At 36.7% G+C, this 72,089-nt stretch overlaps 1 protein-coding gene across 1 annotated transcript; it reads right to left on the reverse strand.

The window, feature by feature from the left end:
- Positions 1-16,055: 16,055 nt before the first annotated feature.
- AADAC (arylacetamide deacetylase) lies at positions 16,056-58,383 on the reverse strand. The gene is made up of 5 exons (XM_037008230.2): positions 58,135-58,383; positions 43,239-43,461; positions 32,071-32,140; positions 28,856-29,027; positions 16,056-18,714 (listed from the first exon to the last, which is right to left on the reverse strand). Exons 1-5 carry the CDS (start codon positions 58,270-58,272, stop codon positions 18,118-18,120), a joined length of 1,200 nt encoding a protein of 399 aa, XP_036864125.1. The 5' UTR covers positions 58,273-58,383; the 3' UTR covers positions 16,056-18,117.
- Positions 58,384-72,089: the final 13,706 nt, after the last annotated feature.

The following is a 72,089-nucleotide window of genomic DNA, read 5'->3' on the forward strand; positions in this document are numbered from 1 at the left end:
TAATGTGCCACTTCTTCTCTCAGGTAATTAACAACCTGATTTATTTTGTAAGAAATGATAAAGAAATGTTTTCAAAATCTATTCAAGGAACATGGAATGAATATAAAGTAGCCCCCAGACAAATTACTTCATATAGCATTTTTTGACAACTGCTTCAGAGATACAATTTTTCTACAAAGTTCATAAAAACAGAAACATTGAAATTCTTGAAACATACAGTTTATAAAGTGTTTTCACTCTTAGAAGTTTAGAAATTAAAAGAACTATTGTCCTTCAATTTGTTCAAAAATGTTAGATTTTTTCTAACATCTATTCTTTAAATATTTTATTTCTAGTTTTTCTACCTTTTATTTCTAGTTTTAAATATATTTTGTATACTCAACTGAAGCAGGTTGAGACATTTTTCTAAGCCACTTTAAAAGAGATATTAAAAGTTGATCTTATTGGATATATATAGTAAGACCACTACATAACTGCCATTTTACCTTGTGCTGGTAATAGCTTTCTAGAAAACACAAGGGGGCAGACAAAGAACAAAAGAAAGAAAATAATCCTCAAGTCTGTGGCTGTTTTATTCTAGTGAAAAGTTTTTTAAAAACTGAATGGACATTGTTTTATTTATTTTCTTTTTACTGAAATTTATCTTGCTCTCTCCTGTGAGAGCAATTTTAGAGTTTCTTTGCATAATACTGGAAAATTGCATACTAAAAATCAAAACTCATTTGACAGTCCTATTTTATCTCTTATATTCTTCAAAGAGAGAAAAAAACTGCATCAAAATTATACACTATGCTAAATAAATAAATGATTATACTTTCCACTCCATTATTTTCCACTAATTTATTTTCCTTGTAATATTTTGTTTAAAAATTTTGGAATATTAATCATAGCTGATGTCTTATTTGTTTACATACCAATTATATAGATCAGTATTTTAATAACAAATGGTTTGGGTGTCCTTGTATTCCTTTTACTCTTGCTGTAAAATATGTAAAATGCTCATAGTTTGATTAAATCTTTGAAACACTTCTCTATATTTACTTGAAGAACATTCAGTTAGTTACAAAAATATTTTCAAATAGGAGCTATTTTTGTTTTCAGAGAGGTATTATATTTGCATGTGCTCATTTATTTAGAAATGATAACTATTATGTAACAATAATGAGATCAAACCACTGAAAACCACTTTTGGCAAAGGAAGGAAAAGTTCATTTAAATTAATCCTTAATAGTTAATAAATGAAAGTTCATAAAAGATCATCACAGAAGATGTCAACCTTTTAATCTATTATAAATGAGATTTAGCTAATATGTTCACTGTTATTGCTTCTAAATTCAACTAGATTTAAAACTGGAAGTTGAGAGGATTTCTCAAGATGGTGACATGAGTAGGGTGATGGAAAGCTCCTCCCAAAGCCATATATATTTTGAAAATATAGCAAATACACCTATTCCTAAAAGAGACCAGAAGATACAGTACAACAGTCAGGCTACATCTACATCTGCGAGAACTCAGCATTCCACAAAAAGGGTAAGATAAAGAGCCATGACCCAGTGGGACTGAGCACTCCCCCAACCCCAGCTCACTGGTGGGAGGAAAAGAATCAGAGTGGGGAAGGAGTGGAAGCACAGGACTGCTAAATAACCAGCCCTAATAATCTGTGCCAGGAGCACAGACACACATTGCATGGTGTACTGGACATTAGAGAAATGGAAAAGTAAAATCCCGAGGGCCACCTGCCCGGAGCAGCTCAGGGAATTAATCCAGAGACTGCTCCCTGTGTGTGGATAACCAGCACAGGCAGCAGAGAAGGGCAAGGCAACCAGCAAGCAGGAAGGGACTTTGTTCTCCCAGCTGACACAGGCGCCACTTGTCGGCGATCAGTTATACCACTATGAAAAGGCAGAAGAACCTTGTCCAGTCCAAAATCACTCAAACAATGCCAGAGAGAGGGCCTGGCAAGATAGATATAACCAATCTTCCTGAAAAAGAATTCAAAATAAAAGTCATAACCGTGCCAATGGAGCTTCAGAGAAATACGCAAGAGCTCAGGAATGAAGTCCGGAGGGAGATAACAGAAATGAAACAATCAATGGAAGGACTTAAGAGTAGACTAGATGAGGTGCAAGAGACTGTTAATGGAACAGAAATCAGAGAACAGGAATACAGGGAAGCTGAGGCAGAGAGAGAGATAAAAGGATCTCTAGGACTGAAAGAATATTAAGAGAACTCTGTGACCAATCCAAAAGGAACAATATTTGCATAATAGGGGTAACAGAAGAAGAAGAGGGAGAAAAAGGGATAGAAAGTGTCTTTGAAGAAATAACTGCTGAAAACTTCCCCAAGCTGGGGAAGGAAGAAGTTTCTCCAACAATGGAAGCCCACAGGTCTACCAACACAAGGGACCCAAGGAGGGCAACAGCAAGACATATAATAATTAAAATGGCAAAGATCAAAGACAAAGACAGGGTATTAAATGCAGCCACAGCGAGAAAAAAGATCACCTACAAAGGAAAACCCATCAGGCTATCATCAGACTTCTCAACAGAAACCTTACATGCCAGAAGAGAAAGGCATGATATATTTAATGCAATGAAACAGAAGGGCCTTGAACTCTGCACCCAAAATCAGCAGGATACACATTCTACTCAAGTGCACATGGAACATTTTCCAGAATACACCACATACTCGTCCACAAAAAGAGCCTCAGTAAATTCAAAAAGATTGAAATTCTACCAACCAACTTCTCAGATCACAAAGGTATAAAACTAGAAATAAATTGTACAAAGAAAACAAAAAGGCTCACAAACACATGGATGGTTAACAACATGCTCCTAAATAGTCAGTGGATCAATGACCAAATTAAAACAGAGATCAAAAAATATATGGAGACAAATGACAACAACAGCACAAAGCCCCAAATTCTGTGGGATGCAGAGAAAGCAGTTCTAAGAGGAAATTATATAGCAATCCATGCCTATTTAAAAGAGGAAGGATAAACCCAAATGAAAAGTCTAAAGTCACAATTATTGAAACTGGAAAAAGAACAACAAATGAGGCCCAAAGTCAGCAGAAGGAGGGACATAATAAAGATCAGAGAAGAATAAATAAAATTGAGAAGAATAAAACAATAAAAAAATCAAACAAAACCAAGAGCTGGTTCCTTGAGAAAAATAAATGAAATAGATAAACCCCTAGCCAGACTTATTAAGAGAAAAAGAGAATCTACACACACATGAGAAAGGAAAAATCATGACGGACCCCACAGAAATACAAAAAATTATTAGAGAATACTATGAAAATCTATATGCTAACAAACTGGATTACCTAGAAGAAATGGACAACTTCCTAGAAAAATACAAGCTTCCAAGACTGACCAAGGAAGAAACAGAAAATCTAAAAAGACTAATTATCAGCAATGAAATTGAATTGGTAATCAATAAACTACCCAACAACAAAACCCGCGAACCAGAAGGATTCACCGCTGAATTTCATCTGACATTTAAAGAAGACATAATACTCACTCTCCTTAAAGTTTTCCAAAAAATAGAAGAGGAGGGAATACTTCCAAACTCATTCTATGAAGCCAGCATTACTCTAATACCAAAACCATGCAAAGACCCCACAAAAAAAGAAAATTACAGACCAATATCCCTGATGAACATGGATGCAAAAATACTCAACAAAATATTAGCAAACTGAATTGAAAAATACATCAAGAGGATCATAAAACATGACCAAGTGGGATTCATCCCAGGGATGCAAGGATGGTACAACATTTGAAAATCCATCAAAGTCATCCACAATAACAAAAAGGACAAAAACCACATGATCATCTCCATAGATGCTGAAAAAGCATTCAACAAAATTCAATATTCATTCATGATAAAAACTCTCAACAAAATGGGTATAGAGGGCAAGTACCTCGACATAATAAAGGCCATATATGACAAACCCACAGCCAACATCATACTTAACAGCAAGAAGCTTAAAACTTTTCACCTGTGATTGGGAACAAGACAGGGATGCCCACTCTCTCACTTTTATGCAACATAGTACTGGAGGTCGTAGCCACAGCAATCAGACCACACAAAGAAATAAAAGGTATCCAGATTGGTAAGGAAGGTGTCAAATTGTCACTATTTGCAGATGACATGATATTGTACATAAAAAAACCTGAAGACTCCACTCCAAAAACTACTAGAACTAATATCTGATTTCAGCAAAGTTGCAGGACACAAAATTAATACACAGAAATCTGTTGCATTTCTATTCACTAATGATGAACTAGCAGAAAGAGAAATCAGGAAAACAAATCTATTCACAATTGCATCAAAAAGAATAAAATACATAGGAATAAACCCAACAAAGGAAATTATACCCTGTAAACTATGACACTTTTAAGAGAAATTAAAGAGGACACTAACAAATGGAAATTCAACCCATGCTCTTGGGTAGGAAGAATTAATATTGTCAAAATGGCCAACCTGCCTAAAGCAATTTACAGATTCAATGAAATCTCTATCAAAATAACCAACAGCATTCTTCAAAGAACGGGAACAAATAGCTGTAAAATGCATATGCAACCATAAAAGACCCCGAATAGCCAAAGCAATCCTGAGAAGGAAGAATAAAGCAGGGGGGATCTCGCTTCCCAACTTCAAGCTCTACTAAAAGGCCACAGTAATCAAGACAACTTGGTACTGGCAAAAGAACAGACTCACAGACCAGTGGAACAGAACAGAGAGGCCAGATATTAACCCAAACATATATGGTCAATTAATATATGATAAAGGAGCTATGGATTCCCCATTATATAAATGGGGAAATGACAGCCTCTTCAACAGCTGGTGTTGGCAAAACTGGACAGCTACATGTAAGAGAATGAAACTGGATCACTGTCTAACCCCATACACAAACGTAAACTCAAATGGATCAAAGACCTGAATGTAAGTCATGAAACCATAAAACTCTTAGGAAAAAACAGGCAAAAATCTCTTGGACATAAACATGAGCAACTTCTTCATGAGCATATCTCCCCAGGCAAGGGAAACAAAAGCAGAAATTAACAAGTGGGACTATATCAAGCTGAAAAGCAAAGGACACCATCAGTAGAACAAAAAGGTATCCTACAGTATGAGAGAATATATTTATAAATGGCATATCCAATAAAGGGTTGACATCCAAAATATATAAAGAGCTCATCCACCTCAACAAACATAAAGCAAATAATCCAATTAAAAAATACTTCTCCAAAGAAGAAATTCAGATGGCCAACAGACACATGAAAAGATGCTCTACATCGCTAATCATCAGAGAAATGCATGTGAAAACCATAATGAGATATCACCTCACACCAGTTAGGATGGCCACCATCCAAAAGACAAAGAACAAATGTTAGCGAGGATGTGGAGAAAAGGGAACCCTCCTACACTGTTGGAGAGAGTGTAAATTAGTTCAACCATTGTGGAAAGCAATATGGAGGTTCCTCAAAAAGCTCAAAATAGAAATACCATTTGACCTAGGAATTCCACTACTAGGAATTTACCCTAAGAATACAGCAGCCCAGTTTGAAAAAGAGATATGTACCCCTATGTTTATCACAGCACTATTTATGATAGCCAAGAAATGGAAGCAACCTAAGTGTCCATCAGTAGATGAATGGATAAAGATGATGTGGTACATATACACAATGGAATATTATTCAGCCATAAGAAGAAAAGAAATCCTACCATTTGCAACAACATGGATGGAGCTGGAGGGTATTATGCTCAGTGAAATAAGCCAGGCGGAGAAAGACAAGCACCAAATAATTTCACTCATCTGTGGAGTATAAGAACAAAGCAAAAAACTGAAGGTACAAAACAGCAGCAGACTCACAGAACCCAAGAGTGGACTAACAGTTACCAAAGGGAAAGGGACTGGGGAGGATGGGTGGGAAGGGAGGGATAAGGGGGAAATAGGGGCACTACAATTAGCACACATAATGTAGGGGTGGGCACGGAGAAGGTAGTACAACACAGAGAAGACAAGTAATGATTCTATAGCATCTTACTACGCTGATGGACAGTGACTGTAATGTGGTATGTGGTGGGGACTTGATAATGGGGGGAGTCTAGTAACTATAACGTTGCTCATGTTATTGTACATTAATGATAGCAAAAAAAATGTGGGGGTTATCGTGACCGCGCCTGTCCACACTACTGGGTACACTCCCTTGCTCCAGATATAAAATAGGACTTTCACCACTGTAAAAAAAAAAGTGGAAGTTATCTAACAATCTACATACTTAAATATATTCAAGTGATTGAACTCTGGCCCAGGAATAGTGCCTCCTACACTCGAAATAGTTACAGTTTAATCTCAGTGCCAATTTTTTCAGATTTAAAAATATATATGCTTAAATATGACATTACATTCATAGAATAAAGATTGTAAAAGTTATGAAATTGTAGTTAGATCTCTAAATAGACACCATGCATCTTAAACTAGGGATAAAGAGAGGGCAAGAGCGGATAGTTACTGAAATTTGCACTGTTAATAGCAGAAATCCCCACCTCCCACAAGTTAGGAAGAAGGGTTTGGAAAATAGGAAATACATTCTCTAGGTTTCAAGTTTTTACAGCTGGAGAATTTTTAAAACCCAAGACAAAAGCTGAGAAAATAATGATCGGTGCATAGAATCAGCCACATTTTAGGGAAGGAGTTTGATTAAATCATCAGGCAGCATCATTTAGGAGACTGCCAACATCAGAAGAATGTAACTTTTAGTTTTAGTAGTTTAGAGTTAAAAAGGACATTAAGTTTCTTTTTGGATAACAAACTCATACTGGTATGCCGGGCTCATCTAGCACTAGTTAGAACATGTCTCTCCAGATCTTGGATGTAGGAGATGCTGCAAGCTTGTTGGTTCATATTGGCAGGGAGTGGGGCTCCCTAGAGGGTGAGACACCTTGGGTGGATTTATGGAAGGTCAAGGCTTTTTGAGAATTTGAAGTCTCAGCTTGGAAGAGAAGCATGGCATCATGTTGTCAAGAGAAAAAAATCGAGTGTGTATATTTGTTTCATAAAGAGTCAAGTATTTAAAATGAGTTTTACTTGTGAGGGAGATCTTTACTGGAGATATTTACTTGAGAGAGATACACTCTCCAAATGGAATCAACAGATATTCACTTACAGAAAACAGTGCTAAAATGAAACACTCATTCTTCTTATGAACATACCCCATCTTCTTCAGGGCCTTAAACATACCCCTAGAACAATCTCTGATTCCAAGAAACTGACAAATGCACAGGAGGCGCACCTCAGCCTCCTTTCAGAATTCTATAACCTCTAATTATAGAACTATGGAACTATAGTTATAGTTCCATACTATATAATCATAGTGGTTATCGAAGATTTCCATCTAGTGGTTTCCATCTAGCACCACGGCAGTCTATCCACCACACCACGATCATGAAGAATATATCATGTACCACAGTGACAGTAACCTTATGTGGCTCCCCATGCCTTTCGAATGACACAGCAGCCCAGGCCCCTCATGAATTCACTTCTCCAGTGAAAATTCCTTGCCATTCTACTCTCCCGGGAAGATGTCAAACCATGAAATGCTGTGGCTCTCCAAAGTACTGTTTTCCTCTACTTGGAATGCCTTCCCACAACTGCCCTCTTCCCTGGTGACTTCTGTTCTGCAATATCCAGGGCTACTGTCAAATCTGAAGGTTTCCCCTGGAATGTGCCTCCTCCCCTCTTTCCTCTGAACAACTAAATCCTTATGGGTGGTCAGCAACTGAAGTAGTTAATATATTTGTCTTTCTCTGTCACCAGATTGATTATATATGAAAATGCTCTTTGTTTGAAATCAGTCGAGGACCCTCTGGAGGAAGGAAAGATTCTGGATGACGATACCCCGTATTTATTCTTTAAACCCTCTCAGATGGTTCTTACTCACATTGAATTCAAAGGTACATTGAAATCAATATTCACTGATGTGATTCTTGGACCAGGAATATCACCATCACTAAAGAACTTTTTAGAAATGCAAACTCGTTGGTTCTTCAAAATTGAGAGCAAGTGTCAAATCTACTAAAGAGATCTCCAGGCAATATGACTCTTCTGTCTCTACTGAATAGCAACATCCTTATTTGTAATTATCAACTGAAGTGGCTATTCTGTTCCTCCTTCTCTGTCACCAGATTGGTTTTTCTTTCAGACATTCTTTGGAATCACTTGAGGTGCTTCTGGAAGAAAAGCTCTGGTTGATGGTATTCCAGAATATCCTATCATATTTTTCTTAAAAAAAAAACTCAGATGATTTTCAATTCACACTACCTTTGAAGAAGTATCGAAACTGATCATCTCTGACAAGATCATTGCACCAGGACCATCAGCACCACTCAGGTACTTGTTAGAAACGTAAACTTTAGGGTCTCAGTTCAGACCTACTGAGCCAGAAAGTCTGGGGTAGAGTCCAGTTATCTATGCAAGCTCTCTGGGTGATTCTGATACTCTCAAAAGCTTGAGAACTAGCGTTCTATCTTATGTGCTCCTTCAACACAAATAAAGTATCTGGCTCTATGAAATTATTTTTAAAGAAAACTAGAACTGGGATTAGGGATATCTACTGATACTTGAGTAGAAAGAAATGTCCAGAAATCTCCAAAGAAACAATAAAAACTGGCAGAATATTATGTTATGTCCAAAGAATGTTTAACTCCTTGTTATAGAAGACCATTGAGAAAATTCCTTGGAAGTGACCTGAAAACACTTCCTTTTCATTAGAAGTGGACAGTTATCAGACATGCTTACTCTATTTTTTTCTCTAACAATACAGAATAATTGTCTCTGCTCCTTCTAAAATGTTAGGATACATGAAGTAAGCACTAAGGAAGTAGAAGTGACACATATTCAATCCCTTGCACAAAGCTTCATTGCTTTTAAAATTTCCTTTCTTAATCTGTTGAAATAGGTAAAAGAACTAATGGGCACTGGTTTCAAATGAATGAAGACCATAATACCAGAATATACTAAAACTGATGACCAGGACTCCAATTTCCAACACTGTTCCCAATATTTGACATATTAGAGTAACAATCCAGTCACTATTGCAGAGTTTGCTCGCTATTGTGGCCAATTTGTGAGAGAAAACTTAGGGAAATTTATGTTATTTTTTTGTTAACAATTTTGTCTGTTAGTTGAATTACATGTTTGATTTTCTCATTTGCAAATGCGTATATTGATGAGAAAAGGTAAATGAGTTAATAGAGCTGACATTCTCTGCTTCTAGTTACAGGCTAATCTGAAGAAGCTGGTATAACTATGTGGTAATTATTGTCTTGTAAATAAATGGCAAGAGTGCAAATAATAACAACCAATGATGCTAATCTGAGTGAATAAAGGCACAAGATCATCTCAGAGAGTGATACATTCTATGAAGCAAATCAAACAGGTGGGATTAAGTTTGACATGTTTGAGGAGAAAGATAAGGTGGTAGCTACAGGACAGATGTTTGTAGTAGGTCCAGGATGGATGGGATATAACTTTTAAATAGAGTGATGACAAAACACCTCCATGAGAAATAACATTTGAGGAGGTGAATATCTGAGGGGGGTTGCTGAAAGCAAAGGAATAGCAAAGTCTCTGAGACTGGAATTTGAGGAACAGAAAAGAGGCCAGAATTGTTGGGGCATTGAAAGCAAGCAAGTGTAATATGGCCTTAGAGATAAATAGCAGCCTAGATCGCATGTAAGACATAGTAGTCCATTGTAAGAACTAGTTTACAGTCTAATGACTTATTTTACAATTTGTCTGAGATGAGAAACCTTCGGAGATTTTGAGCAGAGGAGTGAAACGTTCTGTTTTCCTTTTTAAAAAGATCATCCTTTCTGGTATGTTAAGAGTAGTAACTAAGGGGATAAAAGAAAGCCAGAGACACCAATTAGGATGCTATGAGAATAATGAAAGTGAAAAATGATGACACATCATACAGGGTGCTAATGATGGAGGAGTTAAGAAATGGCTGAATTCTCCAAATATTTTGAAGATACAATCAAAAGGATTTAATAATACATTGAAATATGATAGGAAGAAAGGAATCAAGTTTGACTTTCATGTTTTTTTGACCTAAGCAAACAGGAGGAATGTTGGAGTTTCCATTTACTAAAAGGACATAATCTGTGAGTGATAATTATTTCATGTAGAAGATCAAACATTTAAATTTGAGATGTCTTCATGCATCTAAGTGTTGCAAGCAGGCTGCTGGATATACAGTAATATGGAATTGAGGCAAATCCAGGTAAAGATGTGACTTGGGATTTCAGCACGCAGCCCATTTAAACCTTGATACTAGGGACCATCACCAGAGAAGTGAGTGCAGAAAGAGCAAAAGTCCAAGTCCTGAGACTGGAAGCACTCCAGTAAAAAGAGAGCAGAGATAAACGCAGCAATTAAGACAGAACAAGTGGCCCAAGATTTAGGAGGGGATTCAAGAACATCTGATGACCTGGAGTCAAGTGAAGAGTGTTCCAGGGAAGGAGTGACCGACTTAATCAGGTAAGATGAGGCCTGAGAAGTCACCCTTGAATTTAGCAACATAAAGGTCACTGTTAACTTTGACAAGATAATTTTGGTGGTTCATGAAGAAAGGACTGACTGGAGTAAATAAGAGAGAATAAAGTGAGAGGAAATAGAGGCAGCAAGTACAGGAGACTTCCCGAGAGCATTGCTATAAATGAAAAGAGAGAAATTTAGAAGTAAGCTGGAGAGGAAAATGATGTCAAGAGATTTGTGTTGTTTTTTTTTGTTTGCTATGTTTTTAAAGATGTGAAAAAGAAAAATATTTTTACATTATTAGGAGTGATCCAGTAGAGAGGGAGAAGTTGTTGAGGCATCATTGAAAGGAAAGAACTTTCAGAATAATGCCCTTATGAATCTGAAAGACACACTGAACAGGTGACTTGAGTCTAGAGGTATGTGCTGGTGGGAAAGCATGGATTTCTCAAGTGCTCCATCTGTAGTGACATATTTGCTCCTTGACCTGAACATGAGTGGTGTGAACAGAACTGGAATATGTGAATTTTCTTGATAAGATAGTGAATCTACATCAAGAAATTAAAGGGTAGTATAATAAGACTGGATCTGGAGTTTGATCTTGATATCCAGATCATATAATCTGATATTTTAAACAGACAATAAATTTGTGATTTGTTATTTAGATATTGAAATATCTTTTCTATAGTATTTAATATAGTTTTATTCAGAATAATTTGGTTCCAAATCAGCAACATTATGATATGCACCAATAGTCAGACTTCAATATAATCACTAACATTAACTTGAAAAAAGAGATGTAATAAAAGGAATATTATTCAGCCATAGAAAATGAGGAAATATTACCACTGGCCACAACATGGATGGACGTTGAAGCCATTATGCTATGTGAAATAACTCAGACAGAGAAAGACAAATACAATATATCTCAGTTATATGTGGAATCTAAAAACAAAAACAAAAACCACACATACACACAACCCAAACTCATAGAAAAAGAGGTCAGATCATCAGATTTGTGGTTGCCAGAGGCAGGGGGTAGAAGGAGGGGAAACTGGAGGAAGGTGGTCAAAAGTTACAAACTTCCAGTTATAAGATAAATAAGTACTAAGGATGTAATATACATGATGATCATAGTTAACACTGCTGTATGAGATTTCAGACAGCTGTTAAGAGAGTAAATCCTAAGAGTTCTCATCAGTAGGGGGATTTTTTTTCTCTTTTCTTTTCTTTTCTTTTTATTGTATCTATATGAGATGACAGATGTTAGCTGAACTTATTGTGGTAAACATTTCACAATATATTTAAGTTAAGCCATAATACTGTATGTCTTAAATTTATACACTGATATGTCATTAGTGCTCAATAAAATTGGTAAAAAATAATTGTATTTATTAAAATGTTATTAAATGTTTATAAATAATAAATTTTATAGTTATTAGAGTATCTTGGAGTTAATCCTATATATGTCTTTATATAATATAAATATCTGAATATATACATGTGTATATGTATTATGTATATATATATAAGACTAGTTTTTATTAGGTTTTCTTAAAATTAATAGGTTCTTCATAACTGGAAGATTGAGACAATGGCAGCAGTAAGCAATTTACAAAAATGTTGATATCAGTTGATGAATAAAAACAATCTATAGTTACATTAATTATAATCTACATTGCATTAAAATTACAGATTTCTTACTTTTGAAAACAACTCAGAGCACAGTGAGTATACAGCATGGTCAGCAATACTGTATTACAAACTCCACACTGCTAAGAAATTAGATCTTAATTGTTCCCACCACAAAGAAGAAATGAAAATTATGTAACATGATAGAGCTATTAGCTAATGCTATGGTGGTAAGCACATTACAACATATAACAGTATCACATCAACACACTGTATACCTTAAACTTCTACAATATTATATGTAGTCAATTATATCTTAATAAAAATATTAACTCATATAACACCTATCTAAATTTACAGATAACCTTTATGTATTGTGCTATTTTCAACTGTATTTATCATATATATCCTATCTAACCCATATCCATATCCTTGTCCAGGATAATTTCTATTCCAGTGTCTATATATCTATAACTCCTCGGTTGAGCACCCCAAGTTGTGCTTGGGATCACTATTAGTTAATCATTTTTTCCATATTGCCAAGTCTCACATCAGTCAATAAAAACACAAATAGCCAATGATGATACATAGTATTTATGGATATGAAAATAATCTATTTACTCAGCTTTTATTTTTTGCAAGGTAGTGTACTTTACATGCCTGTGCCCATTTAATCTATACCACAGCCCAACAAGTGGCACTAGTATTCAGATTTTTCAGATGGGAGAGGTTGAGACCTACTCAAGTCATACAGCCTGCCCCAGAGCAAACAACCGTGTAAATTCTGAGAGGAGAGAGGTGACAAGGGGGACAGAGAGTCCAGTGACCTCTCAGTAATGAATACTTTTATGGGTATTAGAAGCTGGGTGATGAGTGGCCTAAATTTGCACTTGCAGCTAGAGGAGTAGAACGTCACCCAGGCTTTGGAGGAGGGGAGAGAGATATAAATGCTTGGCCCATTCCCAGCCAGCTTTAGGAGGCTGATTACTCCAGACATAAGGATGTCACATGGGCAGCTGTACACACAGTCGGCTTCTCCAGCGCTGCACAGGTGCCCCACCTGCTTCTCTCCTGCTGCTGGGTGAGCTATGGGGGACTCAGTGCAGTGGCCCACCTTCTATCATTTTATCCCGCCAAAACGCTGAAGTTTGTTTTGCCTTGGTTCAGTTGCACAAACACTCACAACAGTTCAAAAAAAGTTCCAACAAATTACATATGTACAGGTCTCTAATTTTGAATGTTAACATTGACAGATGTTAGATAAATCCTCAACATTTACTTAATTTTTCAAATTAACTTGCCCGGTATTATTAAAATAAGTGTCACATTCCTCACACGAGTAATTTATGCTAACAGTATTTTAGTTCTTTCAGAATGCTCTAAAAAAATACCATAGCCTGGGTGGACTTCAAACAACAGAAAAATATTTCTCACAGTTTTGGAGGCTGGAAGTCAGAGGTCAGGGTGTGGGCACGGTCAGGCGAGGGCCCTTTCCAGGTTACAGACTTCATTCACCGTATCCTCATGTGGTGGGAGGCACAAGGGAGCTCCTCGGACCTCTTTCATAAGGATGTTAATGTCTTCGGGAGGGCTCTGCCCTCAGGACCTTATCACCTTCCAAAGGCCCCCACCTCCTAATTCTGTCACATTAGGCATTAGGATTTTAACATATGAATTTTGGGTGACAAGCATTCAGACCATAGCATTTAGGCTGTCCTCTGGGGCTCTAATCGGACTTAGCCATGTCCATGCTGTTTCATCTCTTAAAATATAAATCACTGAATTGAAGTTTTACTTTTAAATAATGATTTTTAAAATTCTGATAGTACTAAAAATTTTAGTGTCTGCAATAATGATGTTAAAGAAAGTTTTTGTATAAGGAAACTGTAGTTTAATATGTTCATTGAGTAGAGTAAAATGATTTAAATTGATTTCATAATATCAGAAGTTTCTGAATTCTACTAAGCAGTATAATAAATACATACTAAGAACTTTAAAAATACTGGCCTGTACCTTCAGTGGCTGAGTGGGTGCCAGAGTTTTACAGATTCTTGGTTTAGTGTTCTTGCAGTGGCATGCAATGAAAAAGACAACTTGAGCTTAATGAACAGATCTGCTCAGAACATGCACTCTATTCTGACTCTGTGCTCTGTGAGTAATTTTGATACTGATTTTAATTCTCAAATAATACAGAGGAAAAATCCTTCCCAGCTGACAGTTAGAGCCCTCATTTTATTCTACTCTCTGAGTAACTATGATTGTGTAAGGCCTCATTACCTATAAAAAATGAGTTTCAGAGAATTCAAAGTTGAGAAACAATGCCTCAGCCATTATGCTGCTTTTAATGTTAGAGCTGCTATACACAGGTGTGGCTAGTAAGGAATTCAGAAATTCGAACAGCAGTGTGTTTCCAAGGCCAACCAATGGATTTTTGAGTCAGAACAGCAAAAAGGATTAGGAGAGTTGGTGGCAAGTGCAGAAAGAGAGCATAGAAGAGAAAAGTAGTCTTTTTGAAAAAGCCCTCAAGCCAAGAAACCTCAAATTCTCCCAATATAAGGACATTTTTCTCAAAAATCCTTTACAGAAGTGCCAATCCTCCCACAACTGCACCAAAGAAAGATACTTTAAGTTGATCATGTCATTATTTCTTAACAAGCCTCAATGCAGCCAGAAATTGAGTAGTCGATTTACCATCATTGGAAATATTTAACCATCAGTCCCCAGAGTTATCTACTACCAATTTTACTACCAATGCTTTCCTGTTCCTGTAGAGAATGCATAGCACCATTACAAGTGGCCTTCACATTGCATTACTACAGGGAAGCAATTAGCTGCAGGGAGAATGTAAAATAGGAAATGAGGCATGGCTCCATTTATTTACAGGTGAGGAAAAGTCACAGAACTTGAGGGTGCTCCACCTCCTGTGGGCAGCCAGTCGGCTGCCCTACCACATCACCTCACTCTTCTATAACACATCCTGCCTGTTAAATTTTTACTTGGGCATTTACTGGTTAGCTTGTAAACATAAATATCTGTGAGAAACTATTTGCATGTCTGAATACAGATCACCTCATTACATCTAAAACAAACTACCGTGTGCTCAATTTGTAATTCCCAAAGTTCATACTTTCAAATACTTCATAGTTTAAACATTCTTTTTCTGGAAGCATTTATATAGTGAAATTATTTGATGTCCTCAGCAGGTATTGCTGCTATTTAATACTTAAAGTAAACTACTTGCATGCATCTTCCGTTTCCAACCTGTAAGTTTCCACATTTCTGATTATTCAAAAATATAAAGAGGTTTTAGAAACAGCAGATTTTGAGAGTGAAATTCCTTACACAGAAGATAGTAAAAAAAAATCCCAGGTTAGTTTTTTCTCTTGTTCAAACTGTTACACACTTACATCTAGAGTCAGTAGAATACTAAACTTCCAACAGTATTACAGATTTCATATGTGTTGTCAAATGCATCATTCTATATAGCTCCTTGATAATATTCAGGAGTGGTACATGGAGGTAATAAAGACTCCCACGATGAGAAGCAATGGAAATTTCCTCATCACAAAGTCACTCTGCTATTCTTTTTACTTTGGCAACATGTTAAATACACTTTTCTGAAATATTTAAATTGTGCTATTTAATAGCCAATGTTCTTAAGCCCCATTATGAAGTGTTATCTAAATTCCTGAACACAGATTCCACTGATCAGTTATGAGTTAGCAAAAACAGTTGTCATTCAGTTTGTCTTTAAAATACAAAGTGCAATTTACACAGTGAATCAAGGAAAAATGTATGATCTTTCAAGTTCTACCAAATTTAACAACTTTATTATACTACTGAGCAGTCAGTAAATAAACATTTCCTGAGCAAAATCTGAGTGCAAATATTTTAATTTTATAGACAGTTTACTGGGAAAATACTGAACATCTAATATATGGTCCAAATAATATATTTTGGTATAAAGGAGAAAAAAATATATTTTAAACTATTGAGAGCATTTATGAAGCAAGATGAGCATTATCTCTGCTTTCCTGTATCTTACATTCCCCTTTGTTCTATATCACTATTTTTTTCCTACAATTACAACACAGAAAGTGATAATACTATCAGAATTATGATTGTGAATAGCTAGTAATTTTTAGCATTTTTTCTATGCTCTAAGCAATGTGCTGAAGTACTTAAATCTTAAAACAAAAAATAATGTTTGGCATCTTGTCATAAACAAGCAGAAAATATGACTACATATAAAGAAAGGTCTTCAGACATTGTACCAGACAGTATAGGACACCGATCACTGTCCGAAGAGAACAAAGCAAGGGGATCCCCTGCTGGCGCAGCTCCTGCCTGGAGGGATGTTCGTAACCAAAGACTAAGAAAAGGGGCTTGGAGCAGACTGTGGGAGGCTAAGCTGCGTGGACAAAGATTGGATCAGGGAACGAGAAGCAGTAGAAGTTTACAAGGTAGAACACTTGATAGAAGGAGATACGCAGAGAAACATCTCCACAAACCTGAACAGGGTTTCTGAGTCTTGGCTGCATTCTGAGCTGCATATCCTCAAGGAGAAATACCACAAGGTGGAGAAAGAACAACTACCATGCACTGTGAAACTGCAGAACTCCAGGAAATCATACAGGGCTGAGATGTTTGAGACCTCACCATCCAGAGTAGAGTCCTTGTTGATCACCTGGGGCTTTTAGGAGAGAGCCTAGCGGAGTCACATATGAAGAAAAGCCACAATAGACCCAGTTTACCAAAGCTTTAAATATTTAACAAATCTTAAGCCAAACCTGATGGAAACAAACTGGCCCCTAACTTGACTATTGCTAAACAAAAAAGGAAACCAACAGAATTCCAATAGTTAACTCTGTAACATTCATAATATTAAGCATCTAATTATAATTACTAAATATGTTTAAAAAATGTTACCCATAACAACAAACTTTTATCAAAAGAAATAGACTCAGGAATGAATCAACAGATATTTATTTTAAAACAGCCATTATTAATAAGGTCAGGGATTTCATCAAAAAGGCAAAAATAATGAGGAGAGAAGCAAAAAATATAGAAAAGAACCAAGTGGAAATTCTAAAGCTGAGTGAGAAGTAAAACAAGTGAAATGAAAACTTCAGTGTAACAATAAATAAAAGATCAAACACTATAGAAGGAAATAGTAATTATTTTAAAAACAGGACATAAACTATCAATCTCAAGTAAACAGAGGAAAAAAAGACTAAAAAATCTTTTACTTCAAACTATAATATGAATAATGTCTCAAAGGAGTAAAATTAAAATTGTAAAATGACTTGATTATTTTATGCAGAATAGTAGAAGTTTATTTTGTCACTAAATTGTTTTGTTAACTTTGTGCTTTTGACATACTTAAATCCTTTTTGAAAAGATTCCTTTAACTACCATAGTTTATTGCTATACATTTATATATTATTTATTTTAAATATTTGTCTTTGGAAACTTATGATTAATACCTTGACTCCTCTAATAACTATTGTTCCTCTTGATTGTATCTTTCCCATATAAAGGTCTCAAATTCAGAATAAAACTATCAAGGTGTATTTTCTATCTAAACTGTTTTTGGATTTTCTAATATGGCCATTAGGTAACACAGGATTTGGTCCTTCATGCTTTAAAAAAAAAAGTAAGAAGTTGAAAAAGCACAAAATATCAATCACAATATAAATTAGACACAGGGATGAAAGTACAGCATAGAGAATATAGTCAATCATTCTGTAACATTTTTCTATGTTGACAAATAATAATTATACTAGTTGGGGTAAGCATTTGATAATGGAGATAAACTGTCAAAATAAGACAGTAAGAATTGGTTTGTTTAAACTTCTCTACAGTTTAGCTGTCAAAACTGTCTGAAAGCTCTTGGATTAACTGGGGCTTGCGTTTTCCATATTGATTAGATTTTTACTACAGGTTTTCCTGTAGCCAACTAATATACTGATTTGCTGTTCTATAACCGATTTCAACATGCAGAAAAGACATTGTTCCATGGAATGCACCTTCTATATGGTTATGGGTCACTCTTACTCCAGAATTCTGAAGTCGAGTAACATACATAAGTCCATCATCTCTTAAGACATCATATTGGCAGGTGATAACATAGGTCGGGGGTAAACCACGCAACTTGCTGTCATCAGCCAGCAAAGGTGAAGCTCTCACATCTAAGAGCCCTGGATATTTTTTAGTGAGCTCTGAACTACTGTAAGTCGGTTTCTTATAAACATGTCCTTTCTTGAACTTCTCAGGGAGCAAGGAACTCCAGTTAACAAACTTGAACAGATGACTTGATTCCAAAGGTATGTGTTGGTTGGAAAGCATTGCTTTCTCGAGTGATCTATCTGTAGTAAAATATTCACTCCAGAGCCTGACCATTAGTGATTTGGGCAGAATTGGAAAGTGTGAATTCTCTCGATATGATGGTGAATCTGTATCAAAATTCTGAAGGGCAGGATATATTAAAGACTGTATCTTGGGTTTGCTCTTGACATCTGGGTCTTCTAAGAGCTGAAAAAAATTAGAATATGTTGCTGTAAATAAATCATTTTCACTAAAAAAATTAAAATAGCCACAATACAAAATGTATTATTAAATGCAAAATCCTTAAAAATATAACATAATAATGGAGCCAAGATGGCAGCGTGAGTAGAGCAGCAGAAATATCCTCCCAAAACCACATATATTTTTGAAAATACAACAAATACAACACTTCCTAAAAGAGAGACCAGAAGACACAGGACAACAGCCAGACTACATCCACACCTGCGAGAACCCAGCGCCTTGCAAAGGGGGTAAGATACAACCCACAGCCCGATGGGACCTGAGCGCCCCTCACCCCAGGCCCCTGGTGGGAGGAGAGGATTCGGAGCAGGGAGGGAGAGGGAGCCCAGGACTGCTAAACACCCAGCCCTAGTCATCCGCACCGGAGCGCAGACACACAGTGCGTGTGTGGGGTGCTGGAAACTAGGGAAACAGGACAGTAAGACCTGTGAGTGGGTCCACGCAGCCAGCACCCCTGGGACAAAGAAAAGTGAGTGCTTTTTGAAAGTCTTAAAGGGACAGGGACCCCACAGCTGGACGGAAGCATCCCGGGACACTTAGTCCAGCAGCTGGGAATCCTGGGGAACTCTGGGCACTCTAACCCCCTGGGCAGCAGAGCAGGTCAGAGGCCCTTCACAGAGATAAACAGCCTCCTGGCCGTTTCCCCTCCGATGCGGCTCCTCCATATCAGAGCAGTAGCCTGAGGCAGGCCACACCCACAGCAAATGTGGAGCTAAACTCCATAGAGGCCGGGCAAGAATCAGAAGCCCCATCTGCTAGCAACTGCCCAGCACAAGCTGCTAGAGGTCGCTGTTCTCCAAGGAGAGGAAGGCCACAAACCAACAAGAAGGGACGTTCTCCAGCCATCACTTGCGCCAGCTTCACAAACTATTTCTATAGCAATGAAAAGGCAGAAAAATTTGATACAGAGCAAAATCACAACTCCTGAGGAGATAGATCTAACCAGTCTTCCTGAAAAAGAATTCAAAATAAAAATCATAAACATGTTGACAGAGCTGCAGAGAAATATACAAGAGCTAAGGGATGATGTCCGGAGGGAGATTACAGAAGTGAAACAATCTCTGGAAGGATTTATAAGCAGAATGGATAAGATGGAAGAGGTCATTGATGGAATAGAAACCAGAGAACAGGAACGCATAGAACCTGATGCAGAGAGAGATAAAAGGATCCCCAGGAATGAAACAATATTAAGAGAACTGTGTGACCAATCCAAAAGGAACAATATCCGATTTCTAGGGGTACCAGAAGAAGAAGAGAGAGAAAAAGGGATAGAAATTGTCTTCGAAGAAATAATTGCTGAAAACTTCCCCAAACTGGGGGAGGAAATAGTTGCTCAGACTACGGAAGCACACAGAAATCTCAACAGAAGGGACCCAAAGAGGACAACACCAAGACACATAATAATTAAAATGGCAAAGATCAAGGACAAGGACAGAGTATTAAAGGCAGCAAGAGAGAGAAAAAAGGTCACCTACAAAGGAAAACCGATCAGGCTATCATCAGACTTCTCAACAGAAACCTTACAGCCCAGAAGAGAATGGCAGGACATATTTAATGCAATGAAATAGAAGGCCCTTGAACCAAGGGTCAGTATCCAGAATGATTATCATTTAAATATGAAGTAGGGATTAAACAATTCCCAGACAAGCAAAAGTTGAGGGAATTTGCCTCCCACAAACCACCTCTACAAGGTATTTTAGAGGGACTGCTCTAGATGGGAGCACTCCTAAAAAGAGCGCAGAACAAAATGCCCAACATATGAAGAATGGAGGAGGAGGAATAAGAAGGGAGAGAAATAATGATCAGAATGTGTTTAGAATAGCTCAATAAGTGAGTTAAGTTAGACAGTAAGGTAGTAAAGAAGCCAGTCTTCAACCTTTGGTAACCACAAATCTAAAGCCTGCAATGGCAATAAGTACATACCTTTCAATAATCACCCTAAATGTAAATGGACTGAATGCACCAATTAAAAGACACAGAGTAATAGAATGGATAAAAAAGCAAGACCCATCTATCTGCTGCTTACAACAGACCCATCTCAAACCCGAAGACATGCACAGATTAAAAGTAAAGGGATGGAAAAATATATTTCATGCAAACTACAGGGAGAAAAAAGCAGGTGTTGCAATACTAGTATCAGACAAAATAGACGACAAAACAAAGAAAGTAACAAGAGATAAAGAATGACACTACATAATGATAAAGGGCTCAGTCCAACAAGAGGATATAAACATTATAAACCTATATGCACCCAATACAGGAGCACCAATGTATGTGAAACAAATACTAACAGAATTAAAGGAGGAAATAGAATGCAATGCATTCATTATGGGAGACTTTAACACACCACTCACTCCAAAGGACTGAGACAGAAAATAAGTAAGGACACAGAGGCACTGAACAACACACTAGAACAGATGGACCTAATAGACATCTACAGAACTCTACATACACATTCTTCTCAAATCCACATGGAACATCTCCAGGACAGACCACATACTAGGTCACAAAAAGAGCCTCAGTAAATTCCAAAAGATTGAAATCCTACCAACCAACTTTTCAGACCACAAAGGTATAAAACTAGAAATAAATTGTACAAAGAAAGCAAAAAGGCTCATGAACACATGGAGGCTTTACAACACGCTTCTAAATAATCAATGGACCAATGACGAAATTAAAATGGAGATCCAGCAATATATAGAAACAAATGACAACAACAACACAAAGCCCCAACTTCTGTGGGACGCAGGACAAGCAGTCTTAAGAGGAAAGTATATAGCAATCCAGGCAAATTTAAAGAAGGAAGAACAATCCCTAATGAATAGTCTAATGTCACAATTATCGAAATTGGAAAAAGAAGAACAAATGAGGCCTAAGGTCAGCAGACAGAGGGACATAATAAAGATCAGAGAAGAAATAAATAAAATTGAGAAGAATAAAACAATAGAAAGAATCAATGAAACCAAGAGCTGGTTCTTTGAGAAAATAAACAAAATAGATAAGCCTCTAGCCAGACTTATTAAGAGAAAAAGAGAGTCAACACACATCAACAGAATCAGAAACGAGAAAGGAAAAATCACGACAGACCCCACAGAAATACAAAGAATTATTAGAGAATACTATGAAAACCTATATGCTAACAAGCTGGAAAACCTAGGAGAAATGGACAACTTCCTAGAAAAATACAACCTTCCAAGACTGACCCAGAAAGAAACAGAAAATCTAAACAGACAAATTACCAGCAAAGAAATTGAAGCGTAATCAAAAAACTACCCAAGAATAAAAACCCCGGGCCAGATGGATTTACCTCAAAATTTTATCAGACATACAGAGAAGACATAATACCCATTCTCCTTAACGTTTTCCAAAAAACAGAAGAGGAGGGAATACTCCTAAACTTATTCTATGAAGCCAACATCACCCTAATACCAAAACCAGGCAAAGACCCCACCAAAAAAGAAAACTACAGACCAATATCCCTGATGAATATGAAGTTGATGCAAAAATACTCAACAAAATGTTAGCAAACCAAATTCAAAAATACATCAAAAGGATCATACACCATGACCAAGTGGGATTCATCTCAGGGATGCAAGGATGGTACCAACATTCGAAAACCCATCAACATCATCCACCACATCAACAAAAAGAAGGACAAAAACCACATGATCATCTCCGTAGATGCTGAAAAAGCATTTGACAAAATTCAACATCCATTCATGATAAAAACTCTCAACAAAATGGGCATAGAGGGCAAGTACCTCAACATAATAAAGGCCATATATGATAAACCCACAGCTAACATCATACTGAAGAGGAAGAGGCTGAAAGCTTTTCCTTTGAGATCAGGAACAAGACAGGGATGCCCCCTCTCCCCACTGTTATTCAACATATTACTGGAGGTTCTAGCCACAGCAATTAGACAAAACAAAGAAATACAAGGAATCCAGATTGGTAAAGAAGAAGTCAAACTGTCATTATTTGATGATGACATGATATTGCACATAAAAAACCCTAAAGACTCCACTCCAAAACTACTAGAACTAATATAGGAATTCAGAAAAATTGCAGGACACAAAATTAACACACAGAAATCTGTAACTTTCCTATACACTAACAATGAACTAATAGAAAGAGAAATCAGGAAAACAATTCCATTCAGAAGAGCATCAAAAAGAATAAAATACCTAGGAATAAACTTAACCAAGGAAATGAAAGACCTATACCCTGAAAGCTACAAGACACTCTTAAGAGAAATTAAAGAGGACACTAACAAATGGAAACTCATCCCATGCTCCTGGCTAGGAAGAATTAATATCATCAAAATGGCCATCCTGCCCAAATCAATATACAGATTTGATGCAATTGGTATCGAATTACCAATAGCATTCTTCAATGAACTGGAACAAATAGTTCAAAAATTCATATGGAACCACCAAAGACCCCAAATAGCCAAAGCAATCCTGAGAAGGAAGAATAAAGTGGGGGTATCTCGCTCCCCAACTTCAAGCTCTACTACAAAGCCACAGTAATCAAGGCAGTTTGGTACTGGCACAAGAACAGAGCCACAGACCAGTGGAACAGAATAGAGACTCCAAACATTAACCCAAACATATATGGCCAATTAATATATGATAAAGGAGCCATGGACATACAATGGGGAAATGACAGTCTCTTCAACAGCTGGTGCTGGCAAAACTGGACAGCTACATGTAAGAGAATGAAACCGGATCACTGTCTAACACCATACACAAAAGTAAATTTGAAATGGATCAAAGACCTGAATATAAGTCATGAAACCATAAAACTATTAGAAAGAAATCATAGGCAAAAAACCTCATGGACATAAACATGAGTGACTTCTTCATGAATATATCTCCCCGACAAGGGAAACATAAGCAAAAATGAACAAGTGGGACTATATCAAGCTAAAAAGCTTCTGTACAGCAAAGGACACCAACAATAGAACAAAAAGGTATCCTACAGTATGGGAGAATATATTGATAAATGACAGATCCGATAAAGGGTTGACATCGAAAATATATTAAGAGCTCACACACCTCAACAAACAAAAAGCAAATAATCCAATTAAAAAATGGGCAGAGGATATGAAAAGACACTTCTCCAAAGAAGAAATTCACATGGCCAACAGACACATGAAAAGATGCTCCACATCGCTTGTCATCAGAGAAATGCAAATTAAAACCCAATGAGATATCACCTCACACCAGTAAGGATCGCCACCATCCAAAAGACAAACAACAACAAATGTTGGTGAGGCTGTGGAGAAAGGGGAACCCTCCTACACTGCTGGTGGGAATGTAAACTAGTTTAACCATTGTGAAAAGCAGTATGGAGGTTCCTTAAAATGCTGAAAATAGAAATACCATTTGACCCAGGAATTCCACTTCTAGGAATTTACCCTAAGAATGCAGCAGCCCAGTTTGAAAAGACATATGCACCCCTATGTTTATTGCTGCACTATTTACAATAGCCAAGATATGGAAGCAACCTAAATGTCCATCAGTAGATGAATGGATAAAGAAGATGTGGTACATATACACAATGGAATATTACTCAGCCATAAGAAAAAACAGATCCTACCATTCGCAACAACATGGATGGAGCTAGAGGGTATTATGCTTAGTGAAATAAGCCAGGTGGAGAAAGACAAGTACCAAATGATTTCACTCATATGTGGAGTATAAGAACAAAGGGAAACTGAAGGAACAAAACAGCAGCAGAATCACAGAACCCAAGAATGGACTAATAGTTACCAAAGGGAAAGGGACTGGGAAGGATGGGTGGGAAGGAAGGGACAAGGGTGCGGTAAAAGAAAGGGGGCATTACGATTAGCATGTATAGTGTGTGTGGGGGCACGGGGAGGGCTGTGAAACAGAGAAGACAAGTAGTGATTTTACAGCATCTTACTACACAGATGGACAGTGACTGTGAAGGGGTATGTGGGGGGGACTAGATGAAGGGGGGAGCCTAGTAATCATAATGTTCTTCATGTAATTATAGATTAATGATACCAAAATAAAAATAAATAAAAATAAAAGATACTGAAAAAATATATATATATAACATAATGCACATCTTGATAAAAGTCTTAATATTAATTTTTAGTACTAGATGTTCAAAGTTGAATGTTTTAATTTTCCAAAACAAAGAGCAAGTACCACTCTCTTCATAAAATATAATAGAGGATCTTTTATTGTAATTTGAATTTCATACTAATGTAACCAGACTTCCAATAGGAGGCATTGCACATATGTGATCCTCTTTCTCATTATTAATAAATATTTCAACTATCTTAGTTTGTCAACAAGCATCGAGATATGAGGGACTACTATTTCCTTAGCTCTGATAGTGAAATGTTAGATCTTGGAGAATCTAAATATTGTGGAACTATTAATTTATAAATTTTTGAGCTCTGCTCAGTCTTAGAAAGTCTAGTCTCTTTTTTCTCCCAGGAACAATAGAATTTGACAGTTTTTATCCAAGGTAATTTTGCTTTTGCTACTGGGACTAAATGTACTGGTCAGCAAACATGTATCTAATAACCTTGCTTTTTTTTTTCGTACAATGTTTGTATAAGTTTAGTTACCATTTTCACACTTTCAAAGGCTGTCTTTTCCCAAACACTACCAACTTTATCTTGTATACATCTGAAGCACTAGTATAATCAAGAAGAGAAAAACGGATTATCCCACTGAAAAAATGGTATTGCTGTTATCAGTGAGAGCCCTGGCCAGAACTTCTGGTACACTTTTGTTTTGAACAGAAGTAGTGGTAGTGTGTAGCCAGTTTCAAAGAGAAAGCTTTTAACTAACCATTAAATGTGATGTTTCCTGTGTTTTTGCTTACATACTTTTCAAATTTAGGAACTTTGCTTCTATTCCTTGTTTGCTAATTTGTTTCATTTTTATCAATATTGAATATTATCTGTAAAAACTCATGATTTTCTCCTTTAAACAAGTAAATTTGGAGTGTATTAATAGTTGTTCTCATATTAAATCTACACTCCACTAGAATATACTGAAGGTGATTGTGATATATTACCTTTTAATGTTGCTGCTTTGTTTGATAGTATCTTAGTTTAGGATTATGTATCTACATTAAAAAATGTGAATGCTATTTTGACTTCTCAAACTTACCTTGTCAGGTTGAAAATCAAGGTAAGTTAGCTTCTCAAAATGCAACTTTTGCTACTTTTTGGAATTTTCTTTTTAGGAGTAGAGATATTTTTTAAATAGTTGTTAGAATTTGTGTTTGAAACTGTTTGATCCTGGAGTGTATATGTGTGTGAATATATTAAAAGTATTTAAATTACTTCATCATAATAAGATAATCGTTATTTTCTATTTCTTCTTGTGTTGGTATGTTTTTCAATGAACCATTCCATTTTGTCTAAATTTAAATGTATTGCAGTAAATGTGTTCAAAGTATGTTTTTGTATTTTTAATACCTGCAAGATTTTTATAGCCCTTTGTTCATTCCTTATATCGTTTTATTATCTCCCTCTTTTTCTTAGTCTTACCAGAGAAAAATCAATTTTACTACTTTTTTCAAGGAATTACATTTACTGATTTTGTTGATCCTATTGTTTAATTTCATTTTTTATGTTTTTCCCTCTTTTCTCTCTCATCTTTCCCTCTACTTTTCAGACACCATTTTTTTCTCTTAATTGTAAGAAATGGATGCTTATTTGTTAATTTCAGTTATTTTTGTATATTAAGATTATATTTTTCTCTGGATATTTATATGTATTTCATAGAACATAATATGCAACATTTTTATTATAATGTAGTTCAAAATATTTCAAATTCCATAGATTTCTTTCAGACTTGGATTATTAAGAAATGAATATCTTAATTTCAAAGCATGTGCAGTTTTCCAGTTATATTTTGTTGTTAATTCAAAATGTAATGGAAACTGTGGACAGAGAATATAACCAAAATAATTTGACTTCTTGAATTTCACTGTGCACACAAATCATGTGGAATTCTTGTAGTATGCATATGGTTAATTCCAGAAGTCTGTGGTTAAGACCCATGATTTTACATTCCTAAGAAGGCTAATGCTGCTAATCCACAGATTATAATATGAAAAGCAGGGATCTATATGGTTTCAGTCCTTTGATATTGACTGACACTTGGTTAATAATACCTGTATGTAGAATTTTTTTAAATGTTTTGTATGTTTGAAAAGAATATACATTCTACTATTTTCTTTCATTATTTCAAATTTGCTAGTTATGTTTTCTAACAATTATTGAAAGAGAGTAGTAAAATTCTCCCACTTTTGCTATTAATTTATTGATTTTTCCTTTATTTCTATCAGTTTGCTTTATGTATTTGAGACTATGTTATTAGGTGTATATAAATTGATGTTATTTTTCATCTTCTAGGTGAATGGAATTAATAATAAGAATGTTGTATATTAACTCTAGTAATAGTTTTTGCCTCTAAGATTATTTAACATATTTGGTTTAAATTTACAATCTATTATTATGCTTTCTATTTGTCTCACCTGTTCTACAATTTTTTTCCCTCTCACATTATTTTGGTATATTGTTTTACTCCATTTTCCTGTGATATATTTTAAGAATTTTTTTATAGGTTACACTAAAGATTACAATAAAATCCATTAATTTATCAATGTCTAATACTGTTATATCTTATCTTCTTGGACAATATAGAAAGTTGTTAAAATACTTTAATATTTTTACTAGTTCCTGGATGTACTGGCTATTTTAAACCTCAGTGATATAATTATTATTGTTATATATAGCCAATATTCATATTCTGGTTTATCAATGTATTTACCACTTTTTTTTCTTGCTCTTTATTTCTTCCTGCCTCTTTGATCTTCCATCTGGGATTAATGTCTTTCTGCTTGAAATATCTTCTCCAGAATCCAAAGTGTCAGTATGCTTGTGAATTTTCTTGAATTTTGTCAAAAAATGTCATTTTGTCCTCAGACATGAAAGATATATTCATTTTAGTCTTGTTCACCATATTCTTGGTGTCTATACTGTATTTTTATTTCCTATCTTTCAATCTCTCTGTTCAATATTATATTAAATCATTTTTCTGACCTTTTTCCAATCTGCTGTGTTGTTGTATTGCAGTCAGTATACTCACAAACACTTTTGCGGCAACACAAAATATGGACTCTAGTGTAAACTATGGACTTATGGTGATCAGGATGTGCCAATGTAAGTTTGTCAACTGTAACAAATGTACCACTCTGGTGGGAATGTTAATAATGGGGGAGGCTTTGCAAGTAAGAAGACTGAGGCTATACTGGAAATTTCTTACCTTTCTCTTAATTTTGCTCTCAGCTTAAAACTGCTCTAAAAATATAAAATTATTTAAAAAACCTATATTGAGCATTTAATTTTTATGGTTAATGTTTTCATATTTTGAAGTTTTATTTCTTTATTTTTCAAATCTCTCATATCACTTTAGAGTTCCTCCTTCCAAAAACATACAAGTACTAAAATATATTTTTACTTTTATTAAACATATTCTATTTAAACATTTTTGTAATGATAACAAGATCTGAATCTGGGTGTTTCTATTACTTAATTACTATTTCCCTCTTTGGCTGTGTTCCTGGTTAACATCAACTTTCTACTGATTATTCAAATTAAAAAAAGTATTCTTAGGAATCACTTGAGAACTAGGATCAGGGCACCTTCTCTTAGTAATAAGCTATATTTAGTCCTGGCAAATACATACACATACTATACTATATTACAATATACAATATTCTGAATATACTGATTATATATAATATTCTGATTTCCTGATTATAGTTATTGCTATATTTACTGACTTTCCCTTATTCAAAAGTTCAGTATAGTATATAGGAAATTGTATGAGCATATTATATTAAAAAAAGCATTAAAGTATGAAATTATTCTTCTCAATATTTCCTAAATAAGTGAAAGCAAAATTATTGGTATCTTATAAGTTAAATGAATGTACCAAATATTATTATACATAAGATAAAAGAAAACATAATAAATGAAATGGTGATAAAAGAAAACATAACACATGAAAATAATCAGTCTTACCTGCTGAGTCACTGCTGCAGCTAAATTACCGCCAGCGCTGTCTCCAGAAATACCAACTCTCCCAGGATCTACACCATAGCTTTTAAGAACTTCCGGGTGTAAAAACCATTTTAAAGCAGTGTATACATCTTCAAATTGAACTGGGAAATGATACCTTGGGGCTAGTCTGTAGCTGTTGATGGAAAAACAGTGTTTCCTTAATTTTTGATTTTTTACTTATGTACCAAGCAAGGCAGGTACTCCCAATCCAAAATAAACAGTAAAATTTTGTTCTTACCAACATAATATTTGGGTATTTTCTATTAATCGGAAGATATTTTTCCTAATCATGAAATCTGACTGGCAATGACTAAACATTGTAATCTTTACAAACAAAATAAAAATTTTGTATGCTAAATATGGTTCAATCTTAGGGAAATACTGCTTAGCTGTCATCTCTTCCCAGCTAAAAACTTTTCAAGAATGATTTTTGTGTCCATTGCTAATCTTTTTCAGTAATCAGTTATTATTATTACTTATTCACATCTCCAAAATTACTTTTCCAACCTTACCAAAATATTCCCATTTGACATATAACCATCACTCTATTCATCCATAAATTCTGCTTTTTCTTGTATAAGTTTAAGTAGGTTCTCACAGACAGTGTGCTCTATAGAAAATTCACAGGCTTTTTCTATTCTTCCTCAAGTGTGCTCTAGACTGTAATTTGAAATGTGTTCTTAACTTCTACAGCTCATTTAGATAATAGTTGCTTTCATCAGTGGATTACCAGATGCTAGGCACCATTCCAAGCACTGTAAATGTATTATAACATTTAATCCCATATCAGTGCTGAAATGTGCAGCTTTTTATTAGAAGTTACATAAGTTTGCAGAGCCTACATTTTATCCCAGTCAACTGGCTCCAAAGCTATCACCCTTTTTTGTTTGTTTGTTTGTTTAAGTATAACTGATGGGCAATATATTAGTTTCAGGTGTTTAACATAGTGATCCAATATTTGTATACACTGAAATTGTCACTACTACAGTCTAGTTATTATCTTTCACCTTACAAAGTTAATTCAATATTACTAACTATATTCCCCCATCCCATACACTCCATCCTCCTATTTATTTTATAACTGGAAATTTGTACTTCTTGATCCCCTTCACCCATTTTTGCCTCCCCCGAACCCCCTCACCTATTGAAACTGCAAGTCATTTTTCTGTATCTATGAGTCAGTTTGTTTTGTTCTGTTTTTGAGATTAAAATATAAGCTAATAAAACAGTATTTGTCTTTCTCTGTCTGATTTACTTCATGTAGCATAATACCCTTAAGGTCCATCTACATTGTTGCAAATGGCAAGATTTCATTCTTGTTATGGTTGAGTAGTATTCCACTGCATGTATATAATCTCACATCCTCTTTATCCATTCATCCAATGATGGACAGTTTTTTCCATATCTCAGCTATTTAAATAGTGCTGCAATGAACACAAGAGTGCACATATCTTTTCCAATTAGTTTTCATTTTCTTTGGCTCCTTCTAATCAAGCTTTTTCTTGCTTTCAGGTGTCTCTTGAACCTTAGTCATCACTTACCACCTGACTTACTCTTAATATGTCCCATTGTTGAGGATGTGCCAAGACCTGCCAGTGACGTAAAGGGAGCGATCTCATTTTTGCACTTAGATTCAGGCTAACTGGAAGACAGATGCTCAGGCAGCAGCTTTTAAAGTATGCAAATATATATAGTCCTGTGTGGCAGCAGTCATAATCCTTGTCTGCCTCCAGACCAGGAGATCTGGAAGTCTACTCTAGATGACAGTTGCAAAAATGAGGCTACAAGGAGTGTATAAGCTCCTTTCTGTGGAGTCTTGAGCTGTAGTGAGACCAAGGAGGTGTCTCTCTACTTACATTCCCTGAGAGCACCTCCTTAGCCTCTAGATGTGTGAGAAACTTGAAGCCTATCCCTCAGGCCAAAACTCCAGACTAAGTAAATAAGGCTTTTTCACAGGAAGACTGGGATTGTGTTTCATTCTGCTGTCTGTGCAGTGCCCTGGGGATAGTGGCCTTCCAAGAAGTGTCTTTCTGATTGTTACAGTCCTGGGAGCTCTGGAATTCCAGTGCATCTGACAACCAGGGCCAGGTGATCAAGGGGAGTCCCCCATGTGATATGAAATTGTATGCAACTCTTGGATATGAGAGACTGTTTTAAAGTTTGATTTTCCTTTTTAACTAATGAACTCTTGAACTTGGCCAGAATAGCTAACTGTTTTACAAGCAATTACTCATCAAATCCAACAGAACAACTGACATTCAGGCCATAAAACTATTGACGTGAACTTTATGATGACAGAATAGTTAACTAATACAAATCAAGAATAGTTTGGTTTAATAAAACCAATGCAGTTGATCAGAGGGTAATCACAAGTGGTTCAACTGGTTAGCACCAAACTAACAGATTTTTGTCTCTTCTTTATCTAAATCATGTAATTACCTCCACTTGTTTCTCATGAAAGCCTCTCCCTTGCTCTCCCCAATGAAAGGGACACTTTTTGGTGACTCCAGTATTGTGTTCCCTGAATTGCAATTCTGAGACCCCCAAAGTAAAAGTCCTTTATTTTTTTTCAGTTTTGCCTTCTTCCTTGGTTGACTTTGGTTTGCACACACTGGCTAGCTTTAGCCAGGCAGTGGGAGAGCACAGAGGGCAGGCAAACTCAGGTTTTTTTGTGAGACTGGTGTCTCCGTCTCTCCTACCAGTCTTGATGGGGTCTTCTTGTCCTTTGTCATGGAAGACAGTTCACCTAGCTTTCAGATCTTTTTCAGAGGGAAATGACCCATATGTAGCTGTAAATTTGGTATGTCCTTGGGAGGAGATGATTCAGGATCTTCCTATGCCACCATAGTGGACTTGCTCCTAAAGTCCTCATCCTTAATACTCTGCTAACTAATGGGAAAACAAATCCAGAGGTGGTAGTCAAGATTTGATACTATAGGTTAATTTCACTTGAACAATTTCTTGATTCTCTGACCTTTGTTCGTCCTTGACCTGTATGTATACATCTTTTCTCTCTGACACTGGGCTGGATAGCCTCTGACATTAGGTCTCTTTGTCCATACTCAGTGTCATCAGTGATAGAGATTGATTTTTAACATAATAAAATGCTCAATATGGTTGAGTGGATATCAGTATGTGAAGCATCTGGCCTAAAATCAAACCAACAAAACTCTTACTTGGTTGATATGACAACTGCATCAAGCCTGTTTGCTGTCCATCTTGACAGAATGTCATAAGCATTAAAAGCTGAAATAAAAGAAAAATATACTGAAATATTAATGAGAATTGAAAAAGCTTCTGTTAAGAATAAAGGTTAATGGGATTACTTTATATTTCTTTCATCTATCTTGAACTACTGCATAAAGAAAAAAGCTAATATTAGGTTCATGTTGATCACTGGACATAGATCTCAGTAGAATATGAATTATTCCTCTCAGTGATCCTTTTACTTGCCCTTGATCAGCTTTCCTTCCCATTTACCAAATTTCTGAATAGTATATTCCAAATTGTCTTGGTTTAGCTATCCTGTTATGTGATTGCCATGTAGTTAGAGTATGGGAATACAAATTTGAAGAGACATGTTCTTTGACTTTAAGGAGCTCACCTTTATGGGGGCTGGGGCAGAGATAGAGATCAACAACAGAAATACAAAAAATAGTTCCCTAAATTGAGGTGAGTAGACAGCAGTGTTGAGATACAGGTAAGATCCCTTATTACCTGTTTGGGGGATGTGGGAAGAATTTTTAAAGGATTTGAGAAGACTAGAGACTGCACAGATGCTTTTCCAGGAAGTGTATAGATGTTTTTCTAGGAAAACTGTGTGTGTGTGTGTGAGAGAGAGAGAGAGAGAGAGAGAGAGAGAGAGAGAGAGAGAGAGTGTGTGTGTGTGTGTGTGTGTGTGTGTGTGTGTGTGTGTGTGTGTGTGTGTATGTGTGTGTATTTGGGTTTGATTCTTATTCAGGGACAGCTTTAGGAAAACAGTTTGAAGAGCAAAAAAGCTTTGAGTAGTAGGGCCCATTTGAAAGACAAACTGGTTAAAAAAAATCAGAAACACCATTTGATCAACAGCAGCTGACAACAACTCTTATTCATAGACATCACTGAGCAGTACCCTCTAAATTGCTTTTTACACCCTCACTGCCAACATACAATTTCTCTACTGATCCTCTTTCTCTTCCTTCTCATTGGTAAGACTTCTCCTTCTGCTTGTTGGCAATCCCTCTAGTTCCCTACCACTGCATCTGGGACTATGCAGCCTTAGTCATCAAACCCAGTTCTTCAAATACTGCTATTAACTGTTTTTTTTTTTTAACTCAGCTTGCATACATATTTACAACCCTCACACACTGAAATAAAAAGTACATACTATCATATTTGTATTTCCTTTCTGTTTGACTCCTTTTACCTCATTTTCTCTCCTCCATGAAGCTTCTTGAAAACACTGCTTTAATTTTCCCATCACTCTTTCACTATCCACCCATCAGAACTGCATGAACATCCTACCATTCTATAATTTCTGTCCTCACACAATAAGAGTCTTCAAATCTATGAGGCATTTTTTCAGGATCACTCCACCACTTGGTACTGCTACCTCCACCCTCTTTCTTAATATTTTCTTCTCTCTTGGTTTCCCTTGTATCTCTGAATATTCTTAGTCACTTGACTAAGTCACTTTTTCCTTCACCATTTTAAATTAGTTTCAAGCCAGCCCTCTCTAAATTACCTAACCTAGAACAGTGGCAATCAGAACCCCCTTTGGGCCTAGGCAACTGAGGCCCCTCTTAGAAGGACTGCTGGGACATCCTCTGGCTGCCTTCTTCTCTGGAGGACTCAGATCCAGGAGAGAGAAGTGGCCTGCCTTCCCTCGTAGCCGACACTCCCAGTACTCCAGAGTTTGAGACTTGGACAGCTTTTCTGCTTTTACTTGAACTGAAGTATTTTTCTGAAGTGAATTTTGTTCTGGGAAAGGGATAGAAGTGTTTTTTGAGAAAAGAAATGAAAAGGAAAAGAGAGGACAACATCCAGACCACATCCATACCTGCAAGAACCCAGCGCCTTGCGAAGGGGGTAAGATACAAGCCCCGACGCGGCGGGACCCGAGCGCATCTCCCACCAGCTCCCGGCGGGTGGAAAGAAACCAGAGCGGTTTTTTTTTTGGCGAGTGCTTTTTGGAAGCCTTAAAGGGATGGGCCCCCATTGCTAGGGAGGCAGGGTGGCGGGACCGGTGAGCAGGTGCCTGGGACCAGCGCCTGAGGACAAAGAATATCCCGCGTTCCTCCGTGCAGGACCCGCGGGCGGGTGCCTGAGACCAGCGCCTGAGGACGGAGGAAATCGCGCGTTTTTCCCCTTTTTTTTTCTCTTTTTGGCGAGCGCTTTTTGGAAGCCTTAAAGGGACAGGGACCCCGGTGCTAGGGAGGCAGGGTGGTGGGACTGGTGAGCGGGTGCCTGGGACCGGCGCCTGAGGACAAAGAATATCCCATGTTTTTCCCTGCGGGACCGGTGGGCGGGTGCCTGAGACCGGCACTTGAGGACAGAGGAAATTGCGCGTTTTTCCCCTTTTTTTTCTACTCTTTTCTATGAGTGCTTTTTGGAAGCCTAAAAGGGACAGGGACCCCGGTGCTAGGGAGGCAGGGCGGCAGGACTGGTGAGCGGGTGCCTGGGACCAGCACCTGAGGACAAAGAATATCCTGCGTTTTTCCCTGTGGGACGGGTGGGTGGGTGCCTGAGACCGGCACCTGAGGACGGGGGAAATCGCGTGTTTTTCCCCTTTTTTTCCTCTCTTTTTGGCGACTGCTTTTTGGAAGCCTTAAAGGGACAGGGACCCCAGTGCTACGGAGGCAGGGCGGCGGGACTGGTGAGTGGGTGCCTGGGACCAGCGCCTGAGGACAAAGAATATAGAGCGTTCCTTCCCTGCGGGACCGGTGGGTGGGTGCTTTTTGGAAGCCTTGAAAGGACAGGGACCCTGGTGCTAGGGAGACAGGGCAGCAGGACCAGTGAGCGGGTGCCTGGGACAGGCACATGAGGACAAAAAAAAAAAAAAAAAAAATCGCGTTTTTTTCCTTTTTTTTTTTTTCTTTCTCTTCCCTCTCTCATTGTTGCTGTTGTTGTTTTGGTTTCGAGAGTGCTTTTTGGAAGTCTTAAAGGGGCAGGACAGGTCACGTAGACCAGAGGCAGGGAATCTGGGGATCTCTGGGCACTCTAAACCCCTGGGCAGCAGGGAGCACAGAGGCCCCTTACGGAGATAAATAGCCTCCCGGCCGCTCCCCCTCCAACGGGGCTCCACTACTTTGGAGGAACAGCCCCAGCCAGGCCAAGCCCACAGCAACAGCGGAGATAAACCCCAAAGCAACTGGGCAGGAAGCAGAAGCCCTGTCTGCGCACAGCTGCCCAGCACAAGCCACTAGAGGTCGCTATTCTCCCAGGAAAAGGCTACAAACCAACAAGAAGGGAAGCTCTACCAGCGGTCACTTGTACCAGCTCTGCAAACTATCTCTATCACCATGAAAAGGCAAAATTACAGGCAGACAAAGATCACAGAGCCAACACCTGAGAAGGAGACAGACCTAACTAGTCCTCCTGAAAAAGAATTCAAAATAAAAATCATGAACATGCTGACAGAGATGCAGAGAAAAATGCAAGAGCAATGGGATGAGATGCAGAGAAAAATGCAAGAGCAGTGGGATGAGATGCAGAGAAAAATGCAAGAGCAGTGGGATGAAGTCTGGAAGGAGATCACAGATGTCAGGAAAGAGATCACAGAAGTGAAACAATCCCTGGAAGGATTTATAAGCAGAATGGATAAGATGCAAGAGGCCATTGAAGGAATAGAAGCCAGAGAACAGGAACGTATAGAAGCTGACATAGAGAGAGATAAAAGGATCTCCAGGAATGAAACAACACTAAGAGAAATATGTGACCAATACAAAAGGAATAATATTCGTATTATAGGGGTACCAGAAGAAGAAGAAAGAGGAAAAGGGATAGAAAGTGTCTTTGAAGAAATAATTGCTGAAAACTTCCCCAAATTGGGGGAGGAAATAATCGAACAGACCATGGAATTACACAGAACCCCCAACAGAAAGGATCCAAGGAGAACACCACCAAGACACATAGTAATTAAAATGGCAAGGATCAAGGACAAGGGAAGAGTTTTAAAGGCAGCTAGAGAGAAAAAGGTCACCTATAAAGGAAAACCCATCAGGCTAACATCAGACTTCTCGAAAGAAACCCTACAGGCCAGAAGAGAATGGCATGATATACTTAATGCAATGAAACAGAAGGGCCTTGAACCAAGGATACTGTATCCAGCACGACTATCATTTAAATATGATGGTGGGATTAAACAATTCCCAGACAAGCAAAAGCTGAGGGAATTTGCTTCCCACAAACCACCTCTACAGGGCATCCTACAGGGACTGCTCTAGATGGGAGCACCCCTAAAAAGAGCACGGAAAAAAACACACAACATATGAAGAATGGAGGAGGAGGAATAAGAAGGGAGAGAAGAAAAGAATCTCCAGACAGTGTATATAACAGCTCAATAAGCGAGCTAAGTTAGGCAGTAAGATACTAAAGAAGCTAACCTTGAACCTTTGGTAACCACGAATCTAAAGCCTGCAATGGCAATAAGTACATATCTCTCAATAGTCACCCTAAATGTAAATGGACTTAATGTACCAATCAAAAGACACAGAGTAATAGAATGGATAAAAAAGCAAGACCCATCTATATGCTGCTTACAAGAAACTCACCTTAAACCCAAAGATAAGCATAGACTAAAAGTCAAGGGATGGAAAAACATATTTCAGGCAAACAACAGTGAGAAGAAAGCAGGGCTTGCAGTACTAATATCAGACAAAATAGACTTCAAAACAAAGAAAGTAACAAGAGATAAAGAAGGCCACTACATAATGATAAAGGGCTCAGTCCAACAAGAGGATATAACCATTCTAAATATATATGCACCCAATACAGGAGCACGAGCATATGTGAAGCAAATACTAACAGAACTAAAGAGGGAAATAGACTGCAATGCTTTCATTTTAGGACACTTCAACACACCACTCACCCCAAAGGATAGATCCACCGGGAAGAAAATAAGTAAGGACACACAGGCACTGAACAACACACTAGAACAGATGGACCTAATACACATCTACAGAACTCTACATCCAAAAGCAAAAGCAACAGGATATACATTCTTCTCAAGTGCACATGGAACATTCTCCAGAATAGACCACATACTAGCTCACAAAAAGAGCCTTAGTAAACTCCAAAATATTGAAATTCTACCAACCAATTTTTCAGACCACAAAGGTATAAAAGTAGAAATAAATTCTACAAAGAAAACAAAAAGGCTCACAAACACATGGAGGCTTAACAACATGCTACTAAATAATCAATGGATCAATGAACAAATCAAAATAGAGATCAAGGAATATATAGAAACAAATGAGAACAACAACACTAAGCCCCAACTTCTGTGGGACACAGCAAAAGCAGTCTTAAGAGGAAAGTATATAGCAATCCAGGCACACTTGAAGAAGGAAGAACAATCCCAAATGAATAGTCTAACATCACAATTATCAAAACTGGAAAAAGAAGAACAAATGAGGCCTAAAGTCAGCAGAAGGAGGAACATAATAAAGATCAGAGAAGAAATAAACAAAATTGAGAAGAATAAAACAATAGCAAAAATCAACAAAACCAAGAGCTGGTTCTTCGAGAAAATAAACAAAATAGATAAGCCTCTAGCCCAACTTATTAAGAGAAAAAGAGAATCAACATAAATCAACATAATCAGAAATGAGAATGGAAAAATCACGACAGACTACACAGAAATACAAAGATTTATTAAAGACTACTATGAAAACCTATATGCCAACAAGCTGGAAAACCTAGAAGAAATGGACAACTTCCTAGAAAAATACAACCTCCCAAGACTGACTAAGGAAGAAACACAAAAGTTAAACAAACCAATTACGAGCAAAGAAATTGAAACAGTAATCAAAAAACTACCCAAGAACAAAACCCCAGGGCCGGACGGATTTACCTCGGAATTTTATGAGACACACAGAGAAGACATAATACCCATTCTCCTTAAAGTGTTCCAAAAAATAGAAGAAGAGGGAATACTCCCAAACTCATTCTATGAAGCCAACATCACCCTAATACCAAAACCAGGCAAAGACCCCACCAAAAAAGAAAATTACAGACCAATATCCCTGATGAATGTAGATGCAAAAATACTCAATAAAATAATATTAGCAAACAGAATTCAACAGTATATCAAAAGGATCATACACCATGACCAAGTGGGGTTCATCCCACGGATGCAAGGATGGTACAACATTCGAAAATCCATCAACATCATCCACCACATCAACAAAAAGAAGGACAAAAACCACATGATCATCTCCATAGATGCTGAAAAAGCATTTGACAAAATTCAACATCCATTCATGATAAAAACTCTCAGCAAAATGGGAATAGAGGGCAAGTACCTCAACATAATAAAGGCCATATATGATAAACCCACAGCCAGCATTATACTGAACAGCGAGAAGCTGAAAGCATTTCCACTGAGATCGGGAACCAGACAGGGATGCCCACTCTCCCCACTGCTATTTAACATAGTACTGGAGGTCCTAGCCACGGCAATCAGAAAAAACAAAGAAATACAAGGAATCCAGATTGATAAAGAATAACTTAAACTGTCACTATTTGCAGATGATATGATACTGTACATAAAAAACCCTAAAGACTCCACTCCAAAACTACTAGAACTGATATCGGAATACAGCAAAGTTGCAGGATACAAAATTAACACACAGAAATCTGTAGCTTTCCTATACACTAACAACGAATCAATAGAAAGAGAAATCAGGAAAACAATTCCATTCACCATTGCATCAATAAGAATAAAATACCTAGGAATAAACCTAACCAAAGAAGTGAAAGACTTATACCCTGAAAACTACAAGTCACTCTTAAGAGAAATTAAAGGGGACACTAATAAATGGAAACTCATCCCATGCTCCTGGCTAGGAAGAATTAATATCGTCAAAATGGCCATCCTGCCCAACGCAATATACAGATTTGATGCAATCCCTCTCAAATTACCAGCAACATTCTTCAATGAATTGGAACAAATAATTCAAAAATTCATATGGAAACACCAAAGACCCCGAATAGCCAAAGCAATCCTGAAAAAGAAGAATAAAGTAGGGGGGATCTCACTCCCCAACTTCAAGCTCTACTACAAAGCCATAGTAATCAAGACAATTTGGTACTGGCACAAGAACAGAGCCACAGACCAGTGGAACAGATTAGAGACTCCAGAAATTAACCCTAACATATATGGTCAATTAATATTTGATAAAGGAGCCATGGACATACAATGGCAAAATGACAGTCTCTTCAACAGATGGTGCTGGCAAAACTGGACAGCTATATGTAGGAGAATGAAACTGGACCATTGTCTAACCCCATATACAAAGGTAAACTCAAAATGGATCAAAGACCTGAATGTAAGTCATGAAACCATTAAACTCTTGGAAAAAAACATAGGCAAAAACATCTTAGACATAAACATGAGTGATCTCTTCTTGAACATATCTCCCTGGGCAAGGAAAACAACAGCAAAAATGAGCAAGTGGGACTACATTAAGCTGAAAAGCTTCTGTATAGCGAAAGACACCATCAATAGAACAAAAAGGAACCCTACAGTATGGGAGAATATATTTGAAAATGACAGATCCGATAAAGGCTTGACGTCCAGAATATATAAAGAGCTCACACGCCTCAACAAACAAAAAACAAATAACCCAATTAAAAAATGGGCAGAGGAACTGAACAGTTCTCCAAAAAAGAAATACAGATGGCCAAGAGACACATGAAAAGATGCTCCACATCGCTAATTATCAGAGAAATGCAGATTAAAACTACAAAGAGGTATCACCTCACACCAGTAAGGATAGCTGCCATCCAAAAGACAAACAACAACAAATGTTGGTGAGGCTGTGGAGAAAAGGGGAACCCTCCTACACTGCTGGTGGGAATATAAATTAGTTCAACCATTGTGGAAAGCAGTATGGAGGTTCATCAAAATGCTCAAAACAGACCTACCATTTGACCCAGGAATTCCACTCCTAGGAATTTACCCTAAGAACGCAGCAATCAAGTTTGAGAAAGACAGATGCACCCCTATGTTTATCGCAGCACTATTTACAATAGCCAAGAATTGGAAGCAACCTAAATGTCCATCGGTAGATGAATGGATAAAGAAGATGTGGTACATATACACAATGGAATACTACTCAGCCATAAGAAGTGGAAAAATCCAACCATTTGCAGCAACATGGATGGAGCTGGAGAGTATTATGCTCAGTGAAATAAGCCAAGCGGAGAAAGAGAAATACCAAATGATTTCACTCATCTGAGGAGTATAGGAACAAAGGAAAAACTGAAGGAACAAAACAGCAGCAGAATTACAGAACCCAAAAATGGACTAACAGGTACCAAAGGGAAAGGAACTGGGGAGGATGGGTGGGCAGGGACGGATAAGGGGGGGGAAGAAGAAGGGGGGTATTAAGATTAGCATGCATGGTGGGGAGGGAGAAAGGGGAGGGTGGGCTGCACAACATAGAGAGGACAAGTAGTGACTCTACAACATTTTGCTAAGCTGATGGACAGTAACCGTAATGTGGTTGTTAGGGGGGACCTGATATAGGGGAGAGCATAGTAAACATAGTATTCTTTATGTAAGTGTAGATTAAAAATTAAAAAAAAAAAGAAAAGAAATGAAAGAAAGAAAAGGGGGATTACTCCTTAACAGGATAAAACTATTGGTAAATCAAAGATGAACGCATGCTTTAAATATCCTTAATGTTGATCACTTAAAGGGTGTCAGATGATCAGCTATGGAGGTACTCTTTTCTGATAATATTCCTTTCTCTTAATTAAAAAAAAAGCAGTTACTGTGTGCTGACCTCCAATGAGTTCTGCACAGTGGTATAGAGGGCATGTCAAAGTGTGGGCAAAGGGTCTGTTTGTTTCTACGCAGAAGATCAAGGCCTAGCTTGGATACCCAGAAAATGAACTAAGATACGATATGAGGAGGAGCTTCCGGCATCAGCACTCTCTGGAAGACTTGTGCCGGGGGATGATCATCAAAAAGCCTCCACAGGGATCCGGACGATGCTGCGGTTGTGGCTGCATCCAGCCCACCGTCTCCTGGACTTGCCATAAGAATGAGGAGGGAGATGTCTACACTGGCATGTGCATACAGTGAGACAATGAATTTGACCGGATCTGTACTGTTGGAACTCAACCAGGAGTTGGGAGGGGTGCAAGTTGTAGCACTCCAAAATCTCATGACTATGGACTATCTATGGTTAAAAGAACATATGGGATGTGAACAGATCCCAGAAAAGAGCTGCTTTAATTTGTCTGATGGTTCAAGTACAGTTGGACAATATCCATCATATCATAGATAAATTTTCACAAATGCCTAGGGTGCCTAAATGGTTTTCTTGGCTTCACTGGAGATGGATGGTAATTATAGATTTGCTTTGTTTATGTCACCGTATTCCTATTATGTTAATATGTGTGTGCAAATTAGTTAGTAGTTTAAAACCTATACATACTTAAGGTACTATACAAGAAGATATGTCAAAGAAATAATCAATCCTCCCATGTTTCCTTCATATGCTACATCTATAGCTTTTCTTCTTCCTTCCTAATTACAACCCTTAAATAGAATTCGTGCCTCATATAGAATTTACCGAGTATCATAATTCCTCCAGGTGGTAAAGATACCTCGAGACAAGTGCTGGGCATAGAAGCCACAGGGCATAAATCTGCAAAGAAGTAAAAAGCTAACCTTTGCAAACAATATGGCTTCTCTCTCACTTACCAACTTTACATTTCCCTGTATGGCCCCAGAAGATGACTGGTTAGCCAGAGACGGGTAAGATTCCTCAAGGGAGGAACAACCTAAGACAGGCACAGTCGCAGGGGGCCATCAGGTGAGAAATTGGGGATCAACAGAGGTGAGGCTCTGAACCTCACCCCCCCTGCTTTGAGAGAAATCTTCTGCATCCGTGGATGTCTTGCTGCCCTTGTCTAGCCTGGATTAATACTTAGTCCATGGGCACACACCTGATCATCTGATCATCTACATTTGCCTTCTTACAGCACTAAACTATGTTTTCTACCTTTATCTTGCATCTACCTACCACTTCAGCATTTTATTAAAAATAAAAATAATAATAATAATAGGAGAAATGTGGGATCAACATATAAATCTAGTACAAAAATCAAATGAATATTCATATTTGACCTGATTGTTTATAGGTCATATTGCATGATCAAAACCGAAAGTTTCTGTGATGAATGCCCTTGTACTGTTCACCATGTAAGAATTTATTCACTATGTAAGAATTCGTTCACCATGTAAGAACTTGTTCGTTATGCTTCAGAAGATTGGAGACTGACGAGAATTAGGCTTGAGATGGATTAATGATTGTACATTGAGCGTTGACCCCCCATACTGAATTTTATTGTTGTTAACAACCATTTGATCAATAAATATGAGAGATGCCCTCTCAAAAAAAAAAAAAAAAAAAAAAAGTAAGCCAGCAATCAACTGTACTGAAATCACATGAGATACTTATTACCAGCTTCCTGTGTATTTTTCTAGAATCTGTTCAAACAAACCCCCCAGGTGATTTCTATGATGTTATGCACAATAAAATTTGAGTCATTGCTCTGTAAAGAGAAAAAACGAATGTTTCCCTACATTAAAGATGGTCCTAATCAGAAAAAAAAAAAAAAAAAAAGGAAAAGAGACAACCCATTATTTAGTTCTATACTGTCAAGCAGGAGACAATGTAAAGAAAGTAAACTGTACCTTAATACTTAAGTTCAGTAGATGGAAATTTCATAGTCTTTCCACCTCTATCTAGACACCTTAGAAAAACATATTTGGAAAAGAATTATTTGATTCTTGAGGGAAAAATAAGATAATTTCAGCAATTTTGTTGGCTAGTTAGAAATACAAAGTGATTTTTATATTTGCTTAAGGAGCGTAATCTTCATGCCAGAAAATCTGTAAATTCTTCAGTGAGTGGTAGGGTCAGAACCATAATATTTTTAATAAACATTTTTAAATTTCAAGTGTTAATTAACTTATTTACACTGAGATTTCAGTAACTCCATTAATTCACGTTGCTTTAATGAAATGAATTTCAGAAGCAGGAGTATGATATTTAATTTGTACATCATGAAATGAGAATAGTCAATTACATCATATAAGGTGAATTTTCCAATATATTGCACTTACCATTACTCCCCAAACACCAACCACCACCATGAATATAAAACAGTCCCCTTCTTAGTGATTCTGGCTTCCGTTTTGGCACATAAATACGAACAGGAATGTTGTTAAATGTTGTATCTGCCACGCTTACATTTTCATCTGATGTTGGTGGAACATCTTGAAAGCTTAAAAAGAACATCATGGAATCCACGAAGTGGTTTAGTCCCAACATTTCAGCAAACTGGGCCTACAATGAAACACACACACATATACAAACACACATTCTAAGTGTCAAAAATGTTTTTGGACAAAGAAGTACATATTAATATTGAATATGGCCCAAAGAGTATTAATTACATTCCAGAAAAATCAGTCATGATGGCACGAGAAGATATAGAAATCCAGATGCTGTATTACCATATGATTCATTACCATTAATAACACTAATCCTTGCTTATGCATTCAGACAATAGGAATATTATTATGGAATATATAATTCTGTGCTAAGTACTCCTCATCCTCAAAAAAAAACTCCTCATCCAAAAACATCAGAGCCAAATGAAAGATGTAAATTATAAAATAATGTCTTAACTATAAATAAGGACAAAAATCTATGAGATAATTGTAAAGATGTTGGGGAAGGAAAAGAGTTTTTAATTTGCAGTTCACCTGAGACTTCAAAGGAAAACAGTGTTTGGATGATTAATTGAGCAGAAGGCCTTTCAAGCAGATTAAATGAGCTTAACCTGGAGAAAAATAAAAAAATGTGGTAATGAAGAAGTATAGGCCATTTGCTATCCTTATACATGCTGAGTCTGTAAGGATGAATGAGAGGAAAGAGTCCTTAAGAAGAATTTACTAAAACATATACAAATATATGAAAAAATAAATACAGAAACTATGAAGGAATTAATGATAAATTCACATTGGTTAAGATTAAGACTTTGCACTAATCAAAATATCTTAGAGTGATTTGAAGACAAGGTACAATGTGGATAATGATACTTGCAGTATATTTAAGTAAGAATATACTAGTGTCTAGAATATATTTTTAAAAACCATACAAATAAGAAATAGACCAACAATTCAATAGACAAAGTAGACAGGAGACTTCGTGACTTCAAGACTTCAGCTGTTTCATGAAAGCCTAGAATAATTAGGGCTTCAAAGGACAAAAATATTCATTTTCAAGTATATAATTCAAAATGAATAGTTTATAGGACAAGATGGTAGAATAAACACTGTTTTAACCTCTTCTTGTTTCGCCAAATTTTATTAGAATGATGGTAAAAGAGATGATACAATGATGTTAAGGAAGGGAAATACATATAAGTTTCTGAAAAAAGGCATATAAACAGGAATAAATCCAGATATTTCATAATAACAAAAAGTCAGTTCTCCAAAAAGACACAGGAAGACACATTTAATGTGTATGCACAGTCATAGAATTCCAAGATACAGGAAGCAAGAACTGAAAAAACTAAAAGGAGAAATAGAAATATCCAAAATTATTAGTTGGTGATCAACATTCCTGTCTCATTAATTGATAGAACAAATATACAGAATAACTGCAAGAATACAGAAAATTTGAAAAATGCTATTTACCAGCAGAACAAATTGATATACTGATAACATTCCATACAACCACAGCAGAATACACATTCTTTTCAACTGCATGTACAACTTTCACCGATGTACCACATGACAAATTTGGGGAAAAAAACAAGTTAGAATGGATTGAAATCAGACAGAATATGTTCTCTGCCCATAACATAATTAAAATAAAATCAGAATCAATGATTTATGGGAAATACCCTAATATTTGGAAAGTAAACTACATACTCCTAAATAATTGATTGGTCAAGGAAGAAATCACTTGAGGAAATTGGGAAACTTTTTGAACCAAATAAAAATGAAAACAGGGCATATCAAAATTCGTTTAGTGCAGCTAAAACATTGATTTGAGGAAAAGTTATAGCTTTAAATGCATATATTGGAAGAGATAAAAGATCAAAGATCTAAGGTATATGATCTAAGCTTCCTCTAATAAGACCTTCAAAATATAAATGGAAATCAAACCCAAAGTATGGGGGAAGGGAAGAATAAAGAAAAAAACAAAATCAGTAAAATGGAAGCTAGATAAAACCAAAGACTGATTATTGGAAAAGAAACTATAAAATTGATCAAACTCAGACTACTCAGAAAAAAGAAGAGAAAATGCAATTTACCATTATCAGAAACAAGTGAAAGAACATCATTTTAAATGCACAGGCCCACAGCAACAGTAAACTGCAGACAGTGTGTGCTCAGATTGACTGGTCTGGCCACCCAGCGTGTGTGCAAGTGCACAGAAGGGGCAGAGCAGGACACTGTGGGGCTGGAGAAATTGGCTGGGGCTGGGAACTGGGAGAAACACAGGCTCTACAAGGGCAGCACAAGGATTGTCATGGGAAGCTGGCTTGCTCCATTCATCCTCAGGTGCCACAAATATTAAATCTCTCACCTGAGCTCTGGGACAATAACAGTGGATGTTCAACCAGTTAAAGTGGCAGCAAATTATTGCAAAATGAAAGTATACACACAGACATTGCAATAGAGCATAGAAGAAATTATTAGAATTCTTCAAATAATTTAGTCTTTGGTTTTAACACTGCTGCAACTTTGCAGGGCAAATATCCATAGGCTTAGGAAAAGGAAATAAGTTTGAAGATTTCTGTATTTGTTCAAAGAGGCTACTACCTTCATATGAAGCTTTGGATGAAGTAATTATTAATGAGGAAAGCACCTTTAAAATTAATTTCTTTTTAATTGAAGATAAAGCAATAGAATGCATAAGTAGACATTTTGGATTATAGTTAACCCTGGATCAACATGGGTTTGAACTGTGCAGTTCCTCTTTGATGCAGTTTTTTCTTTGTAGATAATTATTTTTTATTGAAGGGTAGTTGACACACAGTATTACATTAGTTTCACGTGTACAACACAGTGATTCAGCATTTATATACATGATAATTCTAGCTACCAGCTATCACCATGCGAAGTTGTTACAATATTTTGACTATATTCCTTATGCTATACATTACATCCCGGTTACTTATTTATTTTACAATTGGAAGTCTGTATTTTTTTTTATTTTGAGAGGGGATCTCTCATATTTATTGATCAAATGGTTGTTAACAACAACAAAATTCTGTATAGGGGAGTCAATGCTCAAGGAACAATCATTAATCCATCCCAGGCCTAATTTTTGTCAGTCTCCAATCTTCTGAAGCATAACGAACAAGTACTTACATGGACAACAAATTCTTACATAGTGAATAAGTTCTTACATGGTGAACAGTACAAGGGCATTCATCACAAAACTTTCAGTTTTGATCATGCATTATGAACTATAAACAATCAGTACAAATATGAATATTCGTTTGATTTTTATACTTGATTTATATGTGGATACCACATTTCTCTCTTTATTATTATTATTTTTTATAAAATGCTGAAGTGGTAGGTAGATGCAAGATAAAGGTAGAAAACATAGTTTAGTGTTGTAAGAGAGCAAATGTAGATGATCAGGTGTGTGCCTGTAGACTATGTGTTAATTCAAGCTAGGCAAGGGCAATAAAACATCCACGGATGCAGAAGATTTCTCTCAGAACAGGGGGGGTGAGGTTCTGAGCCTCACCTCTGTTGATCCCCAATTTCTCACCTGATGGCCCCCCTGCGACTGTGCCTGTCTTAGGTTGTTCCTCCCTCAAGGAATCTTACCCATCTCTGGCTAACCAGTCATCTTCCAGGGCCATACAGGGAAATTTAAAGTTGGTAAGTGAGAGAGAAGCCATATTGTTTGAAAAGGTTAGCTTTTAACTTCTTTGCAGATTTATGCCCTGTGGCTTCTATGCCCAGCATTTGTCTTGAGGTATCTTTACCACTTGGAGGAATTATGATACTCGGTAAATTCGATATGAGGCACGAATTCTATTTAAGGGTTGTAATTAGGAAGGAAGAAGAAAAGCTATAGAAGTAGCAGATGGAAGAAAACATGGGAAGATTGATTATTTCTTTGACATATCTTCTTGTAGAGTAACTTCAGCATGTATAGGTTTTAAACTACTAATTAAATTGCGCACACACATTAACATAATAGGAGTACAGTTACATAACCAAAGCAGACCTATAATTACCAGCCATTTCCAGTGAAGCCAAGAAAACTAGTTAGGCACCTTAGGCATTTGTGAAGACTTATCTATGATATGGTGGATATTGTCCAACTGAACTTGAACAGTCTGAGAGAAATCAGATAAATTAAAACAACCCATTCCTGGGGACTGTTCACATCCCATATGTTCTTTTAATAGTAGATAGTCTATAGTTCTAAAATTTTGGAGAGCTACAACTTGCACTTCTCCTAATTCTTGGTTGAGTTCCAACAGTACAGATCCAGTCAAATTTGTTGTTTTACTGTATGCATAGGCCAGCTTAGATATCTCCTTCTTCATTCCCATGGCAAGTCCAGGAACCGGTGAGATGAATGCAGCAACAGCTGTAGCACTGCCTGGATCTTTGTTGAGGTTTTTTGATGATTGTCTTCTGGTATGAGTTTTCCAGAGAGTGCTGATGTTGGAAGTTCTTCTTCATATCGTATCTTAGTTCATTTTCTGGCTAGTCAAATTAGGCTTTGATCCTCTGTATAAACACAAACAGACCCTTTGCCTACACTTTTATATGCCCTTTATACCATTGTGTAGAACTCATTGGAGGTCACCACACAGGAACTGCTTTTTTTTTAAGAGAAAGGAATATTATCAGAAAAATGTACCTCCATAGCCGATCTGACACCCTTTAAGTGGTCAAAATTAAGGATATTTAAAGCATGCATTAATCGTTGATTTACAGTTAGTTTTATCCTATCAGGGAGTAATCCCCCTTTCCTTTCTTTTTTTTTATCATTAATCTACACTTACATGATGAATATTATGTTTACTAGGCTCTCCCCTAAACCAGGTCCCCCCTATAAACCTCTTTACAGACACTGTCCATCAGCATAGCAAAATGTCTACTTGTCTTCTCTGTGTTTTACAGTCCTCCCCTTTCTCCCACCCCCCCATGCATGCTAATCTTAATACTCCCCTTCTTCTTCCCCCCCTTATCCCTCCCTACCCATCCATCCTCCCCAGTTCCTTTCCCTTTGGTACCTGTTAGTCCATTCTTGGGTTCTGTGATTCTGCTGCTGTTTTGTTCCTTCAGTTTTTCTTTTGTTCTTATACTCCACAGATGAGTGAAATCATTTGGTATTTCTCTCTCTGCCTGGCTTATTTCACTGAGCATAATACTCTCCAGCTCCATCCATGTTGCTGCAAATGGTAGGATTTGCCCTCTTCTTATGGCTGAGTAGTATTCCATTGTGTATATGTACCAGTTCTTCTTTATCCATTCATCTATTGATGGACATTTAGGTTGCTTCCAAATCTTGGCTATTGCAAATAGTGCTACGATAAACATAGGGGTGCATCTGTCTTTCTCAAACTTGATTGCTGCGTTCTTAGGGTAAATTCCTAGGAGTGGAATTCCTGGGTCAAATGGTAAGTCTGTTTTGAGCATTTTGAGGAACCTCCATACTGCTTTCCACAATAGTTGAACTAATTTACATTCCCGCCAGCAGTGTAGGAGGGTTCCACTTTCTCCACAGCCTCGCCAACATTTGTTGTTGTTTATCTTTTGGATGGCAGCCATCCTTACTGGTGTGAGGTGATACATCATTGTAGTTATAATTTGGATTTCTCTGATAATTAGCGATGTGGACCATCTTTTCATGTGTCTCTTGGCCATCTGTATTTCTTTTTTGGAGAACTGTCTGTTCAGTTCCTCTGCCCATTTTTTAATTGAGTTATTTGTTTTTTTTTGTTGAGGTGTGTGAGCTCTTTATATATTCTGGACGTCAAGCCTTTATTGGATGTGTCATTTTCAAATATAATCTCCCATACTGTAGGGTTCCTTTTTGTTCTATTTATGGTGTCTTTTGCTGTACAGAAGCTTTTCAGCTTAATATAGTCCCACTTGTTCATTTTTGCTGTTGTTTTCCTTGCCCGGGGAGACATGTTCAAGAAGAGGTCACTCACGTTTATGTCTAAGGTTTTTGCCTATGTTTTTTTCCAAAGGTTTAATGGTTTCAAGACTTAAATTCAGGTCTTTGATCCATTTTGAGTTTTTTTGTATATGGGGTTAGACAATGGTCCAGTTTCATTCTCCTACATATAGCTGTCCAGTTTTGCCAGCACCATCTGCTGAAGAGACTGTCATTTTGCTATTGTATGTCCATGGCTCCTTTATCAAATATTAATTGACCATATATGTCTGGGTTAATGTCTGGATTCTCTAGTCTGTTCCATTGGTCTGTGGCTCTGTTCTTGTGCCAGTACCAAATTGTCTTGATTACTGTGGCTTTATAGTAGAGCTTGAAGTTGGGGAGTGAGATCCCCCCTACTTTATTCTTCTTTCTCAGGATTGCTTTGGCTATTCGGGGTCTTTGGTGTTTCCATATGAATTTTTGAATTATTTGTTCCAGTTCATTGAAGAATGTTGCTGGTAGTTTCATAGGGATTGCATCAAATCTGTATATTGCTTTGGGCAGGATGGCCATTTTGACGATATTAATTCTTCCTAGCCACGAGCATGGGATGAGTTTCCATGTTAGTGTCCTCTTTAATTTCTCTTAAGAGTGATTTGTAGTTTTCAGAGTATAAGTCTTTCACTTCTTTGGTTATTTTTTTTTTTTTTTGATGCAATTGTGAATGGAGTTGTTTTCCTGATTTCTCTTTCTGTTGGTTCATTGTTAGTGTATAGGAAAGACACAGATTTCTGTGTGTTAATTTTGTATCCTGCAACTTTGCTCTATTCCGATATCAGTTCTAGTAGTTTAGGGGTGGAAACTTTAGGTTTTTTATGTACAGTATCATGTCATCTGCAAATAGTGACAGTTTAAGTTATTCTTTATCAATCTGGATTCCTTGTATTTTTTTGTTTTGTCTGATTGCCATGGCTAGGACCTCCAGTACTATGTTAAATAACACTGGTGAGAGTGGGCATCCCTGTCTAGTTCCCAATCTCAGAGGAAAAGCTTTCAGCTTCTCACTGTTCAATATAATGTTGGCTGTGAGTTTATCATAAATGGCTTTTATTATGTTGAGGTACTTGCCCTCTATTCCCATTTTGCTGAGAGTTTTTATCATGAATGGATGTTGAACTTTGTCAAATGCTTTTTCAGCATCTATGGAGATGATCATGTGGTTTTTGTCCTTCTTTTTGTTGATGTGGTGGATGATGTTGATGGACTTTCGAATGTTGTACCATCCTTGCATCCCAGGGATGAATCCCACTTAGTCATGGTGTACGATCCTTTTGATGTATTTTTGAATTCGGTTTGCTAATATTTTGTTGAATATTTTTGCATCTATGTTCATCAGGGATATTGGTCTGTAGTTTTCTTTTTTGGTGGGGTCTTTGCCTGGTTTTGGTATTAGGGTGAGGTTAGCTTCATGGAATGAGTTTGGGAGTATCCCCCACTCTTCTATTTTTTGGAAAACTTTAAGGAGAATGGATATTATGTCTTCTCTTTATGTCTGATAAAATTCCGAGGTGAATCCATCTGGCCCGGGGGTTTTGTTCTTTGGCAGTTTTTTGATTAGTGCTTCATTTTCGTTGCTGGTAATTGGTCTGTTTAGATTTTCTGTTTCTTTCTGGGTCAGTCTTGGAAGGTTGTATTTTTCTAGGAAGTTGTCCATTTCTCCTAGGTTTCCCAGCTTGTTAGCATATAGGTTTTCATAGTACTCTCTAATAATTCTTTGTGTTTCTGTTGGGTATCAGTCGTGATTTTTCCTTTCTCGTTTCTGATTCTGTTGATTTGTGTTGACTCTCTTTTCCTCTTAATAAGTCTGGCTAGAGGCTTGTCTATTTTGTTTATTTTCTCAAAGAACCAGCTCTTGGTTTCATTGATTCTTTCTACTGTTTTATTCTTCTCAATTTTATTTATTTCTTCTCTGATCTTTATTATGTCCCTTCTTCTGCTGACCTTAGGCCTCATTTGTTCTTCTTTTTCCAATTTTGTTAATTGTGACATTAGACAATTCATTTGGAATTGTTCTTCCTTTTTTAAATATGCTTGGATTGCTATATACTTTCCTCTTAAGACTGCTTTTGCTGGTCCCACAGAAGTTGGGGCTTTGTGTTGTTGTTGTTTGTTTCCATATATTGCTGGATCTCCATTTTGATTTGGTCATTGATCCACTGATTACTTAGGAGCGTGTTGTTAAGCCTCCATGTGTTTGTGAGCCTTTTTGCTTTCTTTGTACAGTTTATTTCTAGTTTTATGCTTTTGTGGTCTGAAAAGTTGGTTGGTAGGATTTCAATCTTTTGGAATTTACTGAGGCTCTTTTTGTGGCCTAGTATGTGGTCTATTCTGGAGAGTGTTCCATGTGCACTTGAGAAGAATGTGTATCCTGTTGCTCTTGGATGTAGAGTTCTGTAGATGTCTATTAGGTCCATCTGTTCTAGTGTGTTGTTCAGTGCCTCTGTGTCCTTACTTATTTTTTGTCTGGTGGATCTGTCCTTTGGAGTGAGTGGTGTTGAAGTCTCCTAGAATGAATGCATTGCATTCTGTTTCCTCCTTTAGTTCTGTTAGTATTTGTTTCAGATATGCTCGTGCTCCTGTATTGGGTGCATATATATTTATAATGGTTATATCCTCTTGTTGGACTGAGCCCTTTATCATTATATAATGTCCTTCTTTATCTCGTCACTTTCTTTATTTTGAAGTCTGTTTTGTCTGATACCAGAATTGCAACACCTGCTTTCTTCTCTCTGTTGTTTGCATGAAATATCCTTTTCCATCCCTTGCCTTTAAGTCTGTGCATGTCTTTGGGTTTGAGGTGAGTCTCTTGTAAGCAGCATATGGATGGATCTTACTTTTTTATCCATTCTATTACTCTGTGTCTTTTGATTGGTGCATTCAGTCCATTTACATTTAGGGTGATCATCAAAAGGTATGTACTTATTGCCATTGCAGGCTTTAAGCTTGTGGTTACCAAAGGTTCAGGGTTAGCTTCTTTACTATCTTACTGTCTAACTTAACTCGCTTGTTGAGCTATGATAAACACAGTCTGATGATTCTTTATTTCTCTCCCTTCTTATTCCTCCTCCTCCCTTCTTCGTATGTTGGGTGTTTTTTTCTGTGCTCTTTTTAGGAGTGCTCCCATCTTGAGCTGTCCCTGTAGGATGCCCTGTAGAGGTGGTTTGTGGGAGGCAAATTCCCTCAACTTTTGCTTGTCTGGGAATTGTTTTATCCCTCCTTCATATTTAAATGATAATCGTGCTGGATACAGTAGTCTTGGTTCGAGGTCCTTCTGTTTCATTGCATTAAGTATATCATGCCATTCTCTTCTGGCCTGTAGGGTTTCTGTTGAGAAGTCTGATGATAGCCTGATGGGTTTTCCTTTGTAGGTAACCTTTTTTTTCTCTCTGGCTGCCTTTAATACTTTGTCCTTGTCTTTGATCTTTGCCATTTTAATTATTATGTGTCTTGGTCTTGTCCTCCTTGGATCCCTTGTCATGGGAGTTCTGTGTACCTCTGTGGTCTGAGAGGCCATTTCTTCCCCTAGTTTGGGGAAGTTTTCAGCAATTATTTCTTCAAAGACACTTTCTATCCCTTTTTCTCTCTCTTCTTCTGGTACCCCTATAATGCGGATATTGTTCCATTTCAATTGGTCACTCAGCTCTCTTAGAATTCTTTCATTCCTGGAGATCCTTTTATCTCTCTCTGCATCAGCTTCTCTGCGTTCCTGTTCTGTTTTCTAGTCCATTAATGGTCTCTTGCATCTTGTCCATTCTGTTTTGAAGTCCTTCCAGAGCTTGTTTTATTTCTGTATTCTCCTTCCTTAGTTCTTGCATATTTCTCTGCAAGTCCATCAGCATGGTTGACTTTTGTTATGAATTCTTTTTCAGGAAGACTGGTTAAATCTATCTCCCCAGGTTCCTTCTCACAGGAAGATGTAGCAGATGCCGAAGCTGTCTGGGTTAGTCTTTTCTGGATCATATTTTTTTGCCTTTTCATGTTGATAGGTGCTATTGACTGTCAGCTAGGAGGGCCAAACTTTTCACTTGCTACTGGCCTTTCTTTACTGGGACAACTGCGACCCCTAGTGGCTTGTGTTGGGTAATTGTGTGTAGACTGGGTCTTTGTGTCTTGCCCGGCCAGTATGGAGGAAGCACCCCGGAGGGGTAATGGATAGGGGGGCTGTTTGGCTGTTTGCCTCCGTGAGGGGTCACAGAGCTGTTGCCCAGGGGGTTAGTGCACCCGGTTTTCCCTGTAATTTCCAGCCACTGGGCTGTGACCTGTGCTGTTTCCATCCAGCTGTTACGTTCCTGTCCCTTTAAGAATTTCAAAAAGCACTCGCTTTTCTTTGTTTCAGTGCATCAGCTTCGGAACCCGCTCAGAGGTCTTGCTGCCCTGTTTCCCTAGTTTCCAGCCCTTCACGCATGCACTGTGTCTGCGCGCAGTGGTGCGGATGGCTGGGGCTGGGTGTTCAGCAGTCCTGGGCTCCCTCTCCCTCCCCGCTCCGACACCTCTCCTTCCGCTGGGAGCTGGGGGGAGGCATGCTCGGGTCCCACCAGCCGGGGATTGTATCTTACCCCTTTCACCAGGCGCTGGGCTCTCGCACGTGTGGATGTAGTCTGGCTGTTGTCCTGTGTCTTCTGGTCTCACTTTTAGGATTAGTTGTATTTGTTGTATTTTCAAAAATATATATGTTTTTGGGAGGAGATTCCCACTGTCCTATTCATGCCGCCATGTTGGCTCCGCCTCCGCAGCTTTTTTTTTTAAGAAATGTATCAAAAAGTTTTTAGAAATTTGTGATAATTTGAAAATACATTTTCTTTTCTCTAGCTTACTTTATTCTAAGAATATTGTATGTAATACACATAATAAAATATGTGTTAATGAACTGTGTATGTTATTGATAAGGCTTCTGATCAATAGTAGGTTATTAGTAGTTAAGTTTTTAGACAGTTTAAGTTATATTCAGATTTTTGACTGCATGGGATTTCTTATCCCTAACCCACATTTTATTCAAAGATCAACTGTAGATTAGCAAACCATGAAGCCCCTTTCAATTTCTTGTACAACCTCCAGAAGCTTTCCATGTCAGGAGAAAGCGTACAATTTTATTATATAAATGTGCATTTAAAATTAAATTCAGATTTAGATAAAACTCATTTGTATGAAAAGTTTAATCTTTTTAGAAAAATTATTCCACAAGAATCATCAGTTCTGGATGTAATGAAATACATATCTTGAAATGTATCCCAATGTTGTCACAGCCTATAAAACATTTTACATAGCTCTACTAATAGTTGTATTGGCAGAATGATCCCTCTCAAAATAAAAAATTAATTGCAATTTTGTATTTGCCAAGACCAACTGATTTCACTTTCAATGATAGGAATTGAAAATTAAGTTGCTTAAAAGTATAGATTTTGATGACCTAATAAGCAAATTTACAGAAAAGAAAGCCAGATGTTAAAATCAAACAAAACTTTACATATCATTTATATCAATAAATTATGCATTGCATTAAACAAAATTACATCAACATATATTTTTGTAATTTACTTTTGTAACTTCATGTTGTTATTCATGCACCATATTACCTCTATTTTATTTCTCAAGTAATAAAAAAAGCTTTTTAAAAGAAAAAGCTTTATAGTAAAAATCTTTAAATGTATTTTTGTCCTGCCTTTTGGATAAGGGGTTTTGTATATTTATTTTGCACTGGCCTCCACAAACTATGTAGCCAGCTCTGACACATACATCTTGGATGAAACAGGTGCACAGATCAGGGGCTTGACTATTACGATTTTTCTGTATGGAGCATATAAGCTGGCCCATATCATGAATACCAGTGCACCTATAAAAACAGCTATGGAGCTGGCAATTAAAAAAGCGAAGACATCTAATATTTCCCTAGCCTTGTGAAAGCATCCCAGACTTGGCACACAGAAGAGGTAGTATGACTCAGCTTAAGAGACTAATTGTAGGAAGGAAAGTTTCTGCTTGCTAAGCCTTTTAGAGTCTGAGGGCCCCCTGACATATAGCTTTAGTGTCCCATCATGAAGTTAGCAGATGAATTGTCCCCTTCCCAGTCCGTATCTCATTTGCTTTCCTTCTTATGACTGGTCGTCCTGCTAGTGAGAAATGCTAGGATGTGATGTGAATAAACTGTACTGCATTTGAATGATTGTAGTGATGCACTGAATTGATTTACAGCATATTTACTCTGGCTTCGCAGGTTTTGTTCTTTTCTATAGCAATATAGGTAGGTTATTAGGTGGCCTTTTTATTCTCCCACATCCAATGATATACATTTAATAAATGGTACTTCTTTCAGCCAGACTATTTTTCCTAGATGGGACACATAAAATCTGTTGCTTCTCTCTTCGATTAGCATTAGTCTCTATAATGTCAGATATATCAAAAGTTGGTATTCCACATTTGTGAGCAGATTCCAAATTTCTTGAAAAAAACAAAGACATTTACTAAGAAGCTGAGATTAATTTGGCGAGACTCATATAAAATCCACACTTTTTCTAAGGTCTTGAGAAGAGCCTTGATTTTCTACTGAAAACGATTAATCACCAGTATGAACTAGAGTTTCACAAAACCTAGATTTTGGTTACTATCTAAATTCCAAAAGTTTTTTAATTGGAAAAACTTTTGGGACTTTTATCACAGGTGAAACTTTATAAATCACAGACATTCCCTGACTAAGTGAACATTCCTTTAAATGCAAGTGAACCTTTAAATATAAGAAAAAAGTTCCAGGATTTGGGTTTGTCGTAGGATCTTGTGATAGCTTTCTAGGCTTTTTGAGTGGCCAAAGATACAACTTAAATATTGATAAATTAGAATTTTTTAAAAATGAAAAATAATAAAAAACATTTTATCAGTGCCAATGTATTGTATTAAAGGCAAAAGACTAACTGGAAATGAAGAATGCACTTCCTTTCACAAAGGCCTAATCTCTCTAGTACAGAAAGAAATAAAAAACAGCAAACCCAGTTAAAAATGAGGACAAAGGAGCTTTTCAAATTGTTCAAAGAAATGAAAATCCAAACAGAAAACATTCTAAAACTTACTCTGAATAAGAGAAACACAAAAATAAAATTGTACTTTGATGCAATTTACCAAACTCAGAAAACTGCAATATACTTCATTAAGAAGCTGACAGGACACAGATATTCCCATGACTTTTTGGGTAGGAGTGGAATATTATTACAGAGCAATTTTGTACTAATTAGCACAATTACAATTGGTCCAACAATTCTACTTCATGGATTTACTATAGACAAAACCCAGCCTCCAAATATTATTCATGTATTTTTATTTTACTGTTTGTAATAAAAAAGACTAAAAATAACAAGTTTCCATCTAAATGGGCCCGATTAATAAACTCTGGTTTATACACATAAATGAATCCTTTGCAGTATGTCAAAGAATGAGAGAGATTTATATGTGAAGATATGAAAATATTATAGGATATATCATTAAATGAGAAATGCAAAGACCACAGTAGAATATTTGTTATATTGTTTCTTTGAAAAGAATGAGAGAGGGATAATATATATTTTCATTGCTTGAATTCATTATCATTGGTATTATTTCATATAAAGAATCCCCAGGATGAATCACAGGAAGCTAATAAAACTGGTGTTCTGCAGAGGACTGGGCTGAAACAGGATGGATTGAAGGCAAGGGGAAGGGAGCAGCATGTCTCAGTTTTCACCTTGTTTTTATTTTTGAGCTCTATGAATGTATGGCTATTTTAAACAAAGGAAATCTACTTAAAACTATTTTGAAAAAATGGAGGGAGCTACATAAAAAGGTAGTGAGCTCTCCATTTCTGAAATGTGCATGTAGAGAGAGATCAAAGATTTCTTTCTGTCAGCGCTCTGGCAACTTCCAATTTCTACCACCAAATAATTTTTGCTAATTACTGTTTAAACATTTATATGTAGAGAGAGAGAGGGAGGTTACTTTTATAGTGGAGAGTTAAAAGAAATAAACTGGACCAGGTTCCCAATGAAGTAGTCATAACAGAGATAACAGACAGGCATTCTTCTACTGCCATTAACCACAGCTCTCACATTTTTTTTTAATTGGAATAAAGCTACTGTATATAAAGATACCCAGCATTATATTGGTTTTCAGAGGTACAACATAGTGACTCAATAATTATACACATTACTAGGTGCCAAGATATTACAATATTATTGGTTATATTCTGTGTTGTAATTTCATTCCTATGTCTAACTTATTTTACAATTTTCAGTTTGCACTTCTTTTTCCCCTTCAACAATTTTACCCTTCCTCTCCCCTCTTCTCTATGGTAACCAAGTCGGCTGTCTATATGTATGAGTCTTTTATTAGTCATTTTTCAGTTAGTCAGTCTGAACCTACTTCATGTATATTGTGTACACTCTTCCCAATATTAGTGCTTCAATGTCATAATTAACTACAGTGTAGCTCAAACATATGACTTCAGAGTTCTGTATGAAATTTTAAAATCGCACATAAGTGCAAAAAGTAACCAAAAAATTATCATACTTTTTTCGTTACTTTAAAAATTACATCAACATATATTTTTGTAATTTATTTTTGTAATATATTTCTAAAATGGATCATATTAGAAATATAACTTGAATGTACTCTTGTTCATCTTGCTAGTGCTAGTGGTCTTTTTAGATCATTCAGATACAATAAAGAAATCAGCAGAATTTGACAATAAGTCAAAGGCACACAGAACTTGAAAAAGAACAAAACAAAAAATTGGAATCCTAGAAAACTTGCCTCTCTTGGTTAATAAATATTTCTACTTACCAAATGTGATGGTGTTTTCATAACAGCATTAAGCAGCATTATTTTCCAGGGTTCCTCTACATTATCTGGAAGGGGCATATAAATATAATATGCTATGAGGATTCCCAATGTCAGAAAGTAAAAGGATTTTTTCGCCATATTGTAACTATTCTGTTTCTTCAGCAAGGACAGTGTTACACTTTATTTCAATGACTGAAACTAAAGAGAGACTGAGCTAGCTCCACCCAGAACTGTTATCTAACATCTTAGCCAGTTTCCTCATTAACACAACAGGTTGCCTGGGGTCAGGTATCCAGGATTAGTGTTGCTAATAAGAGTTCAAGTTCCAGGGTGCACTGTATAACAGAGAAAACTCACATTCTGGCAAGTTCTTTCAAAATTTGCCAGCATTATTGTATCTTCACATAGTCACTGGACAAATAATTGTGGAACATCAACTTGGAAAATAGTATGTTAATTCTCAAACACTTTGGAAATTATAATAGAACCTCATTTTCCCTAGGAAAGAGGAAAGCAAAAGGATTACTAAAAAAGTTTTGATATATTTTTAATGCTATGTCTTTATCTTGATTATATGCAAATTGAGTATCTTAAGAGCTATGTAGTGATTGGCATACTTTGAAGTGAACAATGGAAAACTGTTACAAGGATAACTGAGCGAAGTATTAGAAAAGCCCGTTTTTGGTAGACTGAAGACAACGGACCTTGTAAATTAAAAGGGACTGAAGTAGATTGTAGGTACAATTTTTAAAGTGCATTTCACAGCTTTATGTAAGATTCCTTGCTCTTTCAAATTCTATCTTGGTTAATATGTAACCTCGATTGATATTTTGTTAAGTAACTCCACTGAATCAACAGATATGAAGATATCCTAAGTGTACACTTAAGCTAATTTGCTGACTTTAAGATTTTTTTTTTCCTTGTAACTATTCTAATTTCTAGAAAAACAAGAAAAAGAATTTGGATTAACAACCTTTTTCTGTGTTGTCAAGGGAATTCCTGCATAGAACGTAGATAGTATAAAGAAAAAAAACAAAAACAAAAATAGCTGTATGTGCCCAGGAGAGAATCAAAACTTAATACTGTGTTTTACTACAACACTCGTGACACTAATATTCTTAAAGAACCATGAACTTTAACCCAGAACTGAATCTAAGTGAAGAGTTCTTCCTGACTAATGACCAATCGGACTTACTTTAAACCAATTGTATACAGACATATGGACTCATGAATACTACGTGGAGAGCTAGTTTTCAATTTTTCATTACCATAGCCATTGTGGACCATACCCCTTCACTTTTTAGTACTTAAAAATCTCTTTTTCTCCTCTGGAAATGACACACTGAATTTCTTGTCTGTTGTGTGTACTCTGCCTGGCAATTAACTCAGCATTTAGAGAAAAGAAAAAAACATATACTCTGCTGTATTATTTGACAGTAGGGAGAAGGCAGTGGACAGGAATAAATGGCAGTATAAGGCCTAGAGGAATATGTCTGAAGATCACCTATCACATTTCTCCCTATTGTTTCACTCTTCATTCTATTTTTGCCTTGTTCAGCAGTTTCTTCAAAATATGCTTTAAAGAACATTAATACATATTAATGTCACAGTAATACATAAGAGAAATAGAAATTGTGGGCTATAATTTTATCAAAAACCAAACTTTTCTTAGATAAAAATAGACATGTGAAATTAAATTTCAGCATCAATTCTTTTCTTTGCTTTTACTGAGGGAACTAGATACTGTTTTCCATAGTGACTGCACCAGTTTATATTCCCACCAACAGTGCACAAGGGATCCCTCTCCACATCCTCACCAACACTTCTTCCTCCTTGTCTTCCTGATACAAGCCACCCTTACAGTGTGACATGATATGTCACTATGATTTGGATTTGCATTTCCCTATTAATGATGTTGAGCACTTTCTCGCATGCCTGTTGGCCATCTGTATATCTTCTTTGGGAAAGTATCTATTTAGATCCCTTGCCCATGTTTAAATAGCATTATTTGTGGTTTGGCTATCAAGTTTTATGAGTTCCTTGTATATTTTGGATATTAAAGTCTTATTGGATATGTGGTTTGCAAATATTTTCTCCCATTCCATATTTTGCCCTTTGTTGATGGTTTTTGCTGTGCAGAAGCTATTCAGTTTGATGTAACCCCACTTGTTGTTATTTCTTTTATTTCATTTGCTTTCAGTGTCAAATCCAAAAAAAATATTGCCAAGACCAATGTACCAATGTGAAGATATCTGTACTCCCATTTTTACTGCAGCATTATTCACAATGGCCAAAGTATGGAAACTATATATATATATATATACACACACACACACACACACACACACACACACACACACACACACACACACACACATACATATTATATATATGGCATATTATATAGCCTTAGAAAAAGAAGTAAATCTTGTTATTTGCAATAACATGAATGAATCTGGAGGGTATTATGCCGAGTGAAATAAGCCACACAGATACTGTATGGCATCATTGCATATGTGGAATCTGTTTTTTAAAAAACTCACAGAAACAGAGTAGAGGAGTGGTTTCCAGAGATTGGGGAAAATAGGAAGAGGTTAGTAAAAGGGTACAAACTTTCAGTTATAAGATGAATAAGGTCTGAGGACCTCAAGTATAACATTGTGACTATAGTTGACAATATTCTTTTGTATAATTGAAATTTTCTGAGAGTGGAACTTTAATTTTCTCACCAAAAAAGGGGGGTATAAAATAAGTGAGGTGATGGATGAGTTAATTAACCCAGGGGGTGTCCTTTCATAATGCATATGTATATCAAATCATCACATTGCATATTTTAAAATCTTAAAATTGCACTTGTCAATTATGCCTCAGTAGAGCTGAAAAAAAGATTTTTTTCTTAATGGCAATATTCTGATATAAATGCTGCTCCTCCCAAGGGCAAAGGTGATTGTTGTTATCACTGCCTTTTTCTGTTCCCTTATTACATCGGCATGTGTCTGCACAATTGCCTGAAGGGCAACTGTTTTGGTGCCCTTTGCTCCTGATTATTAAAACTTTATTTCATAAGAGAGAGGATAAGAGTCCTGATCAACTTCTGCCACTCTCCTGCAGCTGTTATGTTCTCCTTCCAGAAGAACACCATAGGGGAAGCTTGTTCAGGATTCTCCCCAGTTGTGTGTGTGTGTATTTCTCTTCAAAATACTACAGTTTTGAGCAGGCTGTCTTCTTGATGACATTCACTGCCTGAGCTGGAAGCCCTACTGAACTATATCAAACCAATGTCTATGTTCGTTTCACTTACAGAATCCCAAGGAGCAAAAGAGAAATTCAAAAGCAACATGGAGAAAGGATGCTGAGAGTAGTCTTCAGCTGGGATCCTGGCAGAATGCATTTATATTCATCTCTTTCAGGCCAGTTTAATTCCAATGTACTCAAAAGCCTACCATGTGCTAGAGCCCAAAAAGCTGTGATTCTGTGTAATAAACAGAAAGCTAAATAAGCCCCCTTCTGTTCAATGGCAGCCTATGTAATAAAGTTATTTATTCTTTAAAAAATACAGTAAGTCTATATTGTGCTTACTATTTTAAAGATGAGATCACTGAAACTGGCATAATTACTAGCTTTATGATCAAACAGAAGGTTCTTTGATTATTGTTCATACAATATATCTTCATGCATAATAAAAGCATGTTAATTCATATTTAATAGGTTGTTGTTTGAATTAGCCTACTAGGGAATACAAATAACCAAGCACAGTTCTTAGCATCTAGGAGGTCTCAAAAAATGGCAATGTTATAATTACTTTATTATCACTGCATGTATTATTATTATTATTAACATTACAATGAGAAAGGGAACACAATCAAAATTCATACCCAGATAGAACTGACTTAACTGATCTCCCATTTAAAATCTGACCCCTTGGTGCTGCCTAAACTGCTGGATGGAAATACGAAGTGCAGCAATTTGATGCATGAATCCTATGAACTGCTCCTACAAATTGGTTAACAACATAGAAAAAGCCAAGACTGTACACTGCAGAAAGTGCAGTAGAATGAAACCATACTCACCAGTGAGAAGCAAAACTTCTTCTCCTTGACTGATGATGGCTTATTATTCCATTAAAAAATGGAGAAAAGTGATCACGCATTTTAAGTGAAATTCTATAAATTAAAGGAGTGCAGCTTTTACATAGATCTGAAAAAGTTTTTATTCATTTTATTCTCCACTGTCCACCTGGATCACACTCTGTCTTTTAGGTAATGAACACTGTGTAAGTCAAGCAAGTCAGGCTTCCATGGGTGACTTGATGGTAAAAGTCTTCCTCCTTATCTACGCACAAATACTGAATATAGAGAAGCATGCTGTGTAGGGCAAGTATGTTAGGAAAGAATGTTGTTTGCTAGGCTAAGAACATTTTTCCTTACATGGATCTGTGTACCAGAGAACAGATAAAGGGAATAAAAATAATGCCACATCAGAACACCACATAGAACAATCTTAAAGATACTAACATAAGAGCTTGTTGGTGAACCAAATTCTTGACGTTTTCTGCTATTCAGTTTCACTCATATTCAAACTTTTACCTGGGCAGGAGATGTGTATGACTTCCAATCTGGCAGCTGTGACTATTTCCAAACCTGGAAATACTTTTAGAATTTAAATAACCAAAATCTAGGGTATTTTCTGTGACCCAATTAGGTGTTAGGATTTAAATATATTTCCGATACCAAAGTAAGTCTTTTTCTCACTTTCTTAGAAAATGGTTGTGATTTGACAGTGTGTGATTCTCACCAAATTCACCTCAGCTTTTCAATTACTACCTGTCATTCTTTCCAAGAATTCAGAAATCTGCTGGCAAAACTGAAATATCATTGTGGATACTGTGAAAGATCTCAGAGAGAGAGAAAACTATTATGAAAGTGGTTGCATTTACTCCCTTCAATCTTCTTAGCCCACCTGGGAAAAAAAGCTTGACTCCAAGTAATCTATTTATCAAATGGGCTTTCGTCAGCTGTTGATGGACCGACCAAAGGGATTTAATTAAAGCAGTATTTATTGCCGCAGAAAGACACAAGGATAACACTGACATAAATCATGATACAAGAACATAAGCCATTTGAAACAAGGCAATTATTGGTATTACAATGGAGTGCTTCAACCTGGCAGGACCACCAGTTGTTGTGTGAGGGGAAGCAGGAGAGAATAACTGAGTAGGAAGTACACAAACTGGCTGCTTCCTTCATGGACTGGCCCACATAGTTGTAGGTCAAGAAGCACAAAAATTCTTGAGGAACTTCTTTCCACAGTCCGGATTTTCAGCTGTGATGTTGCAAACCTGAGTGCCATGACTTTGAATGCTGGTGCAAGGCTAAAGAAATAGCTGATGTCATCACCTTTCTTTGTAATTCCCTCAATATGCAAGCTGTTTAGCTTAGGAAACATAAGTACGATGGAGCTTATGATGTGAGTTAGCATGTATGTCTCACTGAAGAGAGAACCAAAACAAGCTGAACACTGATCCATGTGCCGCACATTTACAGGTGTATCTCTATCAAAGTACATGTCATGCCATTCCTTCACATCATTCAGTAGTGTTTGAATGATTTGCAACTCCATTGTATAGTGTTTTGCCTGAGTATTTCAGCCCCAGGCAAGTTCACTACGGATTCAGTGAGACCAAGAAATGACAACAGAATGTTCTTGGAGTAAAAAGGCTTATACCCAGCTTTATTCTCAGGGCAGTATGTTGAGCCCTGGAATCACACCTGCATCCAGCAATCTGTAGGTCTGTAATCCATCTCCATCTTTGCCTCCCTTCAGAGCATTGAGTGGAGCTCTCTATATAGTGACTCGGTCAGTAATAGCTCATTGCCTGTGGGTGTGGGAGCAGTAGCCTAACAGTAGGCCAGTTACATCTTCAAGTAGTTTAGGGTCAGGTGAAATTCCTGGCTGTATGAACTTCCATTTTCTCCACATACAGATACAACAAAATTTGGTTATCTATTCACCAAGTGATGAATAGTTGGATTATTTCCAGTTTTTGATAAAAACAAATGAAAATTTGTGATTCCCGCATCCCCCAACCAATACCTCCTGCCTGACAAAAAGCTGAGCAGGAAGGTACAGAAGCCTTGATTTCTGGTAGCTGTGAGGAGCTACCATACTATCTCTGAGCTGCATTCTTCAGTACTTCCCCATAATTATCAAACATTACATAACATATAGCCAGTATGCTTCATTCTCCATGATATATGTTATAGACTGAATATTTGGTGTAGGTCCTAGATAGTAATTATTGAAGCCATATGTACTCTGATGTCTCAGAATGAAGTGTAAAAGTCCACATCTGAAAACTATATGGAGGTGAAGAAAGGAGAGTGCTCTGAGATTCTTTCCTTTGGTATAAATATAATATTTTATACACACACACCAGCAATACAAATGGCTGCAATGTTTATCTTATTGCATTTTAAGCACAGTTAGTAATTAGAGCTAATTAGTAAGATAGAAGTTCATTACTAGATTGTTTTATGTAAAAATAATTTCTGAGCTTAAGTAATCAATTCAGTGTTTTGTCTCAAGTAAGGACCATGTTCCCTTTAGCTCGGTATCCACCATGAAGAATGCTGTTTACATTAGTACAGATATGGTAATTGTTATATGGGTTGCTAACAAGTTGCTGATTTTAGATTAAGAAGAAATAAAAGTTTTATATTTGACCAATAAATTCAACTTTACAGATAGCTGAAATCTTTGAACCTGCAAATACTTTAAAAATAACCCTTTTATAATTAAATATAATACAGATAAAATCAAGTCTATAACTTCATAAGACAGAAATATAAGATACAATAAATATGTTTAAGAGTCAGGTGTTCTCCCTTTGCCCTGAATCGATCACATACCCATCTTCCCAGTAACCACCATCCTCCGTTTTATGGCATTCAATGTTGTGTATTTCTTTAAAATTACAGCATTTGTACACATCCTTAATTGACATAATTTATCTGGCTACACATGTTCCACCTATTACCAGCTAATCAATAATTGTTACTGTGACTTTTACTAAATGCTTTTCCTGCATCTAGTGAGATGGTATATGATTTACTTCCTTCATCTCTTACTATGGTGAAACTCACTTACTTTTATAAAATAGTTTTCTTTATATTATTTCCAACTTGGTCATGGTGTATATATACACACCATGGTATATATAAATGTGTATTTTTATATATACACACAACTACATATGTTTATATGTAGTTAGTATGTAACATTGTGTAGTATATAACATATATGTAGTGTATATATGTACTATATGTTATGTGTGGGGCATACATCTTACATATATTAACATATAGTGTAATGGTAATAAATATATGTATATTTACCATGGTATATATAATATTTTTCTAATATTTATTCATTATGGTAATCTTAGTTTTCTGAAGGTGACTGTCCTGTTTTCCTTCCTGAAACTGTTCCTCCCAGATCAGTCATAAAGATTATGCTTCTCTGAAAATAATTGGAGGGTGTACACTTCCAATTCTCTGGCATATTTTTGTGTTTTAGAAATGTTTCTTCTTGACTGTTTGATGTAAATTGCCTGTGTGGTTTCCTACCAGGACTATTATTTATTACTAATTTAATTTTTTAATGGTTTTAAAATGGTTCAGATTTTCATTTCTTACTGTGTTTGTTTTGCAAGTTACATTTCTTGGGATTTACCTATTCAATTTAAATATTATTAAATGTTTTATGTTCAAGGTTTTTCAAAATACCCTTTTCGAGAATCGTAGTGTTCTTTCTTAACTCATCAAAGCTCATTCTCCTGTCAGAGGGTCTCCACGTTTTCCCTTTCTCAATTCTGACTTTAGTTACTTGTACCTAACTTCCAGTTATCCTCGTTTGTCTTTCCAGAGATTTAAAAATTTACTGGTCCTTTCAAAGAATTAAATTTTTGGTTTTTGTTCATATCTTTTGAATATCACAGTTTCTGTTGTCATTGTTATTATCTGCCATCTAGTTTTTTTGGGAGAATTTCTTGAGTTAGATGCTTATTTCAGCCTTTCTTCTTACCCAATGTATGCTTTTGAGGAAATACAATTTCCTATAAATATTGTTTAAGTGTGGAGAATATATAAAAGGTATATAGTTTTTTAAACAAAGACCATAGGTCTCTAAGGAATTTTTTATATTTCTACACAAAGAAGAATATTTTATTTGTCTTTTTCTTATTGACTTCCTACATTCTTGCATCGTGGTGAGAGTCCAAATGTGTGATTTAAATTCTCTAATTTTTTTTTGAGACTTATCTATGGGGCAACACTTGGTCAATTAAAAAAAGAAAACTGATACTGTACACTTGCTTATTTCCCTCTTCTTTAGAGGTCTCTTGAGTTAAATGCATTGTTATTCCAGTCCTCTATACCTTACTATTTTTGTCTGTTCTCTTAGTTTCAGAAAGGTAGTTTTAAATCTCTCCCTGTGGCTATGAACTTGTGTGTTTTCCCCAGTAGTTCTATTAATACTTTATTTATATATTTAAGGCCATGTTAGTAAATCCATACAGTTTTAGGGTTGTTTTATTTTCCCGGTGACTTAAACCCTTTTTGTAATGATATGACCTTCTTTACCTAGCAATTCTTCTAGATATTATTTCAGAATGTATATTTTCCATCCATTTACTTTAAAATTTTCTGCTTATGTTTTAATTTGACAGTCTTGGTCCTGCAAGCAGATCATTTAGATCACTAGTATTTACTGTAATTGCTAAAATAATGGGTTTCACTGTACCACCTTATTTCATGCATCCTCCTTTTTGACTTCAGATTGATTGATCTTTCAATTACTCTAATTCTTTCCTATAATAATTAATAAGTTATACTGTTTCTAGTCTTTAATTACCTTAATAATTACAATATGTGTTCTTAAGTTCACAAAGACTAATGAACTTACCAAAGGCCAATTCTAAGTCTTTACTTCTTAGACCATAAAAAGAGCTTATGAGAATTAGAACCTATCCTCTTCTCTCTTCTTAACTTGTGGTTTGTTTTCTTATATTTTAATGCCATTTATCTTCCTATTTCAAAATATCCAAGTGTATTAAGATTTACCCACCTATTGCCAAATTCTTGCTCTTTGCTTCCTCTTGCATCTTAAACGTTCACATGCATTTTTATTTTGTCTGATGTCAAAGTATCTTTTAGTGTGTTCCATTAATAACAAGCTGTCTTCATTCTGAAGATATGAAAAGTATAATTACTTCTGTAAGTAAACACTATCTATGAACCCGCTAATATTTTTCTCTATAGGCAATTTGATTATTCTGATAACACCAACTTCCAGAGTTAGTTATTAACTCTAATAAAAATTAGAGTATCTGAATATATCTCTTTCTCCTTTATTCTTAAATAATATTTTTGTGGTCATAGAATTAGGTTGACAAACACTTTTGAGCTGCATTTTGATAATATCCTTCCACTGACTTAGAATGTATAGTCTCACTATTGAGAAGTAAGTTGTCAGTATGACACATACTTCTGTGAAGGTACTCTTATTTTCTCTGATTGCTTTAAGATTTTCTCCATTTCTGTTGCTTCATTTTGTTTTGTTGGTTGACTACACTTCTGCTTTGCTGTGCTAACATGTAGATTTCTTTCAAGCTATTTATTATTTATAAACTTTTCAAAAATTATGTGTGGGGTTCTTTTATTTGTAGCTTGGTATCTTTCATCATCTCTGTAAAAACCACTCTACTAGTATATTTTTTTAAGTATTCCTTTCTCACATTCTCTCCCTTCTATATCTGGTATAACATTTAAAAGACTATTGGATTTTCAGACTATATCTGTTGAATTTCTTTTCCTATATTTTCTGTCTTTCTGACTGTCCATGCTTCATTTGCAAAGTCACACATGAGTCAATAGGACCCATTTTTCAGCTTATAAATGATCTCTTCTGCTGTATAAAATCACATAAGCAATTCATGAAGGTTTTGATTTTGATATTTTTTTTAGTTTTAGAATGTGTGTTTTACAGAACTCTACTCCTCTATGAAATTTGCAATCTTGGGTGTGAACTAAATGGAAAAGGTAAAATAATTATTTTACATTCTGTGGATGGTAACTGGTAGTATCTGAATTTTGTGGAGTCTTACTATTTTGATTGTTGATTCAGCTTGCTTTCTTTAACAATTTTATGTTTGTTTGCTTGGATATATTTAATTCTGCATTGCATACTCAATTTCAAAATTATTTTCAGGAATAATTTGAAGTCCATGATGATACTATATTTCTCCAGGGAAATTTCTGTCAAGCACACTCATCCCACCCTAACTGAAGTTCTAGGAGTGAGATTTCCCATGACCATTCGGTTGACATGAAGCAAGGCTCTAAAAACACATATGAGATTTTTTTTACTTGAGTTCATCCTGACCCTGAGAGCATATCTCTTCAGCACCTCACTTAGAGTTACAAGTAGTTCATGAATAGCCCTGTATTTGGTGGGCCCTAGAATTTGACTTCAACTCAGCTCATTTTGCTTGAAGAGTTCCTGTTTAATTGCCATATGCCTCTAGGGCAAAGAAGACATTGAGTGCGGAGTTATTTTTTTTGTTTTTTAAAAAATCTTTAAAAAAATTTGGCCTAGATATTTCTCACATCTTACTAACTTTTTGATACTTCCCAGAATATTACAAGGTACTTTGTTCATATTGTTAATAATTATGAGTCAGAATTTATTAATTCACCATTATAGAAGCCTGAACTATAGAAAAGGAAGGACTTATTATGCAACACAGTTAAGAAGAAATTGATACTTCAAGAGATTAGGTGGCCTGTCCAAGATTACAGCTGGACATTACTTTAGCTCCAAAAATCCGTATCTTCTGATGTGTTCTTTGTACTGCATCAAGATTACTCTCATAGCAATCAACGGTGAGTAGATAATGTAGATCTCAATTTCTTGGAAGTAGCAGATATTTATTTTAAAGTAGTATATTTAGAACAAATCACACATTTATTTTTTTCCTTTGGCAGGAAATCATGAGAAGGTAATTCTAATGCTATCGAGAGTCAAATTTATATACTTTGAAATGTGTATAAAAATGAAAAATAAAATCAACAAGGTGGTTTGATTATACAATAAATTTATGTGCAATATTTATTAGAGTTAGTTAATAAGCTATTCATTTGCATATATATAAGAATTTTTTTCATACAGAAACATTACTGCTGAACCATCAATGCTTGGTTTATTGGATCCAATAACTGGTATCAAAAACAATTTTACTCATAAGCTATTAGAGTAATTATATTTATGTATCACTTTAAATTGATAGCTAATAGTATCAGTTTTAGCCAAATGTCATAGAAATAGTATGATAATTGTCCCGACCTGTAGGACTATCAACGGGGGTCGACAACCTGGAGGAGAGAATTGAAAAAAAAAAAAAAGAGAGAGGCAAGGGACACAAAGAACGACCAGCAAGACAGGATGTCTGATCAAGCTGGCACAGTTTATTGTTTGCAGGCTCAATTTATACAGATTAGCAAGTAAGGGGTGGGTCAGTAGATAATAGGACCTTAGGTGGCGCCGGCGGGGAGGTGTAGAGGGGTGATTGGGTCTTGGTTGGCACCGGCGGGAACGGAGGACTCGGAAGAGAAGTGGGGAGTTCGCCATTTTGGGGGTGGGGGCCCTTGGGAGGGAGATTTTAAGAGAGGGGCTTTCCCCTGGGGCAGAGGGTGTTTCTTGATTAACAAAGGACAGAAAAAGCACATGTTGCAAGGTAGCCTAACCACAAGCTCTAACCTAGAAATGCACATGTTGTGAGGTAACCTAACCACTAGCTCTAACCTAGAAGTTCACTAAATGCGTTTCTTGGTAATAGGGGAAAACTTGTTTCTAATGCGTGGATGGATTCATTGTTGCTGACTTTACAGGAAAGACTTCACTCAAATGTTGCTGTTGTCTTAAGGCTTTTGTGACCGAGTCTGCCTAAAGGCCCACAGGTTTGCTCCCAACAGATAATTAAGATATGAAGAGTATAATTCCTTCTGTAAGTAAACACTATCTATGAATCCGCTAATATTTTTCTCTATATGCAATTTGATTATTATGATAACACCAACTTCCAGGCAAGTTTAGTATACTCCACTGAAAGAATACTGGAATAATCTAGTTTTCTAGTTATGGTGATTGGTGTCATTGATTGTTTTCACAAATACATTCCCTAATATAACAAAACAGTATGGTGAAAGAAAGAGAAAATGGAGGGATTAAAGATGGCGGCATGAGAGAAGACACAGAGGCTTCCTCCTAAAACTGGACACAATTAGAAAATATACCTGGCGCAACTAATCCTGAGAGCAACAGGAAAGAGGATGGCACCAGACTGCACACACCTGGAGAAAAGAGCAGACCTCAGTGAACGGGGTAACGTACCAGAGCTGTGGATCCAGGGGACCCGAGCCCCTCCCCCACCCCAGCTCACCGGCAGGAGGAAGAGAAACGGAGCAGGGAGGGAGTGGAAGGCTTGGGACTGCTGAATATTTAGCTCCAGAGATCTGCGCTGGGAGCACAAACCTACATTTCATGGTGCTTTCATCATACTCTTCTGATTACATGGTTGGAACGCTGTGACAGGCGGAGTTCCTGGGGAGACTTGGATTCTGGCTGTTTGTGGAAAGCAGGGATCCATATCCTGCTGCTCCAAGACGAAAGCTTATATCTGTGTGCTCGGCCCACTGGTTCTGGCACTGGAGACAGGCAAAGCAGCTGGGAAGCCGGGAACAGCTCTTTCCCCCTGCCAAGCACCAATACCGCACCCCTGTAACCCCTGACATTGCTTCAGGGGCTGAGCAGCTCCAAAATAGAGCTTCTGGACACTGGAGGGTGCCATATACAAATATGAAACGCCAAAGGAGCCTGGTCCAGAGTAAAATTAATATAACTCCGGAGAAAGACTTAAATGACATGGACCTTATGAGTCTTCTGAAAGGGAGTTCAAACTAAAAATAATCAACATGCTAATGGACGTACAGAAAAATATCCAAGAACTCAGGAATGGATTCAGGTCAGAGATCCAATCACTGACAAGCATGATGGAGGGTATTAAAAGCAGGTTGGATACAGTGGAGGAGATGATAAATGAAATAGAAACTAGAGAAGAGGAATACAAAGAAGCAGAGATACAGAGAGACAAAAGGATCTCTAAGAATGAAAGAATATTTAGAGAACTGTATGACCAATCCAAAAGGAACACTATTTGCATTATAGGAATACCAGAAGAAGGAGACAAAGAGAAAGGGATAGAAAGTGTCTTTGAGGAGGTAGTTGCTGAAAACTTCCCCAGTCTGGGGAAGGAGATAGTCTCTCAGGCCATGGAGATCCACAGATCTCCCAACACAAGGGACCCAAGGAAGACAACACCAAGACATATAGTAATAAAATTGGCAAAGATCAAGGATAAGGACAGACTATTAAAATCAGCCAGAAAGAGAAATAAGATCACAAACAAAGGAAAGCCCATCAGGCTAACATCAGACTTCTCAGCAGAAACCTTACAAGCCAGAAGGGAGTGACATGATGTATTTAATGCGATGAAGCAGAAGGGTCTGGAGCCAAGATTAGTTTATCTGGCAAGATTATCATTTAAATTTGAAGGAGGGATTAAACAATTTCCAGGTAAGCAAAAGCTGAGAGAATTTATCTCCCACAAACCATCTCTACAGTCTATTTTGGAGGAACTGCTATAGATGGAAGGCTTCCTTAGGTTGAACAGCTGTCACCAGAGGTAATAAAACCACAGGAAAGGAAGTAGGACGGCCAATTACTAAGCAAATGCAAAATTAAATTAACTATCCCCGAAGTCAATCAAGGGATAGATAAAAAGTACAGAATATGATACCTAATATTTAAAGAATGGAGGAGGAAGAAAAAGGAGGAGAAAC

Source organism: Manis javanica, chromosome 3 (genome assembly GCF_040802235.1).
Source record: "Manis javanica isolate MJ-LG chromosome 3, MJ_LKY, whole genome shotgun sequence".
NCBI classification, from domain to species: domain Eukaryota; kingdom Metazoa; phylum Chordata; class Mammalia; order Pholidota; family Manidae; genus Manis; species Manis javanica.

Excerpts from the sequence above, each read along its gene's own strand:
- AADAC (XM_037008230.2), bottom strand. The coding sequence starts at position 58,272 with ATGGCGAAAAAATCCTTTTACTTTCTGACATTGGGAATCCTCATAGCA. Across the intron at positions 43,462-58,134 it reads TGAAAACACCATCACATTTG|GCCCAGTTTGCTGAAATGTT; the intron begins GTAAGTAGAAAT and ends GTTTCATTGTAG. Across the intron at positions 18,715-28,855 it reads CTGCAGCAGTGACTCAGCAG|CTCTTAGAAGACCCAGATGT; the intron begins GTAAGACTGATT and ends AATTTTTTTCAG.